We start from the raw sequence: 68,633 nt of genomic DNA, 5'->3' as shown, positions 1-68,633 counted from the left end.
AGGTTGGTGGTCAGGGATTTTGTTCTCTGGGCATCCCATTCCCCGTGGCCCCATCTCTGCCCGAGGAAGGCCCTGGAGGCTGCTGTAGACAGTAGAGGGGACTGGGAAGACCTGGGAGGGCAGGGAATGCTTGGAGTCTGGTGGCAAGACCAGGGGTTCAGATCACAACATCTGTAACAGCAATGTCAGCAGACACATACAAAGCCCTTATTATGTGCCAGGCACTGTTATAACCATGAATATGTATCAACTCAGTCAATCCTCCAGTAACTTTGTGGGGAAAGTGCCATTATTATCCCTTGATTGCACAGATGAGGAAACTGAGGCACAGGTTTCTGACTCCTCACACAGGGTTGAGAATCCCCTGGGAGATCCTGCAATTCTGGGGAATCCCCCGGGAAGCTGCAGCAGCCATCAGGTGAGACATAGTGAGACCTGGAGCCATCAGGTGAGACATAGTGAGACCTGGAGCCATCAGGTGAGACATAGTGAGACCTGGCCACGAGGGTCCCACACGCTGTGGGGCTCTCCTGAGTCCTGAGGACCCTTAAGGCCCTTCAAGCTTTCTCCCTCACACCTCTCTTATTTTAACCTAGCTGTGCCCCAACTGTCTGCACCCCTGGATAAGGCCAGGGCAGAAACCCAGACCCTAAGTTCTGAGGCCTGAGGAGGCCACTTGCAGGCATGGGCCCGCTCAGTCCCCAGAGCTCTTCTGGTGCCGTTTCCAGCCCCTGCAGGTGCAGATAAAATTAGGCCTAGAAGGCGAGAAGCCTGTTCACTTTCCCAGACTGGGGCAGTGACAGTGTCCCCAAGGCAGTGCCAGGAAGGGCAGCCTCGAGCAGATGGGGAGCGTGGGGGCAGGGGTGGGAGGCTGGGTCTAGACTGAATTGTCTAGACTGAATTGGAGGTGACTGCAGGCAAGTCCCTAGAGCTAAGGTGGCCAGAGAGCAAATAGAAATACCAGACGCCCAGTCACATTTGAATTTAATCCTGTGGGACTCAAATTTCAGTGGGGTCCTGTGTTTTGTGTGGCAGCCCTCCCTGCAGCTCCAGGCCTGTTTCTTCACCTGTCAAGCTGGATGTACAGGCTGCCTGCCACACTCACTGGGGGGGGAGCCCCCCCTCCCCCGCCGAGAGGCTCTGGGAAGACATCACCACATTACTCATTCTGCACACATGGCTGCGCTCCTTCTCCGGGCCAGGCACAGATCTGGATAGTGGAGTTAATCAGGGAACAAAACCAATATAAACCCTTGCTGTTAACTGGCAGACAGCTAAAAATGTTTTATTTTTTATTATTTTATTTTATTTATTTTTTGAGACGGAGTCTTGCTCTTTTCACCCAGGTTGGAGTGCAGTGGCTCAATCTCAGCTCACTGCAACCTCCACCTCCTGGGTTCAAGCAATTCTCCTGCCTTAGCCTCCAGAGTAGCTGGGATTACAGGCATGTGCCATCATGCCTGGCTAATTTTGTATTTTTAGTAGAGACAGGGTTTTGCCATGTTGGTCAGGCTGGTCTCGAACTCCTGACCTCAGGTGATCCACCTGCCCTGGCCTCTCAAAATGCTTGGATTACAGGTGTGAGCCACCACGCCCAGCCTAAATTTTTTTTTAAAAGTAAAACAAGTAGAAGGTAGATGGTAGTGTGGTAGAGAAAAAAAATGCAGTGAATTAATGGTGGGGTGTATTGGGGGTTTCCGTGTTAAAGAAGTGGGTCAGGGAAGGCCTGGCTGAGCTGTCTTTTGAGCAGAGACTTGAGGAGGTAGGTTTGCCAGTGTGTAGATGTGGGAAGAGGAAGCCAGGAAGAGGCACTGCAAGCGGGGGCAGGAGCCAGAAAGCCAGTGTGGCTGGAGCAGAGGAAGCCAGGGGAGAGAGGTAGAGAAGAGGGTCAGGGGTGCGTGTGTGCGTGTGTGTGTGTGTGTGTGTGTGTGTGTGTGTGTATGTGTGTGAGACAGAGAGAGAGAGAAACTCTGGCTTCTTCTTTGAGTGGATAGGGGTCAATCCTAATCTAAACAACCTGTGAAGCCCAGTGCAAAATGAAATCTTGGGGCCCTTCTGAGCGTGGAACTTATTTCGTGTATCATGAAGCCAACCTTGGGGTCAAGGAATGAAATGGGGCCAGTGAGGATGTTTTGCATTTGTCAGGCTGGAGGTGACAGGGGTGCAGACCGTGGAGGTAGAGAGATGTGGCTAGACTATCCTTATTTTATAGATGGAGAAACTGAGTCCTAGGGGCTGTAAGTCACTAGCCTAAGAGCACACAGCTAGTAAGTGACCAAACCAGGAAGAAAACCCAGTTCAAGGTGTGTCCCCTGCTGTGTTTGCAACACCATCTTGGTCTCCAGCCCCACCGCCCCCTGCGGGACACTTGTAGGTTCCTGCTGGCTGCACTCTTCCCAGTAAGGGGGCCACAGTTACCTCCAGGTCTTCCTCTCCTAACTTCTCTGTCCTGGTCTTCACTGCACTGCTGCTCACCTGCTGCACGGTCCCTCCGGCCACTGCCTCAGCCTTCACCTCTCATGTGGAGGACACCCTTATCCTCTGCACACCTGGCCTCTCTGAGGCACAGCCTTCCTCATGCCCCTACCCAGGCTGTGGCAGTTCCCGTAGTGATGGGGTGAGTCTGGCCCCAGTCTGAGAGCCCCTCCTCCCTCACCTTCCCACCTGCTCCCTGAACTTGGCTGCCCAGATATACTTGTCCAGTGATTCCCTCCATTCACCTCTCTCCTCTTCTTGGCCTTCCCATGTTTTACCCTGATCAGCAGGCCATCTCCTCCAGGGAGCCCTCCCTGCCTGTGCAGCTGATGTACTTGCCCTCTGCTGAGTTCCAGAGGCGCCTTGATGTCACAGCCACCTATGGCACCCGCCCCACGCTGAGTTCTGGCAAGGTTTTCTACACATTTACTTTCCCTTCCCTCCAACCTGCATCCTCCACCCAACTGGGCCGTGAGCTTTTTGAGGATAGAGGATTGTGTCTTTGTCATTCCTTCATTTGTTTGTTTATCCATCCATGCAGCGCCTGCTAGGTACCAGGCACTGTGCTAGGTCTCGTGGGATTTATAATAAGAAATCAGAGATGTGCTTCCAGTTAATCCCCACTGTGAACTCAACACTGTATCCGAGAACCCAACTAAATGATAGCAAAGGATGAAAAAGTGTGTGCCTGCAAGGACAGGGAGAATGAGCCAGAGAGGACTGTAGACGAGAGAGCGCAGATCAGAGAGGTGAAAAGAGACAGACAGGTGGTAACTAGCTCCCATCCAGCTTTCTCCATTCTGGGGCAGGCCAGCCATCAAGGGATCCAATAAGAAACAAGGTAAAAGTCTCTGAAACTGGAAGCCCCACATACATCTGAGGCAGGGGGATCAGCTGAAAGCTCTCAGATAATGCCCTCCACCAAAATGAGGACATAAGCCAAGAAAGAGAATGGCATGGCGTCTGGGAGGCAGGGAGTCCAATTCTGGAGAGTGGTGGAGGCGAGTCCCAGGGCCTCAGGGCTCTGCAGGCCTGGGGAGCGCTCCAGAGAGGGAAGATGCCACCAAGGGAACAACAGACTGATCAGATTGCCAGAGGTATGTGACTGCCTGGAGAGGAGGTTTAAAGTCTGGTCAGAGAGTTTGGGGTTAAACTGATGAAGGTACATAGAAAGCTCAGGGGCCAGGGCTTGGTGGCTCAGGAGTATAAATCCCAGCACTTTGGGAGGCCAAGGTGGGAGGGTCACTTGAACCCAGGAGTTTGAGATGAGCCTGGGCATTCAGGGAGACCCATTTCTTCAAAAAACGAACAAACAAACAAAAACAAACCAAAAAAACTGGCCAGGTGTGGTGGCGCATGCCTGTGGTCCCAGCTACTTGGGAGAATCTCTTGAGCCTGGGAGGTGGAGGTTGTAGTGAGCCATGATGGTGCCACTGCACTCCAGCCTGGGTGACAGAGTAAGACCCTGTCTCAAAAGCAAAAACAGAAACCTCAGGGAATAAACAACAACCAATAGGAAAAGTAATTAACTTTAGGAACCAAAAAGTTTTTTTGTTGTTGTTTTTTTGTTTTTAAAATAGAGTCTCACTCTGTTCTCCAGGCTAGAGTGCAGTAGTGCCATCTTGACTCACCGCAACCTCCACCTTCCAGGTTCAAGCCATTCTCCTGCCTCAGCCTCTCGAGTAGCTGGGATTACAGGCACCCGCCACCACACCCGGCTACTTTTTGTGTTTTTAGTAGAGACGATGTTTCACCATGTTGGCCAGGCTGGTCTTGAACTTCTGACCTCAAGGGATCCACCTGCCTCGGCCTCCCAAAGTGCTGGCTTTACAGGCGTGAGCCACTGTGCCCTGCCCAAAAACTTTTACATTAAAGGAAATATAATCCTAATATGCTGTATGGCTCAGCTAGACTAATATTTACATGTTGTAACACTAATGTAAACATGGGATGCTGAGTTAAAAAAATTGTTAAGTATAGAGGCAGGATGGGGGAGGAGGAGTGGGCAATGGGCCAGTTAAATCCTCCTAATGGGAAGTTAAAATACAATCTTTGCTAAGTCAATAGATAAAATCGAAAATAAAAGAACCATGAAATTGTTGTGTATGCGTATTACATAGAACCAAGTTGGCCAACAGAGGTGGAAGTAGGCCTGGGGGTGGGTCAGGGACAGATGTTCTTTCTTCATAGCCATGAAGTCCTATTTTACTTTTAAAAATTATGTCCATGTCACTGTTTTCTTTTTTGAGACAGAGTCTCGCTCGCTCTGTCACCCAGGCTGGAGTGCAGTGGTACGATCTTGGCTCACTGCAACCTCTGCCTCCCGCGGAGAGACTACAGGCACGCACCACCACGCCTGGCTAATTTTTTGTATACACGGGTTTTTGCCATGTTGACCTGGTCTCAAACTCCTGAGCTCAAGCAATCCACCCGTCTCGGCCTCCCAAAGCTTGGGGATTATAGGCATGAGTCACTGTGCCCAGCCATGTGTCACTTTTATAACAAACTTATTTAAAAAAAAAAAAAGAAGGGAGGGGAAGGCCGTGCGTGGTGGCTCACTCCTGTAATCCCAGCACTTTGGAAGGCTGAGGCGGGTGGATCACGAGGTCAGGAGATCGAGACCATCCTGCCTAACATGGTGAAACCCCGTCTCTACTAAAAATACAGAAAAAAAAAATTAGCTGAGCGTGGTGGCGGGAGCCTATAGTCCCAGCTACTCGGGAGGCTGAGGCAGGAGAATGGTGTGAACTCGGGAGGCGGAGGTTGCAGTGAGCTGAGATCGCGCCACTGCACTCCAGCCTGGGCGACAGAGCAAGACGCTGTCTCAAAAACAAGAAAAAAAAAGCCCCTAGTATATGAGTCCATGCACCAACGTGGACCCCCCACCTTGCCCTGCTGAAGCACCAAAGGATGTGCAGTGCAGGTAGATCAGCACGGTGGCATGGCTGAGGACTCAGAGAGGGACTGAGCCTGCGAGCCTGCGGGAGGTCAGAGACAGATGCCCATGTGAAAAGCTAATCCCCACTGAGGGGTTAATTGCTCCACCTCTCAGCTGTCACAGGGCTCCTCAGCAGCTTGCTGATGCTCCATGTATATACACTGGCTAGAAGCTTTGACTCTACATTAGAAAGCAACCCCTGGGTGGGATTTAGCCCACGGCAGCCACCCCTGGAGAGGTGTTAGGAGTGCTCGGTAGAGACTGCACCCCTTCCCTTCCCCTATGGGTCAGCTGGGCTCAGGGTCTTATGTTTCCCAGGTTCCGTGTTGAATGCATGACCTGAGGGGTGAGGGCCAAGGTTTGCATATATAGTTTCTCATATGCATGTGTGTGCACAGGTGGGCACATGTTGACATGCATGTGAGGGCATGTGCCTGTGTGAATGGTGTCTTCAGTGGAGGGGTGTGAATCTGTCCACTCCCTGCACACAGGAACAGAATGGGGAGACTCAGAGCCCCCCTCTCCTGTTTGTTTTGTTTTGAGATGGAGTCTTGCTCTGTCGCCAGGTTGGAGAGCAGTGGCGCCATCTCAGCTCACTGCAACCTCTGCCTTCTGGGTTCAAACGATTCTCCTGCCTCAGCCTCCTGAGTAGCTGGGATTTACAGGCACCCACCAAGATGCCCGGCTAATTTTTGTATTTTTAGTAGAGATGGGGTTTCGCCGTGTTGGCCAAGATGATCTCGATCTCCTGACCTCATGATCTGCCCTCCTCGGCCTCCCAAAGTGCTGGGTTTAGAGGCATGAGCCATCGTGCCTGGCCTCCTGCAGATGTTTTTAGAGCTGGCCATTAGCCAGAGCTGTGTAGCCCACAAAAGAAGTCCTGGGAGCTCCCACCTGCTCTCTCGATGGGCCTCTGCCATTTTTCTTCACCACAAGGCTGTGCATCCTCTCTCTTTATTCCTTTGACAAACCTACTTGTAGGTGAGACTCTGAGAGGTTTGCATTTTTAAAAAGGATGAAATGTTAAACTAAAGGAATGAATCTTTAATGGTGGAATTTCAGGCCTCTTCCTCTTAGGTGAGGTTTTGTTTGTTTTGGCTCTGGCTTGGTTTTGGCAGGGAACCTTCCCTGTGTCCCTGGAACCACCCTGAAGCCCTAAGATCCCTCCTGGACCCTGTCAGCTGGGTCACTCTCCCATTTCGACAGAGCGTTTCCTGGGGTGGGAGTGCAGGTGGCGGACATCAGCTTCCTTAAGCTCCGAAGTAGCCCACCTGCCAGGGACCCATGCCCTCTCTGCTCAGTCTTCAGTCCGTCCCCTTCCCTCCTGTCTGCCCTGCTCTGATACAGCCTCCCCGAGGGGAGGCCAGGAAAGATCCACCCCCACTCCTGAGGGGCCGGGGCTGGCCAGGCCGCGGTGGGCAGAGGGCATCCCAGTCACCTCCGCATCTGACTCCACAGCTGCGAGACAGTGCCAGCTTTTACCTGGACTTAGCCCACCTCCGTCCCTGGGGCTGCAGCTGCACTCTCTGAATGGGAGCCTCCAAGAGTCAGATGCAGAAATAAGCCCCTCATCTTCTGCTGGGGCCCCCAGTGGTAGGCTCTGGGGGCTTTGTGTACCAGGGCAGGCTGCAGGGATGTATCAGGCTCTCCCCTCCTCTCCAGAGTGGGGGACAGCTTCGTACTCTGCCTGCCACACCCACTTCTCTCCAGGGCAGCCCTGTCTCAGGCCCCATGCTCTGCAGGCCTGCAGGACCAAAGAGGGAGAAGCCTGGGTGTCTCTGTCTGGCGGAACCAGCTGGGATGAGCGTCTTCCTCATCCTTCCCAGGGCCCGGTCTCCTCATCCTCAGTCTCCTGGCCCCAGGAGGGCCCCAGTGGAGCTGAGAGGGCTCAGTGCTGGGGGTGGGGCTTGACGGACCCTGGCAGCCTGCTTTGTGGCACTCAGAAGGGGAAGAAGATCTCAGCCCTAGCACAGAGGGCTGGGAGGCTCAGGCACAGAGAGCCTGGTCAGCAGGCCCCATGTTGGCCACACGAGTGACCCTTCTGGGGGCCTGAACCCAGAGCTCTGTCTGCTGGGACGCCAGCAACCCTGCTGCAGCCCTGCAGCCTGCCCAGAGCCCCTGTGTGTTCAGCCTGGGGCTCCTCACTGGAGGCCTCAGAGCTCCCCTCTCCTGTGGCCCCAGCCCAGCCTGGCTGCTGTCCGTGCCCTGGCCTGACCCCTGCAAGACACTTGTGAGAAGCTCTCAGCCTGGGCTTAGGGCCAGTGGCTGGGGACTCTGCCCTGAAGCAAGGCAGCCTGACCCCGGTGTCACTCCTGTCCCCAGAACTGGTGGGGAGGTTGGCCTTCCTCCCCTCCTGCTGCACTGCTGACCCCTGCTGGCCACCCTCGCACACCCTCCGCACACAGGCATTTCTCCACAAGGACCTGCTGCTTGAATGCTCCCAGCACAGGGGGCTCAGCACCTTGCACAGCCTGTTCCAGTGAGAGACACTTCTGCCTCTCTGAAAAGTTCTTTATCATTAGCTGAAGTGTGAATATTGGTACTTCTATCTGTTATTCTTAGTTATACTGTCTGTAGTCACATGTTTTCGTAATAACGATAACAACAACAGATACTGTCTGTGTGCCAGGCGCTGTCCACTATGTCATTTAATCCATTCAGCAGCTGCGAGGTTGGTGCCTGTGTCATTCCCATTATACAGGTGGGAACGTGAGGCCCAGAGAAAGTGTGTCATCTAAGGCCACCCAGCCAGGAAGTCAGGAAGCCACTGAACTTGGGATTGGAATCCAGGGCCCAGGCCTTGCCAGCTGTGCTGTGGACAGCACTGCCGTCCCACACCCACCATCTGCTTGTCCCTCTCTGGCTGGTTCTTATTTCCCCACCAGGCCCTGTGGCCCCACATGAACTCACTCTTCCTCCTCCAGACCTTGCAGCTGAATTGACTCTGCCTCCTGGAAGCCCTCCAGGGACAGCAAAGGGTGAGAAGTGAGCCACCTGCCCCCTCCCTCCTTATCCTCTGACAGGGAGGGGAAAGGAGGGAAGGGGATAATGGGGTCATATCTGCATGTGGTGTGAGTGGGTCTTCAGTGGAGAGGGGTCTGATCCTACTGCTCCCCTCCCCTCCAGACCTGAGGTCCTCACTCAGAGCCCAGCAGGGCCCCAGGAGTCTGCATTTGGCAGGCTGGTCTGGGCCTGGTCTCACACTGACCTTTGGCAAGATGGCCATGGCTGCAGCAGTGGGGGTGACATCTTCCTACAGTTTGTGCCCCAGCCCTGCCCAGCAGACACCAGGTTCTGTGGGGGTCTCAGTAGTGCTGAGAGGGCAGGGCTGGGGCACAGACTTCATTGCCCCTCAGAGGACAAGGAACAGGGAAGGGCGTGGAGGGGTTTCCTAGGCTCCAGCCTCCCTGGAGCACAAGGTCACATGCCGGGTGAGGAGTTGTGTGGGAGCATGAGGGGTGGGACTCCAGGCAGTTCTGGTTCCCAGAGGTCTGGAGTCCCCCTTCCTTTTGTGACCCTTGGCCACACTCCAGGGCTACAGGGCTCCAATCATGCTTAGGAACCCTCAGTCCTGGCTGCTACCCCAAACTCCTTCCATTTCTCAATTTAACTACGGAGACCAGGCAAACGGATCCCCAAGGAGAGGTACCACGTTCAGGAGGATTTGGATTCCTGTGGGTGAGAAACTCGGCCCAGCTTTCGTCAAAAGCTTGCATAGAATCACACCATCTTGGTGTGGGGCAAGACCTCAGTGCATGCATCCAGCTCTATCCGTCCATTCAGGGCTAGCATCCCTGCTGAGTGACCACGTAACTCTGCTTACATACCTCCAGTGACAGAAGCCTCACTGCCTCTTGCGGCAGCCCAAGGCCTTCCTCCTCCTGTAGAGCTGGGGTTTCTTTTCAGAGGCTTTCGCTCACAAAGCCCAGCCCTGCCCCCTTAGGCGTCCTCAGAACCAGCCTAACCCTCCCTCCTATAATGTTTAGGAGAAATGACCATCTTCCTGCTGAACCTTCTTCCCAACCAGAGCCGAGAGAGAGAGCCAGTAAGAACCCCCTTGGAGAACTGGGAGGTGCCCTTCAGAAGGGAGAGAGGTATCTAACTCCCAACCCTCAGCTGCTGCGAAAACTCCAAGCCCGGCCCTCTCAGCTTTGGTGGGAGAGTGGAGAGAAAGTTCTTGCAAAACTGACCTGTTTTCCCTGCACTTTGGAGGATCTCAGAGGCCCAGGCCAGACTTGCAGGGAGTTGTGTAAAGAGAGAGGGATGGCGGTGCCCTGGCCACGGGGAAGGAGAGACAGGGTGTGGAGGAGGCTGTGTCCCTGCCCAGCAGATCCTGGGCTTCAAACCCAGGTGCCCTGACTGCTGAGCCCCCACTGCCCTCCCCAGCCTGGATGCTACACCTTTATTGATGCAGCCGCAGACCAATCCTGCCCCTGCCAGCCCCTGCCAGCCACTGATGCCTATAGAACTGACCATCATCATTAAACCCCCAAGCCCACACCAACCCCAACCCCCTACCCCTCCCCACCTCAGGCCACCGACTGTGGTGGGCATTTCACTGTTTTCCTCCTGTGAGCCTCATTCCTCCCAATTCCTCAGCACATGGAGGCAGGACACAAATAAATAAATAAGGTGAAATAAACACGTTTGTCCCTGTTAAGTTTCATCTCGTTAGATCTACCCCATCGCTCTGGCCTGTCAGCTTCTCTTTAGATCCCAGCTCTGTCATCTGGCGTATTTGCCATCGTCCCCCCCAGCTGTGTGGCATCTGCAAATTTGATAAAGTACATGGAGCATGTTTGTCTCAGAGGAAACCCCTCCCCACACTGGCTGGCTGGAGCACAAGCGTGTGCGTGCGTGTCAGTGTGCCCACATGCGAGCATACACGCGCGCACACACGCGCGCACACAAGCACTTCCCTCTCTGGCCTAGGCTCCTCACTCCCGTCCAGTCACCTTCAAGATCCTGGTGGGGATTGTGGGCACCTGCTCCACACAGGGCCTGCACTGAGCAGCAGCACGCTGTGCACATGAGTCCCTGCGTGGGATGGGACGCTGTGAGATGTCCACCCTACCTCACTTCCACTTCCACTGACTGACCTGGTTGGGCCCTGCTGGCTTCTTCCACCAAGCTTTGGTCAAGGCTGACTGGCTGGCATGGGCCCTGGCTCTCCTGGGACTGCTGTGTGGCTCTGCCGCCACTGCTAACCTGCCTGTGCAGCACCCAAATGTGCAGCCTCATTCTCCTGTCTGCTGTGGCTCTGGCTGCTGCTGGTGGAGCCGGCATGGCTGCGTGGCATGAGGACTCCTTGCCTGTGCACCTACTGTGCGCCGCTTCTTTCATTCTTCTCTTCAGGGGACTCCAGACCTTGTGTAGGTGGTAATTGCACAGCGGGGGTAGCCAGCTTGGAGGGATTGGCTGCAGTGCCTCACTACAGAGTCTGCCAGATACTGCCCTGGTCTCTGTACCAAGGCTTAGCAGAGCCAAAACATCCTAGGGCCTGAATAGGCCTTCCAGAGTTTTCACATCCATTCTCCACCTTCCAGGCACTGGATGTTGGAGGGTAGAGGACTCAGGTGTTCCCCCCACCTCCCCTACTGCAGTGTGTGTATGTGTCCTCCCCTCGGGGAAGATGGCAATAGCTAGTTACCTGTAGCAGCTAGCACAGGCCAGTGGATGCTGCAATAACAAACCCTCGATTCTTGGTGGCTTATGACAACATCAGTTAGTTTCTTGATCACACGGTACATTGTGGGGGCAGCTAGAGCTCCTGTTCCCAGTCACTGTTGCTCTGGGACCCAGGCTGAGGGGCAGCCCCCAGCTGCAGCACCACACCCTGGCAGAGGAAAAGAAGGGGCTCTTAATGGTTCTGTCTTGAAGTGCTATTTGTCACTTCCATTCACATTTCATTGGCTAAAGCAAGTCATATAGCCATGCCTACTTTCAAAGGGGTGGGGAGGTCTAATCTTTTCTGGTGCCAGAATTTTGGCAGAAGGCCTCAGTGACTACTCTGCATATGAGCCATTCCTATCCCTCAGGGTTGCCCCCAGTTCCCACAATACCTCTTAGATGTTCATTCTGGGTCCAGTGTGGAATGTCCTTCCCCTCCCACCTGGGGGCTGCATGCCCAGGGTTTGCCCTGGGGGCTTGCCTTTGCTCTGCAATGCATGGCTCCCCACTCTTGTTCTGCTCCCAGTGCCCATCCCTTCCTTTGAGGGTTGCTCCTCTTCCCTGTGCCCTTGTGATTCTGACCAGCCACCAAGCATGGTTCTGTGCCCTGACCCAGTGGAGGCACAGGGCTCAGTCCTTCCCCCACCCCTGCCCCACCGTGGTGCAGGGGGTGGGTCCCTTCTTCCTCTCAGATGTGTCCTCTAGAAGGGACCTCTAGAAAATGTGGCTCATGCCCAGGACCTGATCCTTCCCCTGCCCCTGGGTGGAGCTGCTCTGAGGCCTGCCACCCTGCCTCTAGTGGATTGGTTTACATGAGCCAGCACATTCACCTTGTGCTGAAGTTTGTCTGAGCTGTGTTTCTGGGGGATCTTGTCCATTCTTGTATTAGTTATCTATTGGGAGTAACAGTCTACCCCCAAACTTAGTAGCTTCATGGTGTAACATTTCATTAAAAGTACACACACACACACAGGCACATACATATACACACACACAGAATTGATGAAACCCAAATTTGGCCTGCACCTAAGTTAACAGGATTGTATCAAGGTCAGTTTCCTTGTTTTGATACTATGTTGTGGTTATGTGGGATATCATTGGGGGAAGCTGGGTGAAGGGTACGCATGAACTCTGCGTACTATTTTTGCATCATCTTGTGAGTGTTAAACTATTTCAAGTTAAAAAGTTATAATAATAGGAATTTGGTGGCATAAGGCAACCATCATTTACTCATGGTTCCACTCTTTGGGCAGTGTGTGGTGGGAACAGCTTATCTCTTCACATGGTGCAGCTGGGCCGGTACAAAGTGGCTGCACTCACACATCTGGTGTGTCAGCTGGGATGCTGGAACGGTAGGGCTGGCCTGGCATCTCTCCCCACAAGGAGTCTCTAGCCGGGCAGCTGGACTTCTTTCTATGGAGACTCAGGGCCTAAGAGGGCAAAAGGGGAGGCAATGAGGCCTCCTGAGGCCTCAGAGCAGAGCTGGCCAGTGTCCTTCTCACCACATTCCATTGGCCAGTGCAGTCATGGGGCCAGCGCAGATTCAAGGGAGACAAAATAGACTCCACTTCTTGATGAAAGGAGTGGCAAGGAACATGTGGCATCTTCAACCCACCACCATTACCAAGTATGTCAGAGACTTCTGAGTTTGTCAGCTCAGATCTAGTCCAACTTTCTCACTTGGGATGAGGAGATGGCAGCTGGAGACGGGGAGAGGGTCAGTCACATGGGAAGTGTCATGGACTCAGGGACAGAGCTGGACTTCTAGCCAGGGCTCATCCACCTCACCACGTTGAAGCCCTCAGCTCCACGGGTGGGGCGGCCTCACCAGCCTGGCATAGCTGCTGGATTCTGTTTTGCACATGTTGGTGTTTGCAATCAAAAAGTTCAGCGGTCCTTCCAGTGTGCTTAAATTAGTCCCCATGAAAACCAAATCATTTCATTTGCAGAGAAGGGCTTAATTGCCAGGGGAACGAGGCAAAGGGAATTCTGTTGCCTGTTTTCATTGAAGAAAATTACTGTACTTTCCTCTGTCTCCCTACTAAACAGAAGCAGCTTAGAAGTTGGGCTGTAATAATCAGTGATACCTCCTCTACCCTTTCTTCTCAGAGGTTGTTGTTCAGCTCTTTCCCTGTTCCGAGACTCTGCTCGGGACTGTTCCTGCTTATCTGCCCGGCCAGGGCAGCCCGGTCCTGGTCCCTTAGTGGGTAACACTTTCTTGGTTTGCAAAATAGTCATCCGTCCCTGGAATCTCACCACACCTTTGCAATGCTGAGACAATCACCCTGACTTCATGGAGGAGCCTCAGTGATGAACTGGGCCACACTCTTGGCAGGAAGAAACATCCCATCACTTTCTTTAGAAACCAAGTTAAACCTGCTTCAAGCTGTCACTTACAGGGCTGGTGAGAAGCCATGTTTTAGAGGGCCTAAATCCTGGGGTTTGTGTGGTTCCATGCCCAGTCTCTAGACCATCTTCACCACGCTGTTTCTGTCATGTAGTGCTGGGGGCTAGGCAGGTCCTCAGTGCTCCCCTGGCTGTTCCACTCAAGGAAATGCAAGTAAACACAGCTGCTCCTGGCCGATTTGTCTGGCCAGTCTGGGAACCTCATCCCATCTCAGAAAGTCCAGCCTAGTCCCCTCTGTGGTCAGAACAAGGCTGCCTTCCCAGAGACAGCCTGCAGGGGGCGGGGTGCGTGCTGCAAGGCAGTGGGAGGGCTGGAACTGTGGCAGATCAGAGTCACTCAGATTGGAAAAAGAAACACGAACAAACAAAACCAGCCTGAAAGGAAACTGGAGGAATCCAGACCTTAGAAACTCAGTGCCAGGCTGGGCGCAGTGGCTCATGCCTGTAATTCCAGCACTTTGGGAGGCCAAGGCAGGGGATTGCTTGAGCCCTGGAGTTTGAGACCAGCCTGGGCAACGTAGTGAAACCCCGTCTCTACAAAAAGACAAAATTAGTCAGGCATGGTGGCGTGTGCCTGTGGTCTCAGCTGTGCCTGTGGTCCCAGCTACCCGGGAGGCTGAGGTGGGAGGATTGCTTGAGCGACAGAGGCTGCAGTGAGCTGTGATTGCACCATTGCACTCCAGCCTGGGCAACAGAGCGAGTCTGTCTCAAAAACAAAACAAAAAAAACCTCAGTGCCAGGCTGTCCTCCTTCTGGGATCGAGATTTCCGTTAATCTATTTCTTGAATATTTATTGAGTGCCTCCTGTGGGTCTGGCAATGTTCTGATTGCTGGGGACACAGCAGTGAATGAGCCAGACAGAGGCTTGTGTAGTAACTCGCCCAGATACAGGGATAAAGTGGTTTGCCCAAGATCCAAGCCACTGAAGGCCAGAGCTGGTCCTGAGGATGCTGAGCCCCGGGCCTCCACCCCCACCCATGTACAGCGTCACCCCTGGAATAACATGAGGGTGCCAGGTGGCACGGTGCCGACGGGGTCCTCCCACTTGCCCTCATCCCCTGCCTCTCTGTCCCTGCACATCATGGGACCCTCTGTTCAGACTCTGCTTGTCTCTAGAACTTTCTCTGGGGATGGGTGGAGAGGTTGGCCTGGCTGCCTGGGGAGGACCATTTTGGAACAGTTGGGTGACTTACTGTATAACCACTCTCCTGGGCCTTCCTTCTGGGGGAGGCCGACAGGATAATGGATTTGAGTCCACACACCTGCCTCAGCAAAGGGATTTTTTTTTTTTTTTTTGAGGCTCAAAGTCAATGGTGTATTAATTAAGGGGGAACAGCTGCTACTGCAGTTCTTATGATAAGTCAGTGACAAATGGCCATGTTTACCGTCTTCTTGAGTCGAGACTCCGGAAGGTGGCCTGGAGCTCCTTGGTGGATGTCCATGGCTGAGATTTGTGGGGTACAGCCTCCCCTTCCCTGCCCCTGAAGCTTCTTTATCGGTGTCCACTGTGGCCCGAGAAGGCTATTTGTCACCGAGAAAAGACAGGTCTGCAGCCCAGGGAGTGCTCAGAAGGGATTTGGGCAGAACAACTAGGACTTCTCAGCAATCACTCCAGCCCAAAGATGCCCTCGGACACCTCCCTCAGACAAACCCACTGCCCCATACTGTCCCTTGTGAAATAAGAGCTGCTTGAAAGGGGACTTGGCCCTGAGAAGCTGAGGAAAGCGGAAAGCCTGCTTTGAAATGTCTGCAGCCTGAGTGAGGCCGAGGACGCACCTCAGGGCCTCTGTGCCAAGGCGCTCCGTGTTCCAGAAAGGAAGGAGCTGGGCTGGCAGGGGCCTTTTGTTATTTAGTTTATTTTGATCTCGCTCCTGCTCTCCAAACAGCTTCACAGAAATAGAGCCCTGCATTAGCTCCCTTCTCAGCTTAAAACAAAACGTGGCAGAGGGAGTCTTTCATGAGGAACAGAAAAGGGAGACAGGCTCATTTTTTCCCCCGAGTTGTGTTTCCAGGTCCTTTGACTATGGACCCAACTGTTTTAGTGACGAGGATAACAGGCTGGTGCTCACCGTGAACAGGAAAGGTGACCACAACAGCCTGCAAGCCCCATGGGGCACGGCAGGACTGGCTGCCTTCTTCTTGGGGTGACCTTGGGGCCTCTGCAAAAGGAAGGACAGCAGTGGGATCCAGAAGCACGCTCAGCAGCCCTGGCAAAGGAACCCCCATGTACCTGCCAGACCACATGGGTGGGCAATGAGTGGTCTTTCCTATGGTTGGGCCTCAGGAGACAAGTCGGACTCATGATGGACGCTACCAGCTGCTGGGAAGCCCCATCCAACCTCACCCTGTTTTCTTCCTCCTCCTCCCGGGGCTGGTGCTGAGCACGGAGAGGAACCTCTGGGTCTTGAGGGGAGGCAGAAATGCAGCCAAAGGAAAAAGGCCCCATTGACCCCCACTTCTGGCCACCCACTGGGACCAAGCAGCATGTTGCAATCCTCATAGCCACTCTGGAAGACAGGGTCATCACACCATGTTACAAATGTGTAAACTGAGGCTGTGAGAGTTATGCAGCTTACTCGATAACTGGTCACTGGTGGCAGAGGCCAGAGGTCTGGGAGGAACTGCAGAGCCCATGTCCTATTGTCTCTCCCACCTTCCCTTCCAGCCACCTCCCAGAGCTGGTGCTTAAGAAGTCCACACATTGCCATTCCTTAGACATAGCTTTGGGGGGAAGGGAAAGAACCATGGGCAAGAAACATCCATTTTTAATAAATAGTTTATTCATCCAGCAGTTTCAGCCCTGATACTGAAGCCTGTTGCATTGTTTCTTATTTTTCTGGCTGGAGCCTGATTATGAGAACATGGCCTCACTACGGGGCCAGCGCTCAGATTCCTGCCCTGCCGATCATCCAGACATCAGAGGAAATGAGAGTATTGCTCAAATGAGGGAGACTGGAGCTTTATTAAGGAAACAAAAAATACCAATAAGACCAGAGAGAGGTGGTTAATGTTTCTGGAGGCAGCTGTGGCATCTCCTGTTTGCTCCCCCTCTCCTGCCTGCTGCAGATGAGGACACACCGGGATAAGACTCGCTGGAGAGGCTTCTCGAACTTAAGGCCCCCCGTCGGGGTGTTTCTGTAGCCTGCCTCCCAGGGAGCTGGGCTGAGTTGCTGGCGGGAGAGCCGGCGGGCGGCGGCGCGGACGCTGCTCCCGTGTGGCCGGCAGGGGGCAGCCTGCGGCCACCGCGTCTCTCCCGCCGCCAGGAGCCGCGGCCGGGGTAACAGAAACGCCGGCTGCGCTGAAGTTCTGGTTAAACAGCCCCGGGTGGGGGCTGTGGTCACAGTAAAGCAAGGCGATCTTCGCACACAGCAAGTGCGAGGCTCTCGGCCCTGACACAGGGCTCCCAAGCTCCCGGAATCGGCGTTCTGGCTGCAGGCCTGGTCTAGAGTCGCAGCTTCTGTGAGAAGCAACACTGAGGCAGGCCCACCCTGGGGCTGCCCAACCGTCCTCTCTGCTCTCAGCCCGTCCTTACTTCGGGATCCTCCCAGGAGGCTGTACCGGCTGCGCACTCCTCCTGACGTGATGGCCCGTGTCAGGGCCTGGTTTCTAGACGGTCCCCCTGCAGTCACTTGTTCTAATTTCTAGCACCTTCCCCCTTCAGGATAAAGAGGCCCAGCCAGCCAGAGCACAGGCTTTCTTCCTTCACGCTTGAGCTCCCAGGTAACACCCCCCTGAAGGCACATGGACCAAGCTGCCCCCCATCCCACCACCCAAAACACCATCCCTGCCCCACCTCCCAGGCGTGGCCACGCCCCAGCCCACCGGCCCCATGCTTGTCTGCCGGGCCTGACAGCTGCTGCTCTTGTTTTCTATTCATGAAAACTAAACCCTTCTTCCCGTTTCTGCCAGCAAAACAGGGCAGAGTCTGGGTCGTCACCCTGGCTTCTCCCCCTCCCTTTAAAGGAAGCCCACATTTTCCTGCGAGCCGAGCTGCTCTGAAGAGTCTGGCAGACCTTTGGAATCGTGTCAGGACAAGGCTGAAAGTCAAGGCAAGTGTGAATTCAGCACCAGCAGGCCTGGTGACCTTCTCGTGCCCCTGGAGTGGGCTGTCCTGGGACAGGCTGACCGGGAACAAGTCCCTGCCTGGGGCTTATCGCTCTGAGTCGGAGAAGGAAGAGGGCTTAGTCCATCTCCACACCAGCATGTCCTCTCCCGCCACGCGGTGGGACTCCGTCTGGATCCGGGATTCGTTGGAGGCCAGGAACTCCACAGCTCGGTCCCAGACACGCTTCATGCGTCTCCTGCAATGAGAGGGATGGGGCTCTGCCTGACACTGCTGAGGTGAGCCAGCCTGTGGATGCCCTTCCTACAAAGGGGACACATTTCCAAGCTCCAGCATGGACTTTACACAGGGGAGGAAAAGCTTTTGCAGGTACTAACATGACAACTGCAGAGGAGAAAAACGTCTTGGGCCATGGAGAAATGATTCCTCCACCTTTACTGATCCAAACACATTCAATCAAAGGGAGCTAAAGGGCCGAGGTGTCTGGAGCACCCCCAGGTCTCTAGGTGTGTAGGGCTGTGCTAGGCTAGCTGACTCTTGCTGGGACCTGTTGCCTGCAGCAGCCCTCGCCAAGCCAGTTCCAGTACCCCCGCCGACTGCATCTTGATGCTGCTCCGGGTGGGCTCATTAAAGAGTGAGCACTGGGCTGTTTCATCTAAGCTCCACAGCACTCCGGGGGATGGGATGAGCTAAGCATCAGATCGGGGAGGCCAAGAAGCTGGAGCTGCTCTAGGGAACCAGATCCACAAGGGAGGGCCCCTTCAGTGGCCAGAGTCCCTTCTTTACTGGGTCTCTAGGGCCTTGCACCCCCCTGGACAGCCTCCCCCTCATGTATTCTTTGCCCCTTCCAGACTGGACAAGAAGGTTCCAAAGCCATGGGGAGGGTCACTTTGATCTTTTTCCTTTGTGAACCCTGGTATTGCACAGCACCTGGCCTTTTCTCATCATTGCAGACCACCTCCCCATGATCCCACATGTGGAGAGACAGTGAATTTGAGTGTGTATGCATGGGAGCAGAAGGGGAGGACAAACGGAGGTGGCCAGTGAGCCATGAGGCAGGGAGGGGGCTAGGGCTTCCCCAGGGGTCAGGACCTGCCACCAACCAAACCCCATGGGCCTATTCAGCAGCCCACACTTGGTGGTCTGGCCAAGGCTACACATTCCCTGGGGACTGAGCTCCGAGGTGCTGGCTCCCTGAGCAGGAAGTGGCCAGTGCTGAGTGGGCAGTGCCTCACTCCAGTCCCTCCTTCCCAGGTCAGTTGCTCCAATCAGCTCCCCGCTTTTCCCACGGAACCAGCTCTTCCCATCTCCCTCAGTCTTTCCCAAGCAGGCCCTCATCTACAGGGCAGACTTGACTGGCTAGCCAATGTCTCCTTGACATAGGGCGCTTGGCCTGGACTGACTGGGTGGCTTGGGAGGTGAGTCAAGAGAGCAAATGGCACGGGCATCTGGGGTTCACGGGGATCTGACCCTGAGGGCTGGCTACCTGAGTGGCAGCAGCTCTGGGTGTCTTTGCTAATGCACGACGGGTTGGGTGGTAGCTCTGGCTGCAGGCAAGCTGCAATGCCGTCTCATGATCTCATTTAAGTGAACGTGTATGTGGAATATCATCTAAGCCCAAGGCATAATGGCTACCCTTGGATGATGCCCACGTGCTAGGTACTGACTTTTTTTTTTTTTTTTTTGAGACAGAGTCTCACTCTGTCACCAGGCTGGAGTGCAGTGATGCGATCTCGGCTCACTGCAACCTCCGTCTCCCAGGTTCAAGTGATTCTCCTGACTCAGCCTCCCAAGTAGCTGGGACTACAAGTGCCCGCCACCATGTCCGGCTAATTTTTATATTTTTAGTAGAGATGGGGTTTCACCATATTGGCCAGGCTGGTCTCAAACTCCTGACCTTGTGATCTGCCCCCACCTTGGTCTCCTTTTTTTTTTTTTTTTTTTTTTTAAGACAGGGTCTCGCTCTGTCGCCCAGGCCGGAGTGCAATGGCATGATCTCGGCTCACTGCAACCTCCACCTCTTGGGTTCAAGCGATTCTCATGCCTCGGCCTCTTGAGTAGCTGGGATTACAGGCGCATGCCACCATATCTGGCTAATTTTTGTATTTTTAGTAAAGACGGGTTTTCACTATGTTGCCCAGGCTGGTCTCGAACTCCTGACCTCAGGTGGCCCACGCGCCTCAGCCTCCCAAAGTACTGGGATTACAGGCATGAGCCACCGTGCCAGGCTACTAGGCACTGACTTAATGAACCTTGAGGACACCACACTGATACCAACCCCCCTTCCCTTAGGGCTTGTCACTACCTAATATCACATCTTTTCCTTATGCATCTTGTCATCTGTCTCCTTCCTGAGAACAAATTCTCCAGCTGGGCAGGGATTTTTGTTTCTTCCACTTTCTGCTGTCTCCCGGTGACCCAGTAGAGTATCTGGCATGTAGTAGGTGCTCAATAAACATTTGTGGAGGAAGTGAATGAATGAATGAATGAATGACAGTCTCTTCATCACAGCCCTGTGCAAGGCAGCGGGATCACTTGCATTTAAGGATAAAGAAACTGTGGTACACGTTGACTGAGATGCTCAGGGCCAGGAATTAGGTGGGAGTTAAAGTACCCCAAGTGGCCTTCCCTGGGAGGTAGAGGGCCTCACGCTGAAACCAACAGCAAGCGCTTCTCAGAGCAAGCACAGCCTATGCTGCTGAGTCTGCTCACCCTAAACTTCCTGCCTGCCACCTTTCCAGGGTTGGGGTGAGCATGACAGGCACCAAGCATCTTCATGTTTAAGATGGACCTTTTTTTATAAGAGACAAGGTCTTGGCCTGTTGTCTAGGCTGATGTGCAGGGCATAGTTATAGCTCACTGTCGCCTTGACCTCCTGGGCTCAAGTGATCCTCCTGCCTCAGGCTCCTGAGTAGCTGGGACTACAGGCATGTGTCACCATGCTCCACTAATTGTGTATTTTTTGTAGAGATGGGGTTTCGCTATGTTGTCCAGGCTGGTCTTGAACTCCGGGGCTCAAGCAATCCTCCCACTTTGGCCTCCCAAAGTGCTGGGATTACAGGTGTGAGCCAGTGTGCCTGACTTGAAGTGGACTGCTAAAGGCTCTATTTTTCTGATTCCTCTTGGGTTGCAGATAGGGATGATGCCGACAGTAGAGCCTGGTGGTGGGAGCACAGAAATGCCACTAGCCATGGCACTCCTGAGCACAGTTTCCTTATATGTAAAATGGGGCCACTTCTGTGGTGTGTGTGAGCCATGGTGAGGACCAAGTGAGTGAGTTTGCACCTGTGGAGAGCTCTGAGCGGTGCCCCGCTCCCAGCGAGCACTCAGCAAGGGTGAGCTCTCAGCAACACCCAGCAGCAGATGATAGCATCTGGCCAGAAACCACAGCAAGAGTCTGCTGGGGAGGGACCACAACCAGAGCCAACATGCGGGGGTCCTGCTGGCTGTCTCCTGGGACTCTGCCCTCTCCCAGCCCGGTTTTGTCAGGACTCCAGTATACAACTCTAGCAGTCACAGCCCATGTGGAAGGCGCCTGCAGCTGCACATGACAGTGGCCCTGCCACCCCTTCCCATGAAGCTCTGTGCCCTGGGAGCTGACCCCATTCATGCTGTGAAACTTGGCTTTCAGTTACGTGTACATGCATGAGTGTGCACATGGGTGTGTGGGAACTGGACCATGGTGTTGCAGGTAACAGGTGTTTTTGACTGCAGGTCATGGTTTAGAAAGTTTGAAAAACAATCTCCTTCTCCTTGCCAGTGACTGATTCATAAACAGACACATAACAGATTCTGGTCAATAGAGCCTCCAGGAGTGTGTCACTGGGGGCGACTGGGAACATGTTCTCTTGCTTCTGAGAGTAGTAGGAGGCCCACTTTCCCTGCTCTGTGACAAGGCGGACAGTGTCCCAGCTGCTGTTGGCCACTATCTGCAACCATGGGGGATCCCAGTCTGCTGATAACATCCGTGGAGGAGTGTGGGACCACAAGAATCACAAGAGCAATGGAACTGGAGACCTGACTGCTCTGTGCCTGGAGCCCATGCAGCTCTGAACTTTCCACTTACAGAGACGGAGGAGCTCCTTCACTACCTGTGCCCTGGGGGAGGGGGCTGCTGTTACTTGGAGCCCAAAGTCTCCCAACTGGTATCACCACTGCCAGCGTTCTCTCTACAGAGGTGTGGGACCGTGCTTTCATACGTCTTCTCTAGCTTATCCTGCTATAAAGAGCCGAGCATGCTGGGGAGCACCAGGATGGGGAGCAGCACCACTCTTGGCCCTGGGGTCTGCACTGCCCTCGGCTGACATCGGATGCAAGGCTCCGGGCTTCCTTCTGTGGAGCTCAGTGGGGTTGGACCCCGCCTCACCCCACACCCAGCGCCCCGGCCAGGAACTCACCGGCTCTGTGGAGGGATCAAGCTGTCGCGCACGTGCAAGATGCCTACATATGGATAGCGCTCCATGTCCTGCTCCCAGTCCACGTAATGGTCCTGGACCACGTCTGCAGGAGAGAGCACACCGTTTAGGGCAAGGACCTTCTGGCTGGTGTCGGCAACCCTTTTTTCACCAGGGGGCCACGCACCTATAATCTTCTTCACCATCTCATACATGGCCTGTTCTTCCTCTTCTAACTTTCGCCACCGATATTTTAGGAGAATTAGGAGCCCCCACAAAAAAGCCAAGCCTGTGAGGGAACAAAACACTGTTAATCCCTCACACTTCCTTTGGCAGTGGGTCTCACCATGGACAAGATGCTGTGATGGAGGTTGTGGGGGATCTGCCACATGGGTTTGGGTACCTACTACATGTCAGGCTCAGGACCAGCATGTGAGAAACAAAAGATATAGAAATGCAGAGGGAGGACAGACTATTAAGTGATCATCTTCCTCCCGCCAGCTGTCACCACAGCGGCATCCCCAGCTGTCCAGATCTCGGCTCCTCCCAACCTCGTTCTGGGGCTTTCATCTCCTCCCTTGTGAACCAGAACACGGTGTTTCATACATATATACATGCCGGAGCCCTTTGTATTCCGAGATGCTGCTGCCGATAATGATTTCTGTGCCTGATGGCGTGGGGGAGGGAGCTGTGTGCACACTGAGGCGGTCTGTGATTTGTAGCTCCGACTGTCTCTGGAGAGCTGTGGTTTCTGTGACTTGGCCTTTCGCCTTCAGAGACGCCCTGAGGTCTTTGCTCAAAGGCGGCCCCTGATGTCAGGAGGTAAGACTGGTGCCCTCCTTTCAGCGCAGCACCCTGAGTCCTTCTTGCTTTCATCAGGTATCTGCAGCTCTCCAGGAGATGTTTACATTTTTCAGGGAGTAAAATTAGGCCAAGCCCCTACTGTGCCTCCTGTTCGAAGCTGGTCCACACTGGGATCCCTGCAGAGCCCAGAAGGGGTGGGGCCCAGCTCCTGCTCAGGCCAGGCTCTCGCTTAGGAAATCTGCCCTGAATCAAGGACATTTTCTAGTTATCCTCACGTTCCTGCCACCAATCTCCAAAGGTAAAGACAACCCAGGGCAGAGGCTGACTTGTTCATCTCCTCTGTTTTATGAGACAGACCTCAGGTTCACTAGACAGAAATGAACCCTCCGGGCCTGGAATTTCTATAGCTCATCATTCATGCCTAGGAGTGCGCTTGACTGCACAGAAGGGGAGGGAAGGCGGCCGAGGACTTACACCAGAAGAAGATGAGCACGTTGGTGACAGCAGTGAGCAGGGCCCGGCTCAGGCGGCAGCCAACGCCCATGCGGGGGCGGGCAGATTCCAGGCAGACCACCTTGTCCACGGTCGTCACCAGTTCAGATTGGTCTTCTCCTTTCAACCTGAAACAGGACACAGGGCTCTAAACATGTTGGAAAGTTCCAAGGAGAGGCAGCACAAACCCCGCTTCAAACAGGAGGAAGCGAAGGAAGGAGGGATGCAAGGCCTCTACTTGCTTATAGAATGGGCTTCGTATCCTGGCTGTACTCTTTCCAGAAATTTCCCACATTGGCTACTTAGAATGAATAAAGCTTTAAAGACGGCAGCAGGCTTGAACCCCTACCACTAAAGCGACGTCCCCCTCTGTCAGGTCTTTGACAGCCTCTCTCAGCGTGCAGGAGATTAAACTGTAAATTGGATTCCCACCTCCCAGCACAGAGAAATGGAAATGTTTACTGAATCACTAGCTTTGCAATTGCATGGCAAGGACTGAAAGACAGAATCTGGGAGGTTGCGCTTTTCCTCCGTGGTGAGGAGGCACATAAGCTGTTTAAGCTAAAGATCATGGGGCATCTGTGAGGCTCATGGGGAACGAAAACCACCAGGCTCTCCGAGGCCAGACCCCAGCCACAGCGCCTCCACCGTGGTCTCTGGCCAGGAGGTGTCAGGACCTGCAGAGCTGTGGGCACCAGAGCCTTCTTCCAGCTAGGTGACCCAGGGCGAGAATATCATGCTCTTGAGGCTGCACGCTGGAATGGCTGTCATCCCAAGTGTCCTGATTTCTCAGGACCCACTTTCAACATGGTCATCGTGAGCAGCTCTGCCACCCTCCAGGCTGCCTTCCCCAACATGAAAAGGCGAGTGTCATCATTCTTTGTTAGCAGCTTCAGTGAGCGCTGCTGCTGAGGATAAAATCCGTATTCTCCTCCGCCTCTTCTAACACAGGAAAATTGCTCAGCTACTCGGGGCAGCCCTTTTTTTTTTTTTTTTTTTTTTTTAATTTAAGCCAACGAATTTTAATCGTGCCATGCATCCAGTTATCCAGCTTGAGGTTGAGCTGCCCGAGGGGCTTCTGCTGGATGCAGTGCTGATGGAATTAGTAATTTGGGTGGATTAGAGAGGAAGAGAACAAAACTCTAGAGGATGTTCTAATATCAAGAGCTATAACCTGAATAGAAACCCCCACAAACACCGAGAGTGGGAAGGGGGTAGGTAATGCTGCTCTTCCAGCAAGGGACAGGTCTCTGAGGCTGCCTGGCTGTTGGCTGACACGCCCCTCCCCCTGGGCTGAGCCGCCAGATACAGCCTTTCAGCCTCAAGAAAGGGTTTGCCATCTTTCCTAACAGCGCTCACCAGTGATTAAAATGAGGCAGAAACTGCCTGGTCAGAATAAAATCCAGTATTTCCTTATGCGATTTCCATAGTGAGTAAAACCAATATATAGAAAGAATAATTTCATCTACAAATAAAAACTAGCTTCCGAGGAGAGAAAGTGCAGAAAAATGCCTTCCCCAACAAACCATGTGGCATTGATGAATGAGAAAGGCACAGACTAAGTTACTTGAGGCAGGATTTAGCTGTAACACCAGGCTAACATCCTAACACCTGGATTTTATGTCTCATCTTGAAGCTGCTCCTTACACTGCATTCCAAATGGTTCTTGCTTCTGTTGCCCCACTTCCATCCTAGCCCACATGACTCAGCTGGGAGACCCAGCCTCCAGCTTCAGACCTGAGACAGCTCTGTCGGAGCACGGGTGTTAGTGATGAGTGAAGACAGTGGCTGCAGGCACCCATGCTGCGTCGCCACCCTGCCCACACTCACCAGATGCCCACGTCCTTGTTACTGCTCAGTATCCAGGTCAGTGCGGCTTCAAACTTGGCGGAGGAGCTGCTGGTCACATTCTGTGGGAGGGTGCGGGAGAAGATTAGTTCTGCGTCTAGGTGGAGCAGCTGGAACAACATTCTGCCGCTGGATTAAGGAAGCCCTCTCCCGTGTCCTCCACAGGCCCAAAACCCCACTCTGCTAAAAGCACAGCAAACTGGCAGGAAGGAAATTTGGGGTTGATAAAAGCCAAGGAAGAAGCTATAACCAAAGAAGGTGATGCGGAAGCACAAGCAGGAAAACAATGTGGGTCTGAGGCGGCCAAAAGAATATGATTCTCTTGAGGACGGAAGCATCAGGCCAGAGAGCTGGCAGCTCATCTTGGGGTAAAGCGAATAACAGGGTTGGGGCTGGCAGTGGGTGAGCCCAGTGGCCGGTGCAAGTGGTCTGGCCTCAGGCAAGTCCCTGACCCTCTCCAGGCCTGTTTCTTCATCTGTGAAATGCAAATGGAACCAGATGACCCCTAAGTTACTGGACAGGCAGGCGACCTGGAATGCCAGCTCCATAGTTCTATATCTACCATCCTGAGGCCACACAGGAAATCAAACGGCCCCCTGGCAGTATGAATGGTAATCATAAGGGAGAGAAGGGACAGCATGTTTCTCCTGAAAGCTGAAGGCAAGAGGACCAAAGTGAACCAAGGGAGAAGCAGGTAACAGGCACACCTACAGTGCAGCAGGTCAGGAGAGCCGCCCCACTACACATGGCCTGGCTCTGGGGCAGTCACTACCATGGGTGTCTTAACTTAAGGAAGCCTAGCACAAAAAGCCATAAACCAACCCTTAACTTAAGGAAGCCTAGCACAAAAAGCCATAAACCAACCCTTAACTTAAGGTAGCCTAGTACAAAAGCCACAAAGCAAACAAAAAAACAAAAACAAAAACCCCAACAGGGCTTGAAAGACCAATAGGAAAGCACCAGGCCCTCCCAGGAGTGGATAAGCACCGAAGCCTACTTACCGCTATATATTCCTGGGCTTCCATAACAGGAATGCATTTGCTTTTCAGATTCTCTGGATTTCCACACTCAAAATTACCTAGGAGAAAAAAAAACCACACACTCAAACACAAAGAGGAAAAATCACTCTGAAACAGACTAAAACATGTAGCAAGAATCAAGCCATCAGCTCTAATAAGGAGCATGTGGCCCGGCAGCTCCTGGCTTCTGTGGGGCATCTTCACTCTGCAGCAAGATCAAAAGCCACTTAGCTTGGATCGATTCCAGATCATTAAAACCTGACCTGCAAAGCAGTGTGGCGATTTGCATTAAATGACTAAAAAGCTGCCCAATACCAAGGTCTCTTTGCAATTGATCCCTAAAAGGATCAGACAGATAGCTTCGGAAGGTACCAGAATGGCACTATAAATAAACACAGCCTGAGAAAAAAGGCAGGCAGGGAGGCCATGGGCACCACGGGGATTCTGACTCATGACACAGGCAGGCGACCTGGAATGCCAGGTCTATTGTCTTGAGGGGCCCCTTGGAGGAAGAGGATGTCTGCGTGCTGGGCAGTGGGGCCTCAGCACGGCACACCAAGGGGCAGCTCTCCCGAGTGGCTTTGGAGGTCTGCTCCCATAGGATAGAGCTGGCAGCCTCCCGCTTAGTCCTGCCCAACCTCCCGGGTCCAGCCCAGGGGCCATCTCCTCCAGGAAGCCCTCAGCCCCTAGGGGCCTTTCATTTGATGAAATGGCCCCACATTTAGTGACCTGCCACAGGCCTTGGTCCTTATACCTATGCTGTGGTTTGCCTGACTCCCTGAGAGCAGGGAGGGTCCAGGGCCAGGCACGCACACGCTATTTAACATGTGTGCATGGCCTGACTGCCCTGACCCAGCACAGCCTGGCGGACTTCGGGTGGCCAGTGTCTGTGTTTCTGCATGCCGGGGAAGGGAGAAGCTGAAGGTCATATTTTTTTTTTGTCTTTTTTTTTTTTTTTTTTTTTTTTTCCTTTTTGTGGAGAACGGGGTCTCGCTATATTACCCAGGCAGGTCTCGAACTCCTGGGCTCAAGCTATCCTCCCGCCTCTGCCTCCCTGAGAGCTGGGATTACAGGCGTGAGCCACCGCGCCCGGCCAGGTCATATTTTAAAATGTTGAAACTGAACTGAAGCCTGTCCCCCTCCCCAAACACAGCCAAATCCTCCTACTTCAAAGTTGATCTTGACCCAAGGGGTCCCCTGAGATACAGGTGGCTTCTAGCATCCTCCCGTTCCCACCAGGACTCTTCCTGCCCTTGCCAGGCCTGCCTGGACCACGTAAATGGCCTCCTGATTCAGTTCCTCCTCTCCCCTTTCCAATCCAGTTGTTTTGTCAATAATGCTTGAAAATGATTCTGCTTGGCCGGGCGCGGTGGCTCACGCCTGTAATCCCAGCACTTTGGGAGGCCGAGGCGGGCGGATCACAAGGTCAGGAGATCGAGACCACGGTGAAACCCCGTCTCTACTAAAAATACAAAAAATTAGCCGGGCGCGGTTGTGGGCGCCTGTAGTCCCAGCTACTCGGGAGGCTGAGGCAGGAGAATGGCGTGAACCCGGGAGGCGGAGCTTGCAGTGAGCCGAGATCGCGCCACTGCACTCCAGCCTGGGCGACAGAGCGAGACTCCGTCTCAAAAAAAAAAAAAAAAAAAAAAAAAAAGAAAATGATTCTGCTTAAATGACACTGCACTACTCAAGCTGCTGCCGCATTCGTCTTCCTGGCACCTGGCTCTCAGCACGATACTCCCTTGCTCAAAGCCTCTCTGGCCCTCACTGCCTGCCAGATTGAGCTCTGGTGGCCTGGCATCCAAGGCCATCTATGGTGGGGCCTAACCAACACTTCCAGACTTCACTCTCTCATCTTCCCCTTCCTCCATGAAGGTGCTGCTTCCCACCCGAGATAGAACTTCCTACCGCTTTGCCTTGTCCTTCCCCACATACGCATAACCAGTCTTATCTGGGCTTCAGGGCCTGGCACAGATGCCATCTCCCCTGTGACGCTCTCCTGACTGCTCCAGCTAAAAGGCATTGTGCCTCCCAGAACTTCTGACCTCTTGGTTCTTGTCTAATCACATTTTGTATCACCCAGTGGTCAGGGAGGTAGATGGCCTGTCTCTTCTAGTAGACCCCAACCACCCTGCAGGCAGGACCTGGAGCTGAGTCATCTCATTGCAAGGCCCTGCACAGTGCCCAGCCCACAGTGGATCCCTAACAGGAGAGGCGGAGAGGGGTTGAGGACTACTAAGGAGCCTCTGTGAGGCACACTCCTGTCTCAGTGAGATATGTACCTTCAAGGCGGCCCCCCAGGCTTGTCAGAGGGCAACAGATGCCAGGACCCTTGAGGGCATAAGGCAGGATCACATATGGAGGGTGGGATGGAGGAGAAATATCTACTAGGACACAATTTCGAGCAGAGCTTCTCAACTTCAGGGTGCACTCAAATCCCCTGGGGATCTTAAGATACAGACTCTGATTCACTGGGTTTGGCATGAGACCTGAGATTCTGAATTTCTAGTGAGCTCCCACGTGATGCGGATGCTATGGGTCCTTGGACCACAATTGAGACACAAAGGTTTGGAACACCCTCTTTGGTCAGAATTGACATCCCAAGCACCTGGGCCATACAGAGGAATTCCTATGATGCTGTGAGCAGGAGCCCCAGTACCTGTTTCTCCTCCAAGTGCTCATGGATACCTCCCCTGCCATCTCAATCTCTCACTTTCAAGAGGAAGGAGGCAGAAGAGCTGATGCTCATGAGATTGACCCTGAGGACTGAGGGCCCAGGAGAAGTCCACCTGACCCCAATTTCCTAGTGAAACCTTAGACAAGGGTTGACCTCACAATCCTAAGATCTGTCCTCTGATCCCACAGGTAAGAGGCGCCTCTTGAATATCCCTTAAGATACAACTGCTCTGTCTGGTTCTTGTGTCCAGCATATTTAACACAAGGCACATATGCTGATATTCACCTATGTCAGGTGCAAGTGATTTTGAGAGCTTCCTGGATGCCAGGCATCAGGGAGGACATAATAACGCAGGTGATATCTCTGGCCTCAAGGAATAACTTCACCAAATAAAACAGTAGGGGATGCATCTTCTGGATGCATTTTTTCAGGGGCATTTCACAGAGGTGCTGAGAATGCCCTCTTTTAGAGGACAGCACTTGACTCTCATTCGTAGAGAACAGATGGACCCAGGAGCCCTTGGTCGGACAGGGAGATGAAGACTGAGAATCAGGGACTCTGTCCGAGGTCCGACAGCCAGATGGTGATCAGGACCAGATGTGACACCAGGGCCCACCACACAGACTGTCTGCTACTTGCACAGGCAAGAGGCCTCTCCCTGGCCCAGCCAACCATCTGGTTCAGAGGGTCCCTCTGCGGGGAGGACATAGATTCTGACAACACCTGGGGCCTGGCCCCTTCCCATGCCAACACGGACCCCCAAAGCATTAGGTACTGGGCAACCCCAAGAAGGGAGAACAGCTGCAGGAAGGCCTGTGCACAGGCCAGGACCTCCCTTAAAGAGGAGCAAGAATCAAATGTGTTTTGTTCAAACACAAGGCTTATAAAAGATGTGCCTGAGTGGGGAGGCGAGAAGGTGAGACTTGGCTTCTGAATATGCCTTCTGGGAGACAACCAGGGAGGGTCTCGCCTGCCAGCCGCAGTGTAACTAACCAGCCTGATGAACCGGGTCAGCCGCCCATAGCTCTCACAAGAGGCATCTCAGGACTTATGTGACTTACTCACCAGCTTGGATGGCCAGGAAGTTGTAGAGTTCATGCAGCAGCTCCAGCAAGGCTGCCTTCTGCTTGGCCTGACAGAACTGGAAAGGCACGGGACAAGTGGTCAGCAAGGAGGGGTGGGTGGGAGAGGTCTGTCTGTCCATCTTTACCTCTCCAGCCACACTGTCAAATACTAAGCAGCAAGGAACATCTCATACTTTTACAAAATAGAAACAAATTCTGCCAAGTGCTGGGCCCAGGGAGAGATTTGATAAATATTGGGCTAACTGCCTGAGAAAGACCCTGGAGAAGCAGAGGCAGAGCTGAAAGCAGACACTGTAACCAAGGGGCTGCACTGGAGGCTCCTGGCTCCTGCCTTTCCCTTGGAATGACAGCCAGTAAGAGGGCTGAGCAGAGGCGACGTGGTCGGGGGATGATGCAGTCACGCAGCTTCCTCAGACGGAAGAGCAACTGCTGTCGGAGCTTGCTGAGCTGGGAGAGCAGGAAGAGCTGGGAGAGCTTGCAGACAGGGCAGAATGTCAGCAGCTGCCACCTCGTCTCCCTTTAGGTGGAATCTCAGGGCCCTCATCTGAGTAAGGATTGTGGTAGGATTCCATGCGAACTCACACAAACCACTCAGCAGAGGCTGCTACCACCTAAAGGAAACAGGAGGACAGACGGTACCAGACAACGAGACGGCCTGATTAAGACAACACACCCACTCCCAGCCTGTCCCCACGTTTTCGGCAGCACAAAGGCAGAAAGAAAAACACAAAGTGTCACTGTCTTCAACGGCCGAAAAGGGAAAGAACACGAATCTGAAATTCAAATGCCCGTCTGCGATCTCCGTGAGCCTGGAGCTATGCAAAGAATAAGACTTTCAGCAGGAGCCTCACCAAAGCCAAGAAACACGTCCCCACCTGCTTGTTCCTGTGTCCACCCTCCAGAAAGGCGAAGGGTGCCCCATGAAATCTCAGCTCCAAAAAGCCTACACTGAGATGGCCCAGTCCCTGCTTTCTGATGCTCTGATGAAGATCTGAATGGTTACAAATAGGAATATCTGCATGTGAAGCCCTCGCTGGCAGGTGCTGAATGCTGTCTGTCCACAGAGCACATCTGTAGCGAGGACCTGGAGGGTACCTGTCTGGGCTCACTCAAGCGGGGCCTGAGTGTGTCCAGATCAGAGAAGGCCAGGGAACAAATGTGCCATTCACTTGTGGGTCTGATTAATTTAGAGACGTGAAGGACCAAGAAACAGAAACCATGGAACCATTTTCTAATTAAAAGACAAACAAAACTCATAGCACTGAGAAGTCTTACAGAATGTTATTTTTTCCTGTTTTTGTTTTAAGTCTTCAAATTCCAGTTTCCTCTCTGGCTGCCTATGTTTCTGGGCCACTTCCTCTCATCATCAACTACAGTTTTTATGATAGAAGGCAGATTAGGCCGGGCGCGGTGGCTCACGCCTGTAATCCCAGCACTTTGGGAGGCCGAGGCGGGCGGATCACAAGGTCAGGAGATCGAGACCACGGTGAAACCCCGTCTCTACTAAAAATACAAAAAATTAGCCGGGCGCGGTTGTGGGCGCCTGTAGTCCCAGCTACTCGGGAGGCTGAGGCAGGAGAATGGTGTGAACCCGGGAGGCGGAGCTTGCAGTGAGCCGAGATCGCGCCACTGCACAAAAAAAAAAAAAAAAAAAAAAGAAGGCAGATTAAACTTACTATGAATCTGCTTTTACAAAACAATTGGGAAGCAAAGATATTTGGTGGATGAATGCAATAAATGGATGTAATAAAACACCCCAAACTATGACACACCAGAAGCCAAAGAGAAATAAAAGTGGTTATCTGCACCAGGATGTCCCCCCATTTACATGGGTAAGACAGTCAATGCAGGGGTGGCCAGAGGACCATGCGTCATTTTCTTTCCCAGCCCCTGGGCTACCAGAGATGTTAACTAAGGGCTCGGGAGGCCAGGCATTGCACACTTAATAATTAGACTACTAAGTCATGCCCTCTGGCAGCACAAGACTGGTACAATTTATGACCTGAAAATTTACTGCCCCATATCTTCTCCAGACTGTCACCAGAACCAGCATCCCAGCTCCTTGATAATGCTGCCTTCATGATTCATAAATGGATGGGGCTGCTCATCCCCAAATATTATTTGTAGGAAATATTAGAGCTTCATAAAGCAAATCTAAATGTGGACTAAGAGGGCTAATTCTACTTAAGATGTGTTCCAAACAAACTCCCTATGTTTCAAATCAGAACAGCATTTTCAGAGCCACAGCTGCATCACCAGAGAGAGAGAATGTGGAATTGAGAACTTGGCCTCCTGATGCTTAGAAATGCCAGCCCTTCCTCCCCGTGCCAGGGAGCTTGAGGGGTCCTTCAACAACAACCTACTGCATCCCCCTAGATTGACTCAGGCAGAAGAAAATGCTACATTTGATGGGAAAGCGTCCATAACAAGCCCAGGGTTGGATTTTGGGAGGTCAATTCTATTTCAAGTATTCCTTCACTGCCACAATTGAGCCTGACACAAACATCACAGAACACAATGTGACTCTGGTACATTACAGGAAGCACTCCTTGAAAATGATCCTATTCTTGTTCTGGGGAAGTTTACCTCCTGATGGAGGCTAATATCCTCAGGAGGAATAATAAAAGCCAGAGAAACTCAAACTCACCTCATCTGTTTTTCTCTCACAGTCCACTGGCAATAACTTCACTGAGACCAAGAAAAGAAACACAGAGGAAATTAAGTGTGGGTTGAGAAAGGAATACAAAGAGACTATTCACAACATTCGGGGGGAGTAAAGCATTACCAAGCCAAGGGTGGTGATTAGAAAGATGTCATCTAAGGAAGGCACTTTTAAAATGCAGACAGCAAAATGTAAGGGTATCCAAATCCTGGATTAGGAATTAAGATAGCTGGGTCCTTGTCCCAGCTGAAAATGATTAGCTCAAGGTTCTTGGGCAACTCAACCACTCTGAATCTGTTTCCTCATCTGTAAAATGGGATCAAATGGGCCTTCCCTGCTTAACTCAGGAAGTTAGGCCCAAACAAAACAAAATACAGGACAGTTTTGTAAACTGAAAACAATGATACGTTAAACAGAGATTAACACCATAATGGGAGGGGAAGTCCGGGTAGATACCAGCATATATTCTAGCACTGTTGTCTTAAAACATCTCAGCAGTGAGTACCAGTGTGATACTGTTTGACATCACCAGTGTAGTTATAGTACCATGACACTCCCAGGTCTGCTTAATTTCTCTAGCAGGTCGACAAACTATTCACATAGTTGATAAACTGCTCTCATAGTGGGGAAATCATTTGGGTGTCTGCACACAAGTCTGTTGATACCCTTGCCCACAGACTTGTACACTCCCAAACATCCATCTGCCACACCAGCTAAGACATACTTTAGCTTTTTCCTGTATGTTGGAAGTTCCTGCTAGGCATGGAAGGATGTGGCCTTGGCTGGAAGCTGGGAACAGTATTACTCACATTTGTGCTTTGTAAAGAGTATTAAAAGTTGGTGAACTACAGTGGCCCTTTATACCTAAATGTATAGTGAAATGATCTTTGTTTCTTTTCAGGAAACACACAATCCTCAGCTATTCCGGATACATACTGTACCCTGAAGACCTCTCATTGGCATATCTAACCATGTAACTTAAGTGTGGCCAGAAGGATGGCTGTGAGCATCCTTGAGTCACAGTCTCTCAACACACTCCATGAGGGTGCTACAAGCAATGGTAAATGCCTCCCGTTGCTATCAGTTTAACCTGTCTGGCAAGCAAGGCTGGTAGATTCTCCTGTTGACAAAGCGGCGGCCCTGTGGTTCAAAGAAGTGGAGAGTGGACTTTTTGGTGCTGCAAAGCTGGGACCCCCAACCAGATCCTATCTGTGGGTCAGTGAAATCTGGAGTGCCTTCAAACAGGCACAAAGTGTGTGAGTAAGCCAGAGGTCAAACAGGAAGAACCCAAAGGGATGGGGTGAATCTGCTAGAGAAGGGTGTGGCTTCCTCTCCAGGGAGAAAACCAGAGGTTGGGGGAGCAGTGACTACAGCTTGTGATTCAAAGGGAGACTTTAGAAGGGAGGGCTGGGGCAGAAAAGGAGAACAGGAGAAAGTGAAGGCAGAAATTATTGCAGATGCAGGAGCCTTGGCCCTCTCTTCCAACAGCTGGAAGAAGGCAGGCCTGGAAATGAGAAGACAGTCAGAGGCTGCCGACAAGGCTGGAAGTGCACGGCCTGGCGCCGACAGGAACGGGTGGTCGTCCGGCAGACACACGCGCCCCCAGGGCCCTCCCCTGCGCCGGCCCAGGACGTACTGTTGTCCTCCGCCTCCTGCGGCGCTGAGGGCTTGCCCATCTTCACCCAGAGGATGCCCAGGAAGACGAGCAGTAGCCCCAGGCTGGCCCAGAGCAGGAGCCGAGACAGCCAGCGCTCCAGCCGGCGCCCCACCTCGGGCCGGGCCCGCGCCGCGCCAGCAGGGCCCGCTCGAGTCGCCCGCAGGCCCGGGCGCGGGTCGGGGCCGAGGAGGGCGGAAGGCAGCCGCGCCGGGGCGGGAGACGCTGCCCACCAGCGGCGGGCCGCGAGACCCGGGCCCTGCGTGGCCCTGTCGGGCGTCCGGGCGTCCTCGTCCTCCTCGGAGCTGCCCCGGACCGAGGCGCGGCGCCTTAGCTGCGCCGGGCGGGCAGGATAGGCGAGGCCGCGGCTCCCTACCCAGGAAGCCGCGGAGGGTCGGATATCGCCGTAGGCCCCAGGGGTCGCGTAGGCCGAGCCCGAGGCCGGCTGGGAGAGCCAGGGCTCCGCCCGCGGAGAGCCCGCGGCGGGCCGGGCGCGCAGCGGCGCATCCTCGCGTAGCCGGGCCTCTTCCCGTAACCGCTCCTCGCCCCGCGGCTGGGCCTCCTCCCGCGGCCGGGCCTCCTCCCGCAGCCGCTCCTCGTCGCGCAGCCGGGCCTCGCCCCGCAGGCGGCGCAGCTTGTTGCGGTAGACATCCCGGGTGGTGTCGGTGATGGGTCCTGGCTGGAAGCCCAGGGCCTGCAGCTCCCGCCGCAGTTCTAGGTCCGACAGGCCGGCCATGGCCAGGACGCCGCCCCCCGCCCGCCCCCGACGCGCACCACACCCGGAACTGCTCCCTCCCGCAGGCGCGGCGGAGCGGGCGGGGCCCCGCGCCATGATGGGAAGGTCGGTCGCCATGTTGGGAAGGTTTGCGCTCGTCCTATGGGTCGGCCATGATGAGGAGGTCTGACGTGGCTCTTAGAGCCGCCATGGTGGGAAGGTCCAAGGGGGATTAAATTTTTTGTTTTGTTTTTCCCTCTCTCTCCGCTCTCCCACTTCCCTTTGTTTGTTAGATCAAACAGTATTAATCTTTTGAGTCCTCCAACCCTAGCTTTGCCTCTGGCACATGGTAAGCATTCAGTAAAGTCAGTGTTGATTTAATGGATGAATTGGTTAATGGTGAACGAAGCCACTGCCCCGAATGGAGAGACAGGATCATTTGCCTATCTGGGCTTGGGGACTGATGTGTGATCTAGTTTTATTTGGGCCATATAGTACACGCCAGGCATGCTCCAAGACCCTGTCCCGACTTCGGGCTTGTTAACTGGGCGACACTGAGCACCAAGTAGGTGTGATCCCAGCCTTAGGACAGACACTGGCCCCCAAGGAGCGCCAGCCTGGAGGGGACGCAGTTTCCATAGTGGAGGCAGAGGAGCAAAGTGCCCTTGGGCTCGAGTGGGCAGTTGAGGCTTCTCTGCGGAGGGCCTGTGTCTGCGTAATGGGATTTTTACAAGGAGACATGGGTGGGAGAAGACTCCAGAGATACACGGTCCTGTAGCCTCACTGGTGGTTTAGGATGTGGGCTTTGGAGCCATTCAGTTCAGTTTCAAATCCCTACTCACAACTATTAGATGTGTGATCATATTCAATTAACATTTTTAGCTTGTTTGCCAGTAAACCTCAATAGAGTTGCTGTGAGGATTAGAAGAGGTAGTTTGGCTAAGGTGCTTGGGACAGTGCGGGGCACACGCTCATGCGTGTTTATACTTAACCTACATCTTTGCAGTGTCAGTGCTGTGTAGAGTCTCCCACAGGGCAGGTGATTTGGTTACATGAAGGCTCTTAGCAGGAAACTCCTAAGGGAAGCAAGGGAATGTGGCAACTGAAAATAGAGCCAGTTTATAATCTTCCTTCCACATCCCTCAACTCCCATTCCCAAACATTTATTGCTGGCCCAATAGGTTCCATCTATTTCTACCCCTGCTATTCCATTCTCCCCTTCCCCCAGGCCCCTTCTCCCTGGAATCCCCGTATCTGTCCCAACAGACCCCTTACCCACTCCTCACTTTATTCCCTCCCCTCCCTGACACGCTGGGCAATGCTATGCTCCTCTGTCTGGGTTTTGCATTCCTGCCACTTGCTCCACCTCAGGGGTATTCAACCCTGGCCACAATTGCTGGGAAAATTACAGCCTCAGCTTGGTCAGCTTCCACTGTTGGCCTCCCCATCTCCCCTGACTTAGCTGCTCCCATGTGGTGTGATTTCTCTCACCAAGTGTTGTTTTCCTTTTCTCTGTCTGTGTTTGCACAGAATGCCGTGAATTTGATATAGTGATTGCCTAACACATATACCACATAATAGTATTTTATTTCTTTCTGAAGCACTGTTTGCATGACAAATGAGTTGGTAACATTTGTGTAGCTCCTTGCAGCTGTGCAGTTCAATATATAAAGAATGAGCCTTTCGGCATCAGTACTGGCCCCACGTATTCTAAGAGGGCTTGAAACTAATGCTTAAACAAAGTTATCGTTACAGCATTTCACAGAGTTATGGTCTATTTTATCACAATGGATCTCAGGGCGATTTAAAAATATGGACTGAACTGGAGCCACCCCCAGTGGTGGCACGCAGTGTGGGCTTTGTCAGCTTCCTTATGTTTGGGGACACTGCTGCCGTTCCACACATCTAGGGTCAAGTGGCCCACAGCCCCTCCCCCAGAACTCTGTTGTCTTCCCTCTGGTGTAGAACCCACTGTGCTTGGAGTTGTGGCCTTTGGCCACCCAAGGTCAGCCCTTCTACCTCCATGGTGGGTTCTGGCTGTCGATGGCCTTGTCTTGCAGGATCCTACAGGCAGGGCTTTGGGTGTGCACCAAGGGACACCCAGTGACCACTTAACAGCGAATTTGCTGATCAATGCTCCCCTTCCCCACCTCCTCTGAGAAGGAACTTCACAAGTTAGTCAGGCGTTCCTCCCAGTTTTTGGGCCTTTCCTTTTCATCCTGGACTCCCAGCTCCAGTCACGTTCCTGCCCAGATTTATAGCCCTTCTTTGGTTTAGTGAAGTTGGCGTGTTCCTTTTTGCTTTCCTCCACACAACCATCCACACGCTCCCCTCCGCTTGGAAGGGCTCGACCTCAGCTCTTCTTTGCCACTGCTGCCCCTTTGGGAGCTGCCCACGAAGCCCACCAGGGCCTCTGGGAGCCAGCCTTTCTGTGCCTTCAGCCTGGCTCTCCTGCTGGGCCTGTCCACGGCAGGAAGGCATATTGTAAAGAAAAGGGCAATATTGCAAAGTCAGAGGCTGCTCTGCATGCCCTCCTTTCTCATCACTGCTGTGTTGTTTTTTTTAAGGTGAGCAGCAGCTCAGGCTGTGGTCCGTCTTCCTGATGTATTAAAGGCAGAAAAGGAAAAATAAGCTCCAATATCTAAATCTACTTAGTAACCACATCCACACATTTGGCAGAAGTGAAGGGCTGCTCGGAGCACGCTCTGGATTCCCGGGGGGCTGCCACACTCCCTTCCGTCCCGCTGACCTCTCTCTGTCTTGGCAGAGCCTTATAATAATCACAGCCATAAATCTTTTAGTGGGTTCCATTCTCCTCTTCCTCCTGCAAAAAGCCCTGCACACAGTTATCAGGCACTCAAAGATACTCAGGGACCACGGACTCGTCCTTGATCCCCCTCATGGAGGGCCTCATGTGTCGCCTCAGCTATTCAGGGCTTCCCCACCTACATAATAGGTGACATTACAGTGGGGGCAGGGCGCCAGGAGATTGTGGTTGAAACGTGGGGCCATTTGGGGCTCAGAGTTTGACTGGAATGACCCCAGGAACACCCAGCTTCCCGCTGTTCCATCTCAGTGCCTTATGGAAGAGGAGGGCACTCTTTTTCTCTCTGTCTAGGTCTGAGGGTGCATCAGCTCAGGGGGAAAATGGAGCCACAGAGAAATGCCAGAATGGTGTTTCCTAATCTGTTGAAAATTAAACAAATCCCTCACTCTTTTGACTGCTCTCACACTTTGATATCCATGAGTAAGAGTTCCTTCAAAGGCATGAAATATATTACCCAATGTCAATAACAAATTGTGTATGAAGAAAAATGTAATGCTTTGAGAATATTTTCTTTTGGGCTTTGTCCATGATTAGATTACACTAAATTACAGCGTACAGATATCAGGCAATTACTCTTTGCTTTTAACTATTCAATTTCATGGCAAATCCACATAGCTCAGTAATGCTAAAATCACACATGCGGTTACCGAGAAAGTACCTCATCATCTCCATTTTGTGAAGCTAGGTTCAAGTTGCACTGTAATGACCTCTGGTCCTGTTAAGTGTAAAGTACATTCCAGATGAACACGGGGTAATCCGTCCTCTCTGTAATTGCCAGATATCTGGAGAGATTCTTGCAGATGTTGCTGGATAAGCTTGGGTGAGGTGTGAAGAGGAATGGCGTCTTTGCTCTCCTGCTTACTCCGGCTACCCTCCCTCTCTCTGATCCTGGTTGGTCTCTGGTCCCACTCATTCTATTGCTTTAACCAGGAGCATGTCTCTTTTTCTTCTGTTTTGTGAAAGCATGGTCATTTTCTCTTCACTCAGCTCACAGAATCCTCCCCAACCTCCTCCCAATTTTAATTTCTTCCAAAGCTGTGGATGTCCCATAAGCAATCGAGTCGGCTATCCTGGAAATTGGAGGAGCTTGTTAGTGAAAAAAGAATTATTTGAGCTGATTGTGAGAAATCGAACAGTGGCAGGAGGAGGAAAACCAGAGAAGAAAGGAGCCGACACATCTAAACAAGCGGCCAGGGCACTGTGCATACAGATGTTGGTGGTAGCTGGGTCTCTGTTGCAGCTCATTACCGAGAAGCACATCAGAGGGCGCGGGGTGAGGGTTGGGGCTGTTGGGCAGCAGCGCTGAGCTTTGAACGGGGCTTTTCTGCAGAATGCACCCTCTCCCTTCCCCAGTGCTGTGGTTGCTGAACCAGTTCCCACCTAAACAGTGCAGACCACCTGGGCAGTCTCCTGGGGACCCCATGTCCCTCCGTGGTGGATGTCTATTTCAACTAGAGGCTCTTCAACACCCAGAATCTCAGGGAAAATGCCCCAGCCAGTGCTGGGGCCCCGCCCCAGAAATGGGCACCCCCTGCTGGTGATGGGGGAAGGCAGTCTCGATACAGGGTCAGATTCCAGCAGAGGATGAGGGAAGGACACAAAATGCATTTTCCACGGCGAAGGGGACCACTGTGAGCATCTTGTTTCTCTGCTTCTTGGAGTGTGTTACAGAAAATGGGGTGAACTGGCTTGGTGGAGCTCGGAAGGGAGGAGTCTTGGATCCAGATCTTCCCAGCAGCAGGCTTTATAGATTTCTGTGTCTCCCCCGCCACCCCCCGCATGCCCTTCTGCCGCAGCCCTCTCTCTCTATTACCGGGCGTCTTGGCAGCATTTCCCAGGAACCTGCAGCTGCTCAGGGGTTGATCGGTATATGTGCTGGAAATGCGTGTGAATGTGCAGCGTGGCAGGGGTGGGAGCCCATGGAAGGTTTGAGTGTTTCTCGGGAGAATTCAGAGTACCTCCAACAAGGGTCTCTTGTTCAGCGTTGGAGTTCTTGTTCTGGTAACTACTTTCTGTGGCTAAGCCTGGGTGGAAATGCAGAATGGACACTGTCTAATTGCTGGTAACCTATGGATGGAGGGAGCTGCAGTTCCGATGTGGCCCCAGTTTATAAATAAATGAACATTCATTAATGTAAAATTAAATTAGAATGAAATTTCCCATCCAGTTTTGTTTAGAAGGCAAAAATAAGTGGGTTGGCTGTGTAATTCTGCTGTGGATGCTGGAGCTGATAGTCACAAGGTGATAATAGTAATTTGCTCTTTGCTTGTGCCTCCATCCCAGATCTCAAGGCAGATATTACCACCCTGGTTTTGCACAGGCTCATTGAGGTTAAAGGGCTGGTTGGAAGTTACCTGGCAAGGGGTTGAGTGCAGAGGCCCTAAAATTCTCTGGCCCATTAGACCTCGAGCGTGTCAGTAAACTAAAAATGGACCGAGACCTGGGAGACCTGAATTCCAGTCCTCAGTCTGTCACTGGCTCGGTGTGTGGGCAAAAGAATGATCAGTTTCCTCACCTATAATGGAAGGGCCAGTGAGTGGTACTCTTTCAGTTGTTTGGATCTGAGTTAATATTTGAACTTAGAACTCACAAAAGGCACACAATGTTAATGTAAGCATTATTTATGGCCAACTTTCTCTGAGCTTTACTTTTCCCGCCTTTTTCTTGCGACCTTAGTTTGCCCTTTGGGAATTAAAATATTAAATAAGAGTCATTTCTGTATATTTCATGCTTTATTTGCTGGAGGGGGATTTGCTTTGGAAAGGGTGTTATTCTTCCAAGCCCAGCTGGCAGGCTGTGCAAATTCCCAGGGCCTCACTTGGGCGGGAGAGTCCTCCCAAATCTGTCCACCTTCTCCCCAGCATGGCCGTCACTTGGCTGCTGCAGAAAAGCAGAGGTTTGCACTCAGTACCATCAGCAGGTCTGCTTATGAAACTGCCCTCTAAAACCTGCCTGCAGGTCGGAGGGAGGAGGGGGCACCAGGGCAGGCTGGGCAGGAAGGTGGGATGTTTTGCAAGGAGCCTGGAAGCTGCCTATAGCCTGGGGCAAGTCATTTAACCTCCCAGTTTCTCCATCACTAACAGCACTTCCTCAAGTCTCTTCTCTCCTCCTGGGGACTATGAGAAGTAATTAGTGGCTGTTTGTCAGAGGAGATGTAGCTTTGCTCACGTAACTCAGGCAGACCTTGAACTGGGCAAAGCCAAATAGGGCTCAGGACTTTAATTTGCAGAATGAATGGGGACGGGAAAGTGCACCAAGGTTTCCTTCGGAGCAACCGCCCCGTGGTGATGTTGTGGGAGGGAATTAAAATATCTGGAGCAGGAGAGTGGGGTGGGTTGCTGGGAACCCAGCCTGAGCCCCGTCTCCCTGGAGAACTGGGGCTCTGCAGCCACCAGCAGGTATCACAGCATAGCCCAGGGAGAAGACAGCTCCACATTCTCAAGTGCAAAGCCGCCAAACAAATTGCCACCCTGAAACCCTGCCTCTGGAGTATTAACGCCAGGGTGGGCGGAGGCTGGCCAAGCTGCAGAGATGCCCGCCCTCCCCATACCGTACTGGGGAAGCATCTCACTCAGCAGCCCTTCCAGGGCGGCCCGGTACTTTTCCAGCTGTCTGGAGTTCATCCTCATTCCAATTTCCAGAGGAGCAGTCAGCTGTGAAATAAGGCAGCGTTAATAACAAGGGAGAGGTGTGGAGAGGGCCCTTAACCCCTGGGTGCACTACAGGTGGCAGGAGGGACCCACGGGAGCCACACCACCCTGCAGACCCCACTAGAGCCTCTAGGGATGGCTGGGAATGCTGCAACCTTCCCCTAATTCTAACCAGAGGGCTGGATCCTGAAGGTCGCTGAGTCCTGCTGAGAGGATCAGCACACCTTCCCTAATGGGGATGCTGGGACGGGGAGGGGGGGACGGGTATCAGCAGGAACCCCAGCAGGCTTTTCTCATGAGGAGGGAATTCACTGCCCCCTCAACAATAATAGCCAACATTGTGGAGCCTTACCCTTATTCTACGCTTTACACTTATTCTAAGTGCTTTATGTATATTAACCTCTCAATAGCTCTGTGGGGTAGGGACGGTTACTGTTCCCATTTTGCAGATGAGGAAACTGAGGACAATGAGATTGAGTAACTTGCTCAAGGCCACACAGGTGGTAAGGAGCAGAGGATGAAGATGTTACATCCAAGGGGCCTGGCTCCAGGGTCTATGCCCACGACCACCAGGCTACCTTTCCTCTTGTCTGGAGGCTCTCCACCAAAGGGGTAGTTGCAGCCTCGAGGCAGAGCCTAGGGCACTGATTGATCTCCCTGTCGCCCCCCTGCCAGAGCTTCCTGGATCAATGCTCTTGCTGCACAAACTAGCCAGCACACTGGAAGACTCCTGGCCTCTGCCTCCCACCGGGCTCCCTGGGTTCCAGGAATGAGCCTCCTAGACCCTTGGGGGCTCAGGGTGCCTGAAGGGTGTCTGAAGTGCCCCAGTTCAGTCCTGCCTGTGCCATTCCCGGCTGTGGTTATGCCTCTCCCTCTAGACCCTCTAGCAGGGTCCTTACTTGAACACGAGGAGGCTGGATTGGGCATTCCCAAAGGGCCCTCCCAGCTCTGTATGTCGTGGTTCTAGGAGATGGAAAGAGGTGAGAGGGGCCCCACCCAAGCCTTCCCAAGAAGGCTTCATGGACATACCATGTCCCCGGGCAACCTTGGAGTTAGTGCCTCAAACTCCGACTCAGGTGCATTTAGGAGGTGATTCTGAGTGTGCTCCTGCTCGCCAGCTGCTGGATTCCCTCCCAGCTCCCTCCTCAGGAGCCCAAGGAGTTCGGAGTGGATGTGGGGGGAAAGGAGCCCCACCTTGCTGAGTGCTGAGTGCGGCGACAGCACCCAGGTTGTTCTCTGGGCCTGACAGCACCAGGAAGGATCACTGGCCTGTGTCCAGTGGGAGGTGGGAGTCCAGCTGGGTTCTGCCCTGACTCCTATGTGACCGTGACAAGGAGACTCCTGCTCTCTCTGGATGTCAGTCTTCTTGCCCCTTGGGCCCCTTTGTGTGGAAGTGACCCACACTCAGGCCTGGGCCTCTGCTTCTCCATCCATACCTGTCTCCTCAAATGGCTCACCCGCGCCTAGCTTGAAATTCCTTCTAACCACGGATGACTCCTACACGTGTGCCTCCAGCCCTCACGTCTCTCCTGAACTCCAAACTTGTATGTCCACCTGCCCGGGCAATGTCTCTGCCTGGATACCCAAGAGCATCTCATGGTTTTCAGGCCCAGTCTGACTTCCTGATCTTCCTCCTGCCATCCTGCAGCCAACCACAGACTACTCTGTCTCTGTGAGTGGCAAATCCCTCTTTAGTTGTTTTGGCCCAAACCCTTGAAGTCAATTTTCACTTTTTCTTAACATCCTATATCCATTCTTTCAGCAAATCCTGTGGGCTTCTACCTCCAAAATATTTAAAACATCCAACCTCCTTGCCCTGCCTCCACCAAGACCGCCTGAGGCCGAAGTCTCCCTCTCTCTTTTTCTCTGTGTCTCATACTACAGCAGCCTCCTCAGCGGCCTCCCTACCTCTGCCTTTGTCCGGTCCCTGCAGTCTGTTCTCAGCAGCTGGAGAGACCCCTTTAAAATGTAAATCAGATCCGTCCCTCCTCTGCTCAGAACCCCGAGGGCTCCACTTCAGCAGAGTGAATGGAGAGTCCAGTGGCCTGTGAACTCCACAGCTGCCCCTGCCCCTCCGCCAGTCTCTCTGGCCTTCTCACTCTTCCTGAATGCACCGGGCCCTCTCCTGCCTCAGGAACTTTGCACTGGCTGTCCCTCCCGCCTGGAAGCCTCTTCCCCCGGAAATCCTTGTGGTTCATGCCTTGCTCTCTTCTGGTCTGTGTGCCCCTACCGTCTCCTAGGATGCCTGCTGTTGCCCACCGAGATCCATAACCCACCACGGCTCCTTGTGGCTCTGTTTACCTCCATCGCACATGTCATTGCCTGCCACACTGCTGAGTTTGCTTCCTGTCTTTACCTTGTTTGTGGTCTGTTTCAGTCGTCCTAGGATCTTGTTTCTTCTTCCCTATGGAGTGTGAGTTCCACAAGGGCGGAGATTTTGTCTGTTCACCACCCCGTCCCCAGTGCCGGGAACAGTGCCTCAGACCTAGTAGGGGCTCATTTATTGATCACCCAAATAAACGAGTCTGTGAAATAAAAGAGCTCACGGGACAAGCTCAAGGTTCTCCCCAGCCCCAACAGTCGGCCCTGGGTGTTGAGGCCTGTGGCTGGCTCCTGGGTTTCTGTCTGGGAGGGGAGGAACTGGCACCCTCGCCACCTCTCTCCGGAGGACTGCGGCACCTGCTGCCTGGCCTCCTGCCTCCACTCGTGCTGCCCCAGCTCTGAGAGGGCTCCAGTGACTTCCCTGCTTTGAATCCCCAGTGGCGCTGCATGCAGGCCCTGCCTGGGCTGGCCATGCTGCCCTCTTGCCCACTCGACTCGCGCCTGCCACAAGGGCCTGGCGCCCACCAGTGCTTCTCAGTCTTTGTGCTCACTGTTCCTTCTCCCAGGAGGTCCTTGCTCCAGCTCTTTGCACAGGTGGCTCCTTCTCTTCATTCAGGTTTCAAGTCAAATGTAACCTTCTCCAAGAGGCCTTCCCTGACCCATCTCAGGGACGAAGCAGTCCCCCAAACCCCACTCAGTCACTCTCCTACTTCCTTATCTGGTGCCTGAAATGGTTGATTTATCTCGTTGTTGGAGTCCGTCTCTCCCTACGAGGATGGAGCTCACTGCTGTATCCTAGGACACTCTGAGGCTCGCTGTGGTTCGTGGGCCCTGCCTCCAGGCCAGGCAGGGGAATGCATGCCCTGCTGTGAGTTTCTCTCCCTTGTCCCTGTTGTCTGCTCACCTTGATCATTTCGTTTCCTTCTTCCTCGATGAGCTCCGCAGGGTCTACAGGACCTTCCTCCCCAGACCTCTGCCATACACTCAGGGATTTCTTTTGCCCTTTACTCCGTTCCTTTTCCTAAGGGCAGAGCAGAAAATTGCACAGAACTGCCCTCCCTCAACCCACCCTGATGGCCCCTCACCTGTCTCCATCTGCCCAGAACGCTACCTGCCCCCAGCTCCCTACAGACTGAAAGAACCCTCCCCCCAGGAGCCTTCTGCACGAGGAGTCTCAGATACTAACTAGTGGCTCATGGATGGCACTTGAGGTTGCCCAACAATAATAGGTCAACTTGAAGAGGAATCCATTCCTTTGTAGTTAAAACATTGCACCCAGATTGTTACTGTTAATTAACTTAAAACACTGAAAATAATGGCTGCCCTTCATGCATATTAAGTATGAAAATGTGTCTTTTTTAGCAGAGAGCCTATTAAAAAAGTAGCAAGTCAGCCTAGTCTGGGAGGGCGCCATGGGGTGGCCCAGGAACTCAGAGTCCCTGGGAGGTGATTTATAAGAAGCAAGACAGGAGATAAATTATGGAGGAGGGAGTTTGTAGCTTCTTCATAAAAATCCCGGTGCCTGGCAATTATGAGGAGAAAAGCCATGCAGCAGATTAATGCAGTGTCCTTTTCTTGCCATTTTGCTAGTTTATGTTCCACTGGGTTTGGCTATTCCTGTCCAGCCACCAGTCTTGCCTGGCATGCTGCCGGCCAGGTCCCCGAGCACTGTGATCCTCATTCCTTTGCTTTCTCTAGTGACACTCTCGGGACTCCGCTGTTGGCCTGCCCTGAGACATGGTGATTCTAGAACAAACGGTCATCCTGTGGGGAGCCTGCCAGCGTGGAAGACAGTGTGTTGGGGCCTGCTGTTGTACCTACCCAGTTCCCATGTCTGCTTGAAGAAGGGGATCTGGATTCGGCCTTGCCCCTCAAAAGAGCGCTGTTCACTGGGAATGTGGATCCCCACACACCTCCCCGCATAGAGTGGGCAGTTGCAGACAGGCTGTGCCCCAGAGCCTCGAGACCTCTCTGGGCACTAACTCATGTATTCATCCCTATTGGAGTCTCAGTGTCAGACAGGGTGGAGCATGAAAGTCCCTTTCTTCATCTCCTGGGATTAAAGAAACCAAACATCTGCACAGACACTCAGCATCCCTGAAGTCTAAAGTAAAAGGCAGCCGGGAGGCAGAGCCAGCAGTTCCATTTTCCTTAGGCTCCACTGCCTGAGTTCCACGAGGCCTGCCTGGTTCTCTTCTGGGCCCTAAAGAGGAGGTTTTGGCCACTGCTACATGGACCACAGCCTTGTTTCCCGCCTCTGGGTGCTGGCTCCCATTGGTCCCTTGCTCCTGATCTCTCAAGGCCCCCAGCTGAGTTCCACCTTTTCCCTGCAGGCTTCCAAGCACGCTCCAGCCCTTGGTGATTCTCCCTCCTCTGAACCTGAGCACCACTGATGGAGCAATGCATCATGCCCTGCCTGTGACATCTCTCTTTTGTCTGCGACTGTTAGTTAATTTTTCATATGTTTGTGTCTTGGCACCCCAGCCTGCTCCCCGGAGATGGGGAGGTGCTGAGATTCTTTTGCATGCTCGGGCCCATCACCCAGGGTGGCCTCTTATACTGCAGAGCAGCTCAGTAAATATTTATTGGCTTGTTAATTAAAAATTTCCTCCAAAGGATAGGCAGGGGTGGGAAAGATGTTGCTCATATGAGCCACTGACATGTCTGAGTGATGCCAGTGAAGGCGCAAAGGTGGCCAGAGAGGCGACTGGGACTGGGGGTTATCTTGGGTCCTGGTCCTTCACACTTTCCTTGGTATTGCTGGTGTAGGTCATAGTGACCTCAGCCTTGCTAGCAAGGCAGGCAGCAGGAGGTTCTTACCTGCATCCTCTGGAGTTCGCCGTAGGTGAAGATGGGGACGAAGGCTTCCGTCCAGGAGGCCAGCATGGCAGCTGCATGCACCACCAGCAGAGCAGCCACAGCCTTACGGGATACCATCTTGGAGCTGGACAATGACAAGGAGCTCTTGTCACCAAGTTTGGGGTATAGTGGCAGACTGCTGTGTCCGAGGCAGGGGCCCTCAGTTCTGGCCCATGCCCCAGCTCTTGCTGTGTGATCTTCAGCCAGAGCTCAGCCTCTCTGGATTTGGGCCTGGCATCAGAGCTTTAGCAGATGAGCTCTGAGCACCTTTCTGCCCCAGAGCTGTGGCAGCTGGCCGAGCTCCTGGGAAAGGCCGTCGAGCCCCCTACCACACACCAGGGAGGAATCATTTCACTTGTCTGTTCTTCTCTTTTGGTACAGGCGAGGTCTTCTGGGGTCAGCTGGGCTCATAAGGCAGGAGGACCTCATCTTTCAGAGAAGGAATGCCTAGATTATCAACAGAACTGTGCCCCAAGACCCAGGGAAACCTCCCTGCCCCAGTGCCTGTGAGAATGACAAAAGGGGTGGACCCAAGCCCAGATGACCAGGGCTCTGCCTGGAAGTGCCAGGCCAGGACCCTGGGTCTGTAGAACCTCTACCATTGCAAAGGATGAGCCAGATGGAAAAATTCAGCATGGAGCTGTATCCCTGAGCCAAGAGGGCACCCCCTTCCCTGTTGGGGGAGTGGTGTCTTGGGAACAAGCCCCGTGCCGCATGCTCCAGTGCGTCTAGCTGCCTTTGGCCACCGTCCTGAAACAGCAGGGAGCGGGCTTCCTCTTTCCTCACACCCTGGAACCCGGTGATTGCTGACCAGGAAGCAGGTGTGTGTAGAATAGCTGGCAGGACATTGGGCTGTGGTGGGCTTTTGGAGCTCCGGTCCTGGCGGGGAGCAGTTCGGCATGGTGACTGCAGGGGTACAGAGCCTTAAGAAAGCGTCCACTGGGCAGACTTTGGGCAGGGACAGGGTGGTCCTGGGGTGGGGGTGGGACGGCCTAGCTGAATGCCAGCTATGGTTGACTCATTCAAAGGCAGCAGGGGCTGGAACCTTGGCCTTTTGAGGCCCAGTGCTTTTCCCAATACCCCATTTCATGTTGCCTCTGCCCATAGCAGGTGGAGGAAGGCACAGGGGGCAGGCCTGTTGAATGCATCTTGGGCACCACTGTTCCTGTGCTGGGTGGACTGCTGAGTGCAGGGGCCAGGCCTCCGAGCAGGGAGGGGAGGCCAGGACAGCAGTAGCTCGGAGGGGAGGCCAAGACAGCAGTAGGGGTAGGGGTGGAGGTAGTTACAAGGTTTCAGATAAAGGCTCCTCCAGTCCTTAGGCAGCCTGGATTCTGTCAGCAGGAGAGGGTCTGCCCTGGAAAGGCCTCGGGGCTCCTCTGCAGGTCTCAACCTGGCTCCCCCTTTGAACAGAACCTTCCAAGGCTGCAGGCTTGCATCCTGCCTGTCAGCCAAGTCCTGTCTCCTCAGTCATCTGAAGCCACCCTGCCAAGCCAGACGCTCCCTCTGCCTTCTTACTATTCCAGCTCTCTCTTCTTCCCACTTCCTATTTTCTCTCCATTTTGTTCAAACTCCATGAACAAGAACAAGAGAGCTCAGACAGCGAAAGCCTCCCCATCCCAGCTGTATGCAAATTCCCAGCAGGCTGAAAGGACCACCTGCCCACTCAAGACCACCTCCCAGGAAGCCGAGGCCCTGTGCGGAGCCCCAGAGGAGCCTGAGCTGAACGGAGACTGGGTTGAGGTGGGTGGGACCCGTCTCATTCCTGTGCTTTCCCTGAAGAGTCTCTGGGGCCTGCTTTTCCCCCAAGCAGAGATGGATGTGTCACATTTATGGCGTCCCATTTCCTTCTCAGAGAAGCTATAGATCCTGTTTCATTCTGGTGTATTTAATTCACTCCATAGGAATCAATAAAAACTTTAAATAAAAAAAGGCAAAATCCAATTGCTGCTCATTTTCTTGATCCAACTGGCAGTCGGCATGTCACCTAAGTTCATGTGTTCTGGCGAGCTGGAAGTGGGAGAGGGAGCTTTTCATTGTACAGTGAGGCACTAATTCCTTTCCCATCATCAGAGATGGGGGGCTTCAGCCTTCAAGTGCCCAGCTCTGCATGACGGGGGTGACCGTCTGCCCTCCCCTGCGGCACTCCTGGCTGGGCTAGCCTTGCCTCCCCATGTGCTGTCCCCTGGGGTCAACTTTTTCTTTTATTTTCTTTCTTTTTCCTTTCCTTCCTTCCTTCCTTCCTTCCTTCCTTCCTTCCTTCCTTCCTTCCTTCCTTCCTTCCTTCCTTCCTTCCTTCCTTCTTCCCTTCCCTTCCCTTCCCTTCCCTCCCCTCCCCTCCCCTCCCCTCCCCTCCCCTCCCCTCCCCTCCCCTCCCCTCCCCTCCCCTCCCCTCCCTTCCCTTCCCTTCCCTTCCCTTCCCTTCCCTTCCTTTTTCTTTTTCTTTTTCTTTTTCTTTTTCTTTTTTTTTTTGAGATGGAGTCTCACTCTGTCTCCCAGGCTGGAGTGCAGTGGTGCCATATCGGCTCACTGCAACCTCCGCCTCCCGGGTTCAAGCGATTCTTCTGCCTCAGCCTCCTGAGTAGCTGAGACTACAGGCGCCCGCCACCACGCCCAGCTAATTTTTGTATTTTTAGTAGAAACAGAGTGTCACCATATTGGCCTGGCTGGTCTCAAACTCCTGACCTCGTGATCTGCCCACCTCGGCCTCCCAAAGTGCTGGGATTATAGGCATGAGTCACCGCAGGGCCAGCTTTTCCTTACCTTTCCAGAGCAAAGCCACCATGCCAAGAGGAGCCCTGCATCCATGATGAGCTCTGGCTTGGGTGGATGTGCCAGACCCACCCACAACAGACGCTGCTTTGCCAGGAGGTGCACCCACCTGCTTCCCTCCAGCCTCTGTGCCTCAGCCCTGCCTCTGCTCACTAATGCCTTGGGAATCAGCTTGGGCACTCAGTGTGAAGCCCGGCTGGGCACTGGAAGGTGGCAGAGGGCCCTGGACCAGGCTGGCTCTGGCTTGCACCACCGTTCTGCTTTAGGGTTCATGCCGACCGCTCCCCACCCGCTTTCTCCGAGGGCTACTTACAGCGTGCGTGTGGTCTGAGTGGGTCTGGAGGAGTCTCTCTCTGCTTGTCTTCTGGTGTCCGACTGATCTGATGGGTTCTTATATACCTCCCAACCCTGGGAGCTGCCCTTGGAGCCCATTAACCTTTAACCACAGCTTTGGGGGCCCTCGGTGGGGGAGCCTGGATTCTTGAAACTCGTGGAAACCCCGGGCAGGGCTAGCCACGCTGTGGGCTTCCAGGGCTTTCCTGGAAGGAAAGCGACAGTCAGATGACACCCAGATGGCATTCTCCCATCCACTGAAAACTCAGCTGCCTCTAAGAGGTCATTTTAACAAAAGCCTTTTCTTTTTTTGGTTCCTTAAATATGTGACATTGGTGAGCATCTGCAGGCCAACGCTCTAGTGATCAGATCTTCTGTTGACCTGTCAGAGTGTGTATTAGAAAGATAACTTCTCTTCAGTCTTCCCCCTGAAGCCCCTCATGAAAGAAAGTGTTCAGGAGTTTGTGACAGCATTTCAGTGGATTAATGAAAAGAAAATGACTGAGTCCAGATCCAGGGCTGTGTGGGGCCAGATGCCACAAAGGAGCCAAGGAAATGCAGAGGGGTGACAGCGTGGGAGGTCTGCACGCCGCAGCCTAAATGGGGAGATGAACATACCTGGGCAGTGTTTCATGGTAATCATGCAATTCAAACAGTATGTGTAAAGATTCAAAGAGGGAAGAGGGAAGAGGTGAATGTGATCTGGAGTCAGACCTGGGTTGCTGTTGCTGGGGCTGGGTGGGGCCATTTCCAGAGCGCAGCATTACTCAGGAAATGCTTGACACGAACGTTCTGATTAAACACAGCAACCCCGTGAGGTGGGTGCGTTTATTTCCCCCATCTGATAGATAAGGAAACAGAGGCACTGCTAAACAGCTCGTCTGTGACTCCCCTGCAAGGTCTCTTTATACGAGGGTGAAGGCCAGACGTGGCCAGGTGCAGCAGAGGGCAGGAGTGAGGGCTTCTGGGGATTTGGGGCACACACAGGCTTAGGATGGTGTGGTTGTGTCACAGGAGGTCCCCTGTGTGGTCTAGGAGCCGCTCAGTCGGATCTGAGTGTGGGGACCCTTAGCAACCAAGCAGAAGGATTTAGATTTGATGGAGGAAATGGAATATTGGGCATCCTCATGATACCTTGAAGGGGACGTTAGGGTAAAAACATCACTCTGGAAGATCTCTAGTTTTCTGGGTACCTGTGATGGACCAGGCAGAGACCGAGGTGGGGTACAGTCAGGATGTGGAATCCCGAGGGTCTGGGTGGGCAGTGGCCATTTTCCCAGGCGACCTACGTTGGCTAGTAGCACCTTCCAGAGAGGCTGCCCCACACATCCAGAGGGGCACTACTTCTTACCCAGGAGACCCTGCCCAGCCAGTCCTTGGGTCTGCTCTGGCCCTTCCACTCAGAAACAAATGTTTGCAGTGCTTCAAACCCAGCGCAGATAACTTCTACCTTCCCCACTCAGCAAGGCTTAATGAAAACAGATGGCAGCTCGGTGTCCTCGCTTCCTGCCAGCGGGGTCTGTGTGTACAGCACTCCACTCTGCACCCACGGTTAGAACTCCAGCACACTGGACCAGCGGCTGTTGTGAGATGTGTGGTGTGGCTCTGAGGTCTGAGACTTATCTCAGGAATTAGAGCTCCAAATGCCAGGGTTTGCAGCAGAGTTGCCATCCCTTAACCTTGGGCCTCATTGGAGTCTTACTGGCCCTGTTTCAAGAGGGGCTTTTAGGAAGAGGTCGCTAGGCTGGGCAAGGTGGCTCACACCTATAATCCCAGCTTTTGGGAGGCTGAGGCAAGAGGATTGCTTGAGGCCCAGGAATTCAAGACCAACTTGGGAAACATAGCAAGACCTCATCTCTACAAAAAATAAAAACAATTGGCTAGATATGATGGCATGCCACTGTGGTCTCAGCTACTCGGCAGGCTGAGGTGGGAGGATCATTTGAGCCTGGGAGATGGAAGATAGAGTGAGCCATGATCATGCCACTGCACTCCAGCCTGGGCAACGGAGTGAGACCCAGTCTCTTAAAAAAAAAAAAAAAAGACAAAGTCACAGACCTTGGTGGGGGCAAAGTAGTCCCTTGAGAGTCAGGAAGTAGTCTATTAGCTTCTCAGGCTCGGGGATGCTCTGGAGGGCTCCATCCATAAGCATGGGCTGCTGTGATGGGGCACATCACATCTGCATCTCTAGCACCTAGACCAGGACAGGCAAAATGGGCCAAACCAGCCTGCCACTTTTGTTCTTTTTACAGCCTGTGAGCTAAAACCAGTTTTCACATTTTTTAATAATTAAAATATCAAAAGAATATTTAGTGACACGCGAATTTAATTTCCATGTTCATAAATACAGTTATATTGGAACAGATCCACTCGTTCATTTATGTGTTACCTATGGCTGCTTTGGGGCTGTAACAGCAGAGTTTAAGTAGCTGTGGCAGAGACCTGTGGCTTACAAAGCTGAACATATTTATTACATGGACCTTTGTAGAAAATGTGTGCTGGTCCCTGACCTCAACAGTGTCTGGAGCATGTGATAAATAACAGCCAGATGTTACACGCGTCTGCTTTTTAGAACCTCACAACAGCCCTGAGGTTCGTGTGGTTATTATCCCAACTTACATGTGGGGAAACTGAAGTGGAACAATGGACCCAAGGTCACACAGCTATTCAAATGGCCAGGCCAGGGAGTCTGGCTTCAGAATGAAGTTTTTATTTATTTATTTATTTATTTATTTATTTATTTATTTTTTAAATAACTCTGTTCTTCTGCCCCTCATTGTTTGGTGAGTGTGCATAGGGATGTTTGTAGCTGGGGAAGACACAAAACAGTGGCCTGGTACCAATTCTATAAACCTGCCACTCTCTCCTTAAGCCATCCCCCATGAGGTCTCTGAGCATGAGGCAGCCTGAGCTGAGCAACTGGAACAAGTGCCGCTTCTGCTGTATGTCCTTAGGCTTGGAGAGGCCAGGCTTGGGCTGGGAGGAGGACTGCAGATGGCGGACCAGGTCTATCCACTGAGCACAGGGAGACATCTGAGGCCACTTTCTCAGGGCCCCTCTGTTCTAGAGCTCTGAGATCCGTGCCCTGCCTCTGCTGGGCCAGTCTGGGCTCTGGTCCAGAGACGCCTCCAAGACACTCTGTCTGAGAAATGATTAGGAGCCTCCAAGCCCAAGGCAGGCCTGTAGTGAGAGATGGGGAGAAGGGAAGTGCGGAAAACAGTAAATAACCCAGGATCAATTTTCTGGGCGTGAATAGCACTAACCTGGATCGCTCCCATGATTCAGTGTTTCTGACCCAAGTAATTTGCAGTATTACAGTGTGACATCTGCAGTTCGGTGTGGAAGGAAGGCAAACCAGGGTTCACAATGAGCTGTGCCTGCTAATGCAAAAGGGGAATGTAGACTCACAGAGGGCTCCAGGTCTGCTTTGGGGTCACAAGCTGCTGGGATGCAGTGGCCTCCGCTCACACCCCTCTGGGCTGCAGGCCGTGTGGGCCAGCCCTTTGGGAACCGTCTCACCAGGAATACGTCTTCTCTACCTTATTTGTGCCTTGGTCCTCGCTGGGCATTTTCCACTGCCACGGTTAGTGCTTTAGAAATGGAGTTGGGTAAATAACAAGCCTAATAACCACTACTTTGTCTTTACCATGTACCTTGGCTCTCCCTACAAATGCTCAGTTAGTGGCTGTTTCTCTCCTGCTAGAAACTGGACAAAAATAAAAGGAAGGCGTAATCTGATGTTCTTCATTTTCCAAGTGGGAATTGCCACAGATATGCAGCAGCCGAGGGAGAGGGGAGGCGTAGAAACCTTACCCAAGTCTAGGAAAGGAAGTTGACAAAACTCAGAGGAAATGGCTCAAACCACATGTGAGCACTTGATTGCCTCTTTCTCCCACAGTGGGCAGAGGTATTAGCAGTTTAGCTCTCCTCTCCTCATGACCTTGAAAATATTGTTTACTGGGTACTGCCATAACATCTTCATTAATGGTCTGGAACAGGGAGGCAACAGCATGTTAATTAAATTTGCAGATGATACTAAATTGGGAGATGTAGCAAACATCAGGGAGGACAGAGATGTAATACAAGAAGATGTCAGGAGTTAGAACTGCGTGCTGGAAATGGCCAGGTAGGCTGCTGGACATATGTCACCAAGGCCCTGAGGACACAGGATGGAGGATATGGGTGAGAGGGAGGGACCAGCCAAGAAGAAAAGGTGCAACTGGGGGCTCCTGGGGGCCAGGAAGCTTGAACACTGCCCTGTTCTCCAGATGGGTTCCTCAAAGAGCCAGAGGGCGGCAGCCAGACGAAGGCAGAGTTCAGAGGAACCAAAACAGCCTAAGGATTGCAGCCAAAGCTGAAGGAATAATAATGAAAAATGAAAGGTTTCAAAAGGTTGGCTTGTCCAGAACGCTGGTAAGAATTAAATGTGCATCGCTCATGGTGAGCAAAGGCCAAGCCAAGGCAACCCAGGGGCAGGAGGGAGGGCAGGAGGACAGAGAGTTGTTGCCGAGACCTCGCGTCTGAAGTCCTTGATGTCCCTTACAGAGACAGAGGTGTGCAACCGGACTCATAAGCAAAAATACAAGTTGATGGTGACGACGTTTAAAACTGGGTCAAGCAAAGCTCTAAGAGATTTATTTTGGGCAACAACTGTGCCCTGGCCCAGGGGACACAGGCTTTGGTGACCTGGGGAGTATTTTTATTCTTTTCCTTCTATGACTCAGGATCTTTTTTCAGAACTCACAAATGATTTGTTGAGAAATGATACACAGCAGACACCATATGCCAAGAGCCCCATGATACAGGCACAGTGCAAGTGGAGAGGAAAACACTGACACAGAGCGGATCCGGCCAGGATTAATTTCCAATTTGCCGAGCTTCTTGTTTGTGTGTTACATCTGCTACTTGAATTAACATTCCTGCATCTCCAATTTCCTGTTGAGTCCATTCAATGCACAGTGACAACCTGGACCCGAAACAATCCAATAAAATGCTTTTCTTTTTGGTTCAGCCTCATGGATTATTGACAGTGTGCACACAACCTAGGGACTCGGCTGAGTTTTACAATAGCATCCCTGCCGATTTCCTGGTCAATATTTCCCCGGGGGGTTAAAATACTCCTAGAAATGTCCCCATCACCAACTTGCTTCTGGGTTTCCTTTCTATTTGCGGGGGTTTATTGCCAAAGCTGCTGCTATAAAACTTCAAGAAGAGATCACATAACTTTTTTTCCAAGGACAGGCTGTGGGTGCTAAGAGCAGGGTCTATGCACCGGACTTCTATGGGATTTGTTTTTTTCCTGTTTCTTCTGGGAATTGAGCTTGTGGTACCAGATCTCCTTTTAATCAAGTTTTAAATATGTGTACTTATATTTTTATGGCAATGATGGATGTGTGTGAAGAGAAAGCAGATTGCTCTGGAAGTGATGAATTAATTCTAAGGAAAGGTTGGCCTCTTGTAAGCCAAAGCTGCTTCTTTCTCTTCAACCCCTTCAGGGCAGGCAGAGCTCCTGGCTCCCTGAGCTGAGGGCACCAGGCACTAGAACAGGAGGCAGGGACAGCTAACACATTCTCATAAATGATTAAGGAAGTCTGAAGTCTGTGGTTGAGAAAAGTTTGCACTTTCATGCTTAAGAAGGAAAGAAGTCTTGGTAGAGGTTTTGTGCCATGAGGATGGGAGCCAAAGTTGCTTCAAATGTCAGCCTTATCCAGGGTGGATTCAGGTAGAAGACACAAGCTGTCCAAATTTTTTCTCTTCTATTGCATCAGCAAACCTCAGTTGTTGACTTCCCCACATCTGCTGGGCTGATGGCTTTTGGATTTGGGGGCTGCCAGCCGCTACAAATGGAAACAGCGGGCCACACGCAGCCTCTGCCATTGACAGCTGTGGGTCTCCTTCCACTAGCTCACTCTGGAGTGGCAGGAGAAAGGGGAGGATTCTGTTTCCTCTTGCGTCCAGGGATAGGGCTGGGTGGCTGGGTGAGATCTGGGGAAGTGTGAGACACTGGTGGAACAGGGTGAGTTCACCCAGGAATTGAGTGTGAAATTGTTTGCTGGTCAGGTCTGGTGTAAGGGGCCAGTCACACCTTCCATTTTCTGGGGACCTCAGGCCCCAACCCCTTCACAGATGTCTGGCTAAGTAGAGACCAGATCTGCCACCATAAATGACCACAATCCTCCATTCCTAATCCTTGTAGCCTGTTGTGTGCCACATCTAACTATGCACCAAACGGGCAGGTCCCAAAATCTCAGGTAGGATAGTAGGGTGAGCCAGAGTCATGGTCTTGTGTTCACACTGCAGCGTCCAGGACGCAGGCAGGATGAATTTGGAGACAGCAGTTTAGATAGTGGCAAGCCTCAGCTCCTCTTACCTAGAACTAAAACAAGGAAGAACTGCCCAAGGCACTTCTGAAGACAGGGGGCATTAGAGCTCGCCCTTCCCTCCCCTGACACCATCCATCCCTTTTCTTCCTTCTCCACCTCTTAGAATAAGATTTTCCTTGAAAGAGCGACCAAGTTATTAGGAAATTACAGCCCAAAACACTGCAGGACCTTGAGAGAATATCCCCAGCTCTCAAGCAAGACTCCATCACAGAGATCATTCATTTAATCATTATTCACCCAGGGCCCGCCTCATGAATGTTGAACTGTCAGAACGGAAATCCATCCCAAAGTAAAGCTCTCCTCAGAGAAGATTTGAGTTGTTCTTTGTAAAAAGGAGATAAAAAAGGGGGAGTTTATTTAAAATAGACACGTGTAAGCCCTCGAGGGACAGAAGGCATAAATTGCAAGAACAGCTCCAATCAAACCTGAATCCTCCCGCTTTCAGGTTTTACCAAGGAGGATGGAAAATGAAAGGGAATGGAGTATCCCCACTCACTTCCAAGTCACATCAAGGCAGTCAGCTTGTGACAGGAAGATTACCTGCAGGAGGGCTTTATTTGATGTGAAAAGGGTTAACATCATCTTAGTAGATTAGGAATTCTCTGGCTCTCTTAGGAGGGAGAAGTGAATTCAGAGCTTTTACATGAAGGAATGTGCATGAACCCTTTTTAGACACTGGAAATGAAAGGGGGAAATGCCCTTACTCGCTTTGCATTTAACACACAGACTTGTGAGGACCACAAGTTTTATTATTTTCATTTGGGGGATGGCCTTGCTGGGTTGCAGAGAGGTAATGCGGGGTGGAGTAGGACTGTGTTCAGTTCAGGGCAGTATGTAAAAGGTACAGCAAGGGACCCACTGGTAAGCGGTGAATAATTGCTACCTAGTGTTGAGCTCTGTGCTTGGCACTGGGTGGGGGTGTGCACACGGACGTTGTAAGCACAGCCTAGCCCTGCAGGAGCACTTGTTCTGCTCGAGAAGGAAAGATGAACAGCCGGGAATCAATGCTGAATACCAGAAGACGGCACTTAGCACGGGCAGCCAGCTCTGAAGGACTCCAGAGAAGAGAATATCCTTAAGGCTGGAGTCATCAGAAAGGGCTCTTAAGAGGGGGTGGGTGAGCGGACTTCAGCTGGGTGGTGGGAAGGTGTGCAGCCTCAGGAACCTCCATGCCCATGCCATCCTCTTCTCCCCTTCTACCTTTCTCTTCCCTCGCTGTCGCATCCCTCTACCCTCAGCATCTCCCACACCCCACCTCCACCCTCCCCAGAGACTGGGGACACATTTCAGGCCAGCCATGTTATTGGATTTTAAATGATGCGATGGCTTTTTAATTCTTGCCTTAATTGCCTTTCCATGCAGGGCACTGAGAATGGTTGATTACCAGGCAACTGGGCCTGGCGGTGACATTCCTTATCCAATGTCCCTTCAAGCTGCAGTCAAAGGGACATGCTCTCAGGGCCTCGAGAGTGAGGTTTTCTTAGGCCTAGAATCCATCTCCTTCCTAGCTTCCAGCCTGCAGGCACCTGGTGGCCTCTTGGGCCCGAGTGCGCTGTCCGTGGTGCTGATGGCCCTGGCCACCCTTCACGCGGCTTTGAAACCTGGAGGGCTGAATGATTTAAACAAATAGACTTGGACATATTTCCCTTTTCCCTAAGGGCAACCAAACATCACCTGCTGAGTCTCTGGAATGATTACCCCTCATTCAAGGGTACTCAGGAAAACAAGAGATTCAGGGAGCTGGAGAGAGGAGTGTGGGCGGGCTCAGCCTCCCGCTGGGAGAGGGCTTGCTATTAGCTCCCAAGGGAAGGGGCCGATGAAATGGCGAGTACAGCCCTCCCCTCAGCCACTGGCCTTGTCAGGTTGTTACAGGGGTCCAGTTTGTCCCCCCAGTGTTTTTCCAAAAAGCTCATGATGACAGGGCCAAGGACTCCTAAAAGACTCCCAGCCGGCTTAGTGTGTGGAGGCTCCCACAGAGGCCAGCTCCACACAGAACCACACGGACCAGTGCTGCATGGGGAGGACATGGCTCGTTAGAGGACAAAACAGCCTGGGCATGGCGATAACCACACGGAGGGGTTTCCCTTCACCCGCCCACCCCCAAGCTGTCATCCCTGAGGTCCCGCATGCCTTCTTCAGGCCTGGGCCCAGCTCAAGTACCAGGGAGGGGGCCCTGGCCTCCTCTTCCTCCCATTGCCCCCGCTCCATCTTGGTGCTGCCTCCCTGGTTGCTGTTCTCCTCTCCAAGTATCGTTTGGTCTCCTTCACACCCCATCCCACAGCCTAGCACTGAGTGGCTACCCCCGATGGGCCCTCTTCACAGACCCCAGCCACCTTTCCCTTCCTCACTGCCCCTGTGTGCTTCACTCGGATCCCTCCTGTGTCCGGCAGGTCCAAGGTCATAAGGTGCTGACCAGGGCACTGAGCATCGGTGGGTGCCCAGGAAACAGGAATGCAGTTCTGTCCTCAAGGGCTAACTCACTCGGGGGTATGGAGGGCAGCAGGGCCACTTTCTCTCAGGAGGTGCAGCCCGAGGGGCCAGTCCTGGGGGGCCAAGGAGGCCAAACTCACTGAGGCCACCAGGAGGGAGCGCTCTCCTCCACGATAGGTAGGGCAGGGGACTTAAGTATAATTTGGTGATGGGAGGGGCTGAAGCAAGAGAGTTCTCCCTAAATCACACTGTACTGCTGGGTGGGGAGGGACTATGAGAGCCCAGGGGCCAGAGAGAGCCAAAGGGGAGCCACGGGGTATGAACTCTGGGGCCTCAGCCTGGTGCCACTGGAGGCCCCTTCCCCAGCTATGCCCCATCCCACCACCATCCACCTGCTGGCCCGGGTGTGACAGGCTCCACGGGCCATCCTGCTTTCATGTCGGCATCTCAATTCGCTGATTTAACATTTCCTCAGAAGGCAGGATTGGATTTTTCCCCCACTTGATTTCCTAGGGTTTGTCTCCTCATTGTTTTTCTTCTTAAAAGAACAAAGGCAAAGACAAGCACCTGTCTTTTATGCTCTCGGCTGAAATTCTGCAGCTGTTGGTGGTAAAGGAGGTTGGGGGAGGCAGGAGAGGATGTGTTTGGGAGATGGGACACAGAGAGGCAGGGTTTCCACAGCCAGTGAGGCAAGCCCTGCCTCTGGGAGAAGCCCCCCAACCACAGATCCCAGGCCTTGGGGGAAGGTGGCTGGCACCAGAGGACGCTCCCTTGAGGGGAGCAGCCAGAGCCCTAAGCTGCCCTGACAACACTGAGGGTTCACACACGCACTGGCCAAAGGCTGGATTAGGGTCACCCCACACAGCCAACTGCAGCAAGACCTGGCCCTCCCACCCTCCCTACTGCTCCCTCCAGCAGGGACAGTGGAACGAGCAAGAGGACTATGGGCAGCTAGGGCCATGGGCGCCACTCCTCTGCCAGGAGCAGCCCTGCCGGGAAACTGTACAGGCAGGAAAGAGTTTGGCTGTGTTCTAGAAACTGACATTCCACATGGTGTGGAGTGGGCCTGGCGGGGTGGTGGGGTGAGTGGATGAGCTGTGGGGAGGAGGAGGAGAAGTCATCCCACAAGGCCCCAAGGGCCACGTGAGGACACTTACCATTCCCCGATCATCAGCAGCCACCCTTCCTCCCATCTGGGGGCAGAGGGAGAGAGCCAGAGGGGCTGGACTCATCCTTTCTCTCTCTCCCTTTCAGCTAGGATTTGCTACATAACCTGGCTTTTCCAAATCTACAGTCTCCTGTCATCACTTCTGAGCCCTCATTTCTTTTCATAAGATAGCCAGAAGCAGGGGGTGTTCCACAGGGGCCACACATCCTGATTGACCCTGGATAGTCTGAAGGGGGTGCCACTGAGGGACGTTAGACTGGGGGGAGAAGACATGGTGTGGGTCGGGGTACCATGTGGAAAGAAGATTGTGGGAGGAAATGAGAAGCAGGGACCCCAGTCGGGAAGTCGCAGACCAGGGGAGGGAGGATGGTGATGACGGAAACCCAAGATTCAGAATATATACTTGGAAGCAGATTTGGTGATGAAAGAATCAAGGGTGATGTTTAGATTTCTGACTTGAGTGTGGTGTGGACGGCGGTGGTATTTACTGAGCTGGGGAAAACTGAGGAAGGAAGAGATATGTGTTAGGCCAGGTGGCATCAACAGTTCTGTGTTGAATATTTTAATGGTGAGAAGCTCTATCAGTGACGGTCCAAGCAGGAAAACAGAGCTTTGCCAGGCAGTTCAATCAGGGAATATAATATGCAAAAAAATTACAGAAGTGCTGGAGGAGCTGAGCAGGAGATGGGGAAAGAAAGATCCGAAGATTGCTAATGGCAGGAATCTGCTCCACCCTAGGTCGGAGGAATAGGGACAGCCCAGGAGCCAGGCTGCCCAGCGGGAGCTGGGACGCAGAGAAGGGGCTACCCAGGGCCCTTCCAGGCTGGAACTGGAACCGGAATTGTGGAGGGACAAACTCTGGAAGCCAATAAACAGCCACTAGCAGAGACACCCCAGATCAGAGGAGTGGGAAGAAATACCCGGGCTTCTCCTTTTCTCCCTCCTACCAGCCTCCAGCCAGTGGCTGCTATTGATCTAACCTGACAGGAAGCCAGCAGGCAGGGAGCCTGGGAAATGTAGTTTGCGGGGGCAGCCCACTGTGATCCATTGCAGAGCAGGGGAAGGGGGCAAGCACACAGGATCCTCACAGACGCCACCAAAAATCACTCTGAGTTTGACAAGTCTCCCTCCAGGAGTATCTGTATCATTTTTTATTTTTATTTTTTATTTTCATTTTTGAGACAGAGTCCAGCTCTGTCAACCAGGCTGGAGTGCACTGGCACAATCTCAGCTCACTGCAACCTCCGGCTCCCGGGTTCAAGTGATTCTTCTGCCTCAGTCTCCCGAGCAGCTGGGACTACAGGTGTGTGCCACCACACCCGGCTAGTTTTTGTATTTTTAGTGAAGATGGGGTTTCACCATGTTGGCCAGGCTGGTTTTGAACTCCTGACCTCAGGTGATCTGCCTGCCTCAGCCTCCCAAAGTGCTGGGATTACAGGCATGAATCACCGTGCCTGGCCCAGGAGTATCTGCATTTCTAACAAGCCCTATTCAAAAGGATAAATCTATAATGAGGAGATTCAGGTACCAGGGACAGGTAAGTTTGGGTACCATGGGGTCGTGAGGGTCCCTCCTACTTTCTCTGCAGAATGTGATCTTTGTTCCATCCGGGTTGAGCTTGCCTTGGAAGTCAGAGCTGGACTTGTTCATATTCTAAGACAGCCACCCCCAGATCTACCACTTCCATCCTCACCTTCCCAGGCTCTATCTTCAACATCCTTCTCCTTTTTTCTTTTTCTTTTCCTTTTTTTTTCTGCAGGGAATGGAAACAGGACTTGTCAGAAACCTGCCTCCAGGATAAAGAGAAGAAGGGGAATGTGATTAGCAGAGCTGTGAAGTGGTGATGACAGCAGCTGCTTACTATGGAAAAAGGAATCTTAATTATTGCTTGGACAGGCAGGAAGTAAAAAGTCAATCAGAGCCAAGGTGGAGGGCAGACACACATGTCAGGGCGGGCTGCCACCCTAAGAACTCCATGTCTTCTTGAGGTAGAGGAGCCTCTGAGAGGCAAAGAGATGGTGACCAAGGGAACGGGGCCCACCAGCCGCTCAGCCTGGGGGAAACTGGTTCTCCTGAGGAACTGTCAGGGCTGAGGCAGGAGAGCTGCATTCTTATTCCCGCCAGAAGAGCAGGGGCTTTGGGAGATGCTGGGCAATGCATCTGGCCTCAGGGGCCTCAGTTTTCTCATCGGTAGTGACTCAGATGTGTCCGACTTCTCCAGTCTATGGGGTCTGCGATTTTCAGCAAGATGATACTCTGAGCCCCTCCCATTCCCACCATGTGGCAAGTCCAGTCTTTTCCAGGTTTCCCTCCCAAGCAGTTCTGGGGATCCCCAAGGAATTCTTGCACATCTCCCAAAATCCGTGGTGGCAGCTCTGCCAGCATCTCGCTCCCACTGACAGCTGTTCCTGGTCTCTGCCTGCCACCTCTTCACTGTGGGCATTTTCAGGTCAATTTCTTCCTCCTCAACCCCTTCCTTCCAAGCTGGGACATAGCCTAATTCCCTTAATTTGCAAAGTCTGGCAAAGACCAGGCTCTGGGGTTTAAACAAGCTTTACTTAGGGCTTAGCCAGTGTAAAGAAAAGTTGGCTGGCAGGTGCCCTGATCCTGCCTCCACAGGCACCTCTCCAACACTTCTCCCGCTGGGTGGCTCTCACCTTAGGTTGGACTGATACCAAGGGGCCACTTAGACCTTTAGTGAAAGTTCCTTTGGCCCTAACCCTGTGACCCAGGGTCCAGATCCCCAACCTCTGCTGAGCTGAGAGAGAGAGGCCACATTGCCTCCAAAATCGTGTGCTTCTCATCAAATCCACTCTTTCCAGTCCAGAAGAGTTTAGCTGCACTTTTACACAAAAAAATCTGCTAAATTATTTTTCTCAGAACAGAAGAGCTATCTTTCCACAAGAATCAGAGAAGTGCTGACAGCTTTGATACAGAAGTTTGTTCCCATTTCTGGCCAGTGAGGTTGCAAAAATATTGGGGCTTGGCTTGGCTGGAGCCCCTTTTCATGTAGATCATGGGGTCAAGGTCTGCCTTGCTGGGGCTGGGTAAGCATTAAATAGACAATGGATGCCAAGAGCCTGGTGTGTCTGGTAGGTGCTCAATCCATGCTGAGGCATTTTCCCATCTTGACTCGGTTACCTCAACTGTAATATTAATGTAACGAAGGGGGTAGGCCATGCTGGGGGCTTTGGAGGCCCCTCCCAACTCTCTTAGCACCAGACACAGGGAGGAAGGAGTTTTCTGGGTGATGACAAAGGGCTTGGGGGTGGGACCAGACCAAGCATTGTGCACGTGGGGTCTCCTGGAGGCTGGCTTCATGGACCCTGAAATGTGTTGAAGCTGGATTCAGGTCCAGGCACTCTGAATCCCTGCTGTGCTGTGTGCCTCTTGGGCAAAGCACAACCTCTCTGTGTTTCACTTTCATCTACTGATGACTGGGCATGTTTGTCTCATCCAATCCCTCACTTCCTGGGTGAGCTGAGAATTGAATGAGACATGGATGTGAAAATCTTTCTTCAACTTAAATGTCATCTCCACCAAGGATGGGACCACCTGTCTGATTCAGGTTTGAGTTGCCAACACCTGGAGGTGAAGGAGAGCCAGGCCTGGGATTATGTGAACCCAGGGGTTGCAGGACCTAACCCACGTGTGGAGGGTTTGGAGAAGACGCCTGCACCCATACATACCTACACATGCGTGATGCTGTTCGCGCCATTGCACCCCTGCCGGCCTCACTGTTAGTGGAGTGACTGCCTACCCCTGCACCTGGGACACAGTGGTGCTTACTAAGAGCTTGCACAATAAATGGATTTGTGTGTGAGAAGCTCTGGCTTAAAAAGGAAGAAAATGATCAAAGGGGTAGAGAAAATCAATAAGGAAGGAAATATCTCAGCAAGGAAGGCACATCTCCAGGTAGAAATATGGTCTGCTGTTTGTTCAGCTGTAAGCAGTTGCTGAGAGCTTTCCATGGGGGGATATGGAGATGGACTAGGTACTGTCCCTGCCCTTCAGGGGCTCACAGCTACATCGAAGGGGAAGCAAATGATTCAACCTCAGTAAAGGGTGGGCCAGGCAAAGTCCAGAGGACACAGAGGATAAAGGTACGTGGGCTTTTTGTGGTAGATGGGCTCCAGGAGGACTCCCTAGAGGAGGTGGCATTTAGATGCAGAGCAGAGAGGAGGGTGCTTAGGCACAGCTTTTCACAGGACCTGATGGAGTGGCACAGAGGTCAGGCAGGCAAGACCCTTCAGCAGAATAGTTGGGGCTGTGGGCTCTATTCTGGATACCTAGAGGAGGAAGCTGACTGCCCCCACCCCCGTGCTGGACCTGGACCCTGTCCCTGTGTGTCCGCTCCTGCTGGGGGTGGGATGCCCACTGCTTTTCACTACGCTCTGAGCTGAGGCCTTCGATCTACACCTGTGTTGCAGCATCAGAGTGCAACTCAATTTGACTGAACACGTGTTTATGGTACAGCCACTGTGGAGACCACAGCAGCAGCCCTGACTCGCTTTTTCGCTGGGGGTTTGGAAGGGAAGAGGATTCTGACTCGGTTTCTGGCCCAAGATTGTTCTTACCCGCCACGATGGGGAGGAGGTTGGGTGAGGAATAAAAGGCAGGAACAGTTATGACCAAACGAGAGGGACACACAGGCCAGTGGATCCCACCTTTTCAAGCGTGAAGATCCATGGTTGACAAAAAAGTCTCAACTGCTTTGAACACTGACTGGATGTGGAAGAATTACCATTAAGCTTTTTTCTTTAAGTGCGATAATGGTGTTTTGATTCTGTTTAAAAAGAAAGTCTTTATCTTTTAGTGATCTATAGTAAAAGATTGAAATAGGAAATGATACGGTGTCCGGGGTTTGCTTCAAAATAACTAGGCAGGGGACGTGGCTGGGATGTAGATGCAATGAGGCCGGCCAGGAGCTGAGGGCTGCTGATGCTAGGGAAGGGGTATCTGGGGCTCCCCAAGTCTCTCTGCTTGTATGTGTGCATGTGTGTGTTTAAATTCTCCAGAATAAAAAAGTTAAAAAGAAAACCAAAAACGAATAAAACCCAGCATCACTTTGAAAATAAAAACTTTCAACTGAGCTTTCAGTACCAGTCACTGTGTAGGAAATTCACAATGACAAAAATCCATTACGGGTTCAGCAACGTTTTGGATGCATTTGTGTTTTATTAATCACAAGAGCATCTTTAGACATCTGAAAAATGGCAGTGCAAGTGTGTGGGACAGTACGTTCAGGCTGCAGGCCGCGTTCAGCTGGTGTGCGATGTAGGAGACATTTGACGGTTCTCGAGCCAGCTGGGGCTGGGTGTGCTGGCTGAGAACACCCCTTGGGGAATGAACAGCAGTGGCCTCAGGCTCCCCAGGAGGGGGACGGTGGGGTGACAGGGATCGTGGGCCAGTTCCTGCCGCAGACCTGCCACATCTGGTTGCTGTGCATGGTAGGGAATGGCTTCATTGACACTTTGTAACCCCATTCCACCTGCTGTGCCTCATTAGGCAGGTGACACATATTCTTCAGGCTCGAGGGAGATCCAGGGATGTGGAGGAAGATGGCTCTCCCAGGTCCCTGCCCCTGCCAGAGTGGAGCTCTGGGCACTTCCGGGGTTGAAATTTGGGGTCGGCCCAGTTTTTCCCTGCCCATCCCCACTCCTCCCTGTGGGCAGGTGCTGGCGCTTTCTCCGCTTCCCAGACTCCCCTTTGTTTTTTCTGGCTTCTTCTCCTGTCATTGCAGTCCCAAGGCAGGGCTCAAGAGGCCAAATGGGAGAATGGAGGGAGATGTTCCTCATCCCACATTTTGTGTTCTCATTTGTGTCCTTCTGGGGAAGTCACTGAAACAACCTGAGGACTTCCCTGGGAGATTTACAAAGAGGACACAGGGGAGGGCAATGCTCAACCCAGAGGAATAACAACCATGGAGGAGGAGGGAGGGGCAGGGAAGCAGGGGAACGGAGGGAGGTGTGAGAGAGACGGGAGGAAAAGAAAAGAAAGGATGGAGTGTGTGGAGGGAGGGAGAATTGGTACAGAGCAAGGCAAGAAACAGAGGAACTGGAGTTTCCTGCTGTCACCCAGGCCCTGAGTGGGCTTGGTCCTGACCCGGGGAGACTCCAGTTGCCGGGGCATCTGTGTCCTCTTCTGCTGCAGCATGCTGCCATCCATTTGCATCTCAGTGGATCAGACTAGGTCCCTGTCACTGCTATGACTTCCACTGTGACACAGCAGTGGCTGCCTACCACCAAGGAGCGGTCTACAGGCACCTGGGCTGGCCAACCAGAGCCTCTTTTCTCTCCGCTTTCCCTCCCTTCCCCATGTGGCGGGCAGCTTATGGCTGGCACTCTGGAAGGAGGGTTTAGCGAACCCCACCACCCACCCCCAGGCCAGATGGGAGGCAGCTGGAAGTGGGAGCAGGAAGGCATTTGTCTGAGGCTGTGAGACTATGGTGCTGCTAACCTCCTGACCCCCACCCCAGGCTGGAGCTGAAGGAGTTTCTAGGAGTGGGTGCACCAGGCGTGCAGGGCTTCTCAGACTCAGTGCCCACGGAAGTCTACATGGGGCTCCAAGTCAGCATTTCTGGGCCAGTCCTCTGTGTCCCATACAGGTTGGGAGATTTTGCCACATGGAGGTCTGCCCAGCCTGGCTACCTCCCCAGGAGAAAGAGGCCTGAATTTGGGGTCCTGCAGGACCACTAACTGGCTGTGTGACCTGAGGTGAGTTGCTGCCTGCTGTGGTTTGAATATGTCCCCCACAGGTCATGTGTTGGAAACTTAATCCCTGATGCAGCAGTGTTGAAAGGCGGGACCTTTAAGAGGAGCTGAGGCCATGAAGGCTCCACCCTCACGAATGGATTAATGTAATTATCGAAGGAGTGGGTTAGTTATTTCGGGAGTGGGCTTGTTAGAAAGGCCGGTTCAGCCCCCTCTTACCCTTGCTCTCTTGTGCCCTCTTGCCCTTCCATCTTTGGCCATGGATGACACAGCATGGAGGCCCTCACCAGATGCCAGCACCTTGATATTGGACTTCTTGCCCTCTAGAACAGTGAACCATATAAACTTTTATTGCTTATCAATTACCCTGTCTGTGGTATTCTGTTATAGCAACACACAACGAACTAAGATACTGCTCTCCCTGGGCTCATTTCCCCATCTGCTGAGAGGCCACACACTCCCTACCAGAGCTACTCTTGGGACCCCAGGCTAGAGAGGTGAGGAAGAGGGAGTTGGAGCCCCTTTCCAGAGGTGGTGGGCTGCACTGGGGCTCCTCCCCCAAGAGGGCTGGAGAGGAAGAGATGGACTTTGAGGGCCTGCCTGTTCCTGTGCTCCTGCATGGCTTCTGCTTTTCCTTCTGCCTATCCAAATCCAGCTGTCTTCTCTAGGAGGTCTTCCTGGATTGCACCAGCCCTTTCTGCCCTCCTTTCCTCTGACTACCAGGCTGAGTCCCCAGTCCCGTGCTGGGAACAAGAGGGTGCAGGTATCAAGGCTGAGGCCTTAGTTATACATATTTTGCAAAGAATCCTCTAGAGCGGGTCTCTGGCAGAATCTCAGTGCTGCCCCCCTCATCCCCAGATTCGCCACCTAATTGGATCAGGTGCCTGGACATGGACAAACCAACTGTGGCTGGGGAAATAGGGCAGGTCCACATGATACAGGTCCTGGAGCTGGCACATCCCTGTGGCTGAGCTGGGAACTTCAGGACATATCAACCCCTCCCTCTCCCTCCTCTTCCCTCAGGCCAGGAGTCAACAATATCTGTCCCCAGTGCTGCTGCTCTACTGTCCCCAACCCGGGACCCCATCATCCCTCTCCGGGATGTCCGCACCTGCTTTCTCCCCGGTCTCCAGCCTCTCTTCTCCTCCTCCTGCCAGCCCATTCACCCTCAGCCTTGTTTCTGAATGCCTGACGGCTCCTCTTTCTGCTTCAGGACTTTGAGAGCTTTCTGTGAAGTCACAGCCACTTACGGACTTTCAGCACCTGCCTGCCACCTGCTTTTTCTGGCCCACCTCCAGTGTCTTCCAACCCCCATATCTGAGGCCACCCAGCACCCCAGGCTTTTGGTCCAGTTCCTTAAAAATGCAGATCCTGCCTTCTCTAGGTTATGTTCATGCTGTTCTCCTTGGCTGGGGTCCTTCAAGTCTGAGTGAAAATGTTACCTTTCCTCTGGCTGCTTTTCCTGACTCTTCAGGTGGAATGAATTGCCACCTGTGTCCCCATTGTATCTGTAAACACCTCTAGCATGGTTCCTCCTCCTTTCTATTAATGCTGTTTTATCTGTCTCACTCCCCCTCACGGCTCTGTGTCTACACAATGGGGACTGCCTCTTATTCATTTAAAATTTTGGCCTGCACACAGTAGGCACATAATAAATGCTTGTTAGGTTGAATAGATAATTGCCATTCACACCATGCATGAATTGTTCGTTTTCTTTTAAAACTTTGAAAATAAGTTTTAATAAGAAATAATCTCTACAGGTCTTTAAATGTTCATAACAATGCCTAAGCGGATAAATAAAAAGCAAAGGCCCCTCACACAGCCTAATTCCCAGTCCAGTTCCCCAATGTGAGCCTAGGAAGAGCTGGGGGTGTTTTCTCTAAGCCAGTGGTTCTCAAAGCTGGTCCTCCTCCCGGCAGCATGAGCGTGTGTCAGGAATGCAGATTCCTACTCAACCCCATGCTCGGGGCCCAGGAGGCAGTGCTCTCACAAGGCTCCAGGTGAGAGCGCTGGCCCAGCTGGTCTGGTTTCCAGCCTGAGAACCAGCTCTATTTGTGCAGAGCCTCCTGGGCCTGGGGCCTTCCCCAGAGCCCCAGCCCCAGTTTTGGATCAAAACTCCAAAGTCAGCCCCTTTCCTGGTCTTTTGCCTCTCTCAGCCTCAGTGGGTGGCAGAGAGAGCCAGTGTGGGAATGGCCAGTGCCCTGGCCTGGCGCCGGGGGTGGCTCTGGCTGGGCCACTGACTTGCTGAGTGGTGACACTGTGGGAGTCACTGTACTT

General features: G+C 52.8%; 2 protein-coding genes and 1 long non-coding RNA gene across 9 annotated transcripts; 1 reads left to right on the top strand and 2 right to left on the bottom strand.

The window, feature by feature from the left end:
- Nucleotides 1–16,251: 16,251 nt before the first annotated feature.
- Nucleotides 16,252–34,937, bottom strand: LEMD2 (LEM domain nuclear envelope protein 2). Of its 4 annotated transcripts, none has more exons than XM_001116367.5 (9): nucleotides 34,170–34,937; nucleotides 32,519–32,559; nucleotides 29,852–29,927; nucleotides 26,092–26,168; nucleotides 25,073–25,152; nucleotides 23,225–23,370; nucleotides 22,134–22,235; nucleotides 21,950–22,052; nucleotides 16,252–17,790 (listed from the first exon to the last, which is right to left on the bottom strand). In XM_001116367.5, the coding sequence occupies exons 1-9, from the start codon at nucleotides 34,921–34,923 to the stop codon at nucleotides 17,640–17,642; spliced, it is 1,530 nt and encodes a 509-aa protein (XP_001116367.1). In that variant the 5' UTR covers nucleotides 34,924–34,937; the 3' UTR covers nucleotides 16,252–17,639. The 4 variants fall into 4 exon arrangements, with proteins under 4 accessions (XP_001116367.1, XP_077856337.1, XP_077856335.1 ...); XM_078000211.1 differs by having other exon boundaries at nucleotides 34,564–34,937; XM_078000209.1 differs by having other exon boundaries at nucleotides 32,519–32,554; nucleotides 34,564–34,937.
- LOC144340407 (uncharacterized) lies at nucleotides 24,428–27,703 on the top strand. Of its 2 annotated transcripts, none has more exons than XR_013416512.1 (3): nucleotides 24,428–25,890; nucleotides 25,934–27,033; nucleotides 27,207–27,703. It is a non-coding gene; the product is annotated as an uncharacterized LOC144340407 (long non-coding RNA). The 2 variants fall into 2 exon arrangements; XR_013416513.1 differs by having other exon boundaries at nucleotides 24,428–25,927; nucleotides 25,971–27,033.
- A 5,505-nt stretch (nucleotides 34,938–40,442) lies between the features above and the next one.
- MLN (motilin) lies at nucleotides 40,443–49,792 on the bottom strand. 3 transcript variants are annotated; one of them, XM_028846608.2, is made up of 5 exons: nucleotides 49,643–49,792; nucleotides 46,522–46,645; nucleotides 44,606–44,722; nucleotides 41,280–41,382; nucleotides 40,443–40,606 (listed from the first exon to the last, which is right to left on the bottom strand). In XM_028846608.2, the coding sequence occupies exons 1-5, from the start codon at nucleotides 49,759–49,761 to the stop codon at nucleotides 40,599–40,601; spliced, it is 471 nt and encodes a 156-aa protein (XP_028702441.2). In that variant the 5' UTR covers nucleotides 49,762–49,792; the 3' UTR covers nucleotides 40,443–40,598.
- Nucleotides 49,793–68,633: the final 18,841 nt, after the last annotated feature.

Source organism: Macaca mulatta, chromosome 4 (genome assembly GCF_049350105.2).
Source record: "Macaca mulatta isolate MMU2019108-1 chromosome 4, T2T-MMU8v2.0, whole genome shotgun sequence".
In the NCBI taxonomy this organism is placed as follows: Eukaryota; Metazoa; Chordata; class Mammalia; order Primates; family Cercopithecidae; genus Macaca; species Macaca mulatta.
This window is presented reverse-complemented; position numbering and strand designations above follow the sequence as displayed.

Excerpts from the sequence above, each read along its gene's own strand:
- MLN (XM_028846608.2), bottom strand. The coding sequence starts at position 49,761 with ATGGGCTCCAAGGGCAGCTCCCAGGGTTGGGAGGTATATAAGAACCCA. Across the intron at positions 46,646-49,642 it reads ACTCAGACCACACGCACGCT|CTCCAAGATGGTATCCCGTA; the intron begins GTAAGTAGCCCT and ends GTCATTGTCCAG. Across the intron at positions 41,383-44,605 it reads AAGGAAACGAAATGATCAAG|CTGACTGCTCCTCTGGAAAT; the intron begins GTGAGCAGACAA and ends CTTATTTCACAG.
- LEMD2 (XM_001116367.5), bottom strand. The coding sequence starts at position 34,923 with ATGGCCGGCCTGTCGGACCTAGAACTGCGGCGGGAGCTGCAGGCCCTG. Across the intron at positions 25,153-26,091 it reads AAGCCCAGGAATATATAGCG|AATGTGACCAGCAGCTCCTC; the intron begins GTAAGTAGGCTT and ends ACCCTCCCACAG. Across the intron at positions 17,791-21,949 it reads TTGATCCCTCCACAGAGCCG|GAGACGCATGAAGCGTGTCT; the intron begins GTGAGTTCCTGG and ends CTCTCATTGCAG.